The 72,089-nt window shown below is 34.1% G+C and overlaps 2 protein-coding genes across 2 annotated transcripts; one reads left to right on the top strand and one right to left on the bottom strand.

The window, feature by feature from the left end:
- The first annotated feature begins 22,678 nt into the window (after nucleotides 1-22,678).
- LOC127727813 (cAMP and cAMP-inhibited cGMP 3',5'-cyclic phosphodiesterase 10A-like) lies at nucleotides 22,679-44,881 on the top strand. The gene is made up of 3 exons (XM_052234929.1): nucleotides 22,679-23,508; nucleotides 40,533-41,034; nucleotides 43,574-44,881. The coding sequence occupies exons 1-3, from the start codon at nucleotides 22,898-22,900 to the stop codon at nucleotides 44,879-44,881; spliced, it is 2,421 nt and encodes an 806-aa protein (XP_052090889.1). The 5' UTR covers nucleotides 22,679-22,897.
- On the bottom strand, nucleotides 27,501-33,416 carry LOC127731044 (uncharacterized). Its single transcript, XM_052239817.1, has 2 exons — nucleotides 32,635-33,416; nucleotides 27,501-28,690 (listed from the first exon to the last, which is right to left on the bottom strand). Exons 1-2 carry the CDS (start codon nucleotides 32,717-32,719, stop codon nucleotides 28,368-28,370), a joined length of 408 nt encoding a protein of 135 aa, XP_052095777.1. The 5' UTR covers nucleotides 32,720-33,416; the 3' UTR covers nucleotides 27,501-28,367.
- Nucleotides 44,882-72,089: the final 27,208 nt, after the last annotated feature.

Raw genomic sequence — 72,089 nt, 5'->3', positions numbered from 1 at the left:
TAATGCCCTTACTTTTTGTATAAATTTAATACTTTGGACCTTTGATGACATAACTTTCTGTATAAATATAATATCTGTACATTTGATGTCCTAGCTTTCTGTATGAATTTGATACCTGTACATTTAATGCCCCACTTTTCAGAATGAATTTAATACATGTAACCTTGAATTCCTAACTTTCTGTACGAATAAGATACCTGTACATTTAATGCCCTAACTTTCTGTATACATTTAATACCTGTACCCTTGATCTCCTAACTTTTTGTATGAATTTGATACCTGTACATTTAATGCCCTAACTTTCTGTATGAATTAAATACCTGTACCCTTGATTTCCTAACTTTTTGTATGAATTTAATACCTGTTTATTTAATGTCCTAACTTTCTGTATGAATTTATTACCTGTATCCTTGATCTCTTAACTTTCTGTATGAATTTATACCTGTATCCTTGATTTCCTAACTTTCTGTATGAATTTGATACCTGTACATTTAATGTCCTAACTTTCTGTATGAATTTAATACCTGTACATTCAATTATCATGCCTTACATTTCTGTATGAATTTAATAACTTCAACCTTGATTTCCTAACTTTCTGTATGAATTTGATATCTGTACATTTAATGTCCTAACTTTCTGTATGAATTTAATACCTGTACATTCAATCATCATGCCTTACATTTCTGTATGAATTTAATAACTTCAACCTTGATTTCCTAACTTTCTGTATGAATTTATTACCTGTACATTTAATGCCCTAACTTTCTGTATGAATTTATTACCTGTACATCTAATGCCCTAACTTTCTGTATGAATTGATTACCTGTAAATGTGATGCCCTGACTTTCTTTATGAATTTTATACCTATACATTTAATGCCCTAACTTTCTGTATGAATTTATTACCTGTCCCTTTGATGCCCCAACTTTCTATATGAATTCGATATCTGTACATTTAGTGTCCTTCTTTCTGTATTTCTGTATGAATTTAATACCTGTACCCTTGATGCCCTTACTTTCGAATTGATTTTATACCTGTACCCTTGATGCCCTAATTTTGTGTATGAATTTAATCCCCTAACTTTAGGAATGAATTTAATACCTGTACCCTTGATGTCTTAACTTTCTGTATGAATTTAATAGCTATAACTTTGTATTGCATTGACATTCGTATTTGTATGACACTAACATTGACATCCGTATTTGTATTACATTGACATCCGTATTTGTATGACATTGACATCCGTATTTGTATCACACTAATATCTGTATTTGTATGTCATTGACATTCGTATTTGCATTTGTATGACATTGACATTCGTATTTGTATTACATTGACATTCGTATTTTTTATGACATTGGCATCCGTATTTGTATGACGATGACATTCGTATTTGTATTTGTATGACATTGACATTCGTATTTGTATTACATTGATATTCGTATTTTTATGACATTGGCATCCGTATTTGTATGACAATGACATTCGTATTTGTATAACACTAACAACCTTATTTGTATGACATTGACATCCGTATTTGTATTGCATGGAAATCGTATTTGTATGACACTAACATTCGTATTTGTATGACACTGACATCTGTATTTGTATTGCATATACATTCGTATTGGTATGACACTGACATCCGTCTTTGTAAGACACTGACATCCGTATACTAGTATATAAAATTATATGCATTGCCAACAGTTTGTATACGACAAATAATTCGAATTTGTATCACATTGACATTAGTATTTTTGTGACACTAACATCCGTATTTGTATCACATTGACATCCGTATTTGTATTACATTGACATTCGTATTTGTATTACATTGACATTCGTATTTGTATGACACTGACATTCGCATTTGTATGACATTGACATCCGTATTTGTATGACACTAACATACGTATTTGTATGACATTGACATCCGTATTTGTATGACATTGACATCCGTATTTGTATTGCATAGACATTCGTGTTTGTATGACACTGACATCCGTATTTGTAAGTCACTGGCATCCGTATACTAGTACATATATGCATTGCCAACAGTATGTATACGACAAATAATCTGTTTGGCATTGATATCAGTTTATGTATGGCAATGACATCAATATATGATTGATTGGTTGTTGGTCGCTTAAGATTCAGTGGCAAGTATTTCATGCATGTTTAGGACGAGAACAAATTAACAATAAATGCAATATGTGGTCTTTTAATAGAGGCCGTCCGGAATTTTTGACTGCCACTGGAAAATAAGGGTATATATAGGCATTTCTTTGCAATAGGCCACCTACGGACCCCAGAACTATTTATTACAAGGGTTCTTAACGTGCAGAGAGCGTGGCACTCTTTTTACACGAGGCATCGACTTTAATGTCGTTATTCTGACGTGATTGCGAATTTGTACATCCCGCACAGCCAAACAGACGCCTCACTTTAGCAAGGGTTTTAATGTCGGTTGGAAGACCAAAGTGATCATATTTCTATGCCCCAGTCACCCTTGGGAGGGACAATATATAAATGACATTGCCATCAGTACATGTATGACAATAACATCATTTTTTGTATGACATTGACATCAGTATATGTATGAAATTTACATCAGTATGTGTATGACATTGACATTAGCATATGTATGCCAATGACTTTATAACAGGTATGACAATGGCATCAATATATGTATGGCAATGATATAAGCATATGTCGGACAATATCATCAGTATATGTATGACAATGACATTAGCATATGTATGACCATGACTTCAGTACATATATGACAATGCCATCATCAAAATTAGGACGATGACATCAGTATATGTATATTACCATAACATTATGATATGTATGGCAATGAAATCAGTATATGTATGGAATGCAACCATGAAATCAACTTGACTGGTACATATATTACAATGCAACCAGTATATGTTTCGCAATGAAATTATTATAAGAATGACAATGAAATTAGTATATGTCTGAAATTGGCATCAGTATATGTAATACACTGACAACAATATATATTTAGGAATGTAAAAACAATAAATTTTTGACATTGATATGAAGCTAAAGTAAGTTTTAGATGATAGTTGTTTAATTGACTCTTTAGAATTGAAATTCCATTCAATAATTTGTATTTTGAAATAAAATCAGTTGCATACAATAGGTATATAGCGTTTAATAAACTGATTACAGGAGTCAAAGAACTCCTAGACAGAATAATGTTCTTAAATGCCTCAATTAGACAATTTCCTGTTATGGTCAGCTAATATCTGTTTTGAATGTGTACAATCTTTAACGCTCTTTATAAACCGAAATGGAACGTCTGTTTTTATTGAAAATAGATCTGAAATTATATTTATTTCACTCAAGACGTCAGTAAATATTTCACATAATGCAGACGGGAGCTGTCCAAACAACGATAAAAATGTCATCATAAATATATCTGTATTCTGTTTAGTTTTTTTGTGAACGCTGGAAACTCGTCAATTCTCCATAAAGGCAGAAAACTGTCCAGACTTTTATTCGATCTGTTAACTATGTTTTTCTGCAGGACTATTTTTGATCGTAAACACTTCCTGTGTAGAAGTAATTTACGTGTCATTTAAGACAAACGTATTTTGTCATGGTTACACTTAATTCTATTTGTCATGAAACATAAATATATATATATACAGGAAGAACTCTACTATAGTGGTAGTATTTTTTTGATGATTCAAACATGTGTTTTTTCATAGTTGTTTTGTATATGATCAAGTAACTAGGTATATTATTTTGACATACTCTTGTTATAAACGCAAGTGAATTATTTCTGTCATAGAAAAACAGATCGCAAACAGATTTGCCCATATAATGCCTTCTTCTGTAATGACAAAAGATAGATATGCAAGAAAGACTGACTGAAACTGTGATGAGATTAAAGTTCTCCCTGCAATATCCATGTATGTTTAGGTATTTTAATAGGCACACCTTGCGCTTCTCAGTAAAAAGTAAATTAACAAAAATACCGAACTCCAAGGAAAATTTAAAACGGAAAAAAGTCCCTTATCAAAAGGCAAAATCAAAAGCTCAAGTACATCAAACGAATGGAAAACAACTGTCATATTCCTGACTTCGTGCAGGCATTTCCTTATGTTGAAAATGGTGGATTAAACCTGGTTTTATAGCTAGCTAAACCTCTCACTTGTATGGCAGTCGCATATAATTCCATTATATTGGCAACAATGTGTGAGCAAAACAAAAAGACGTTGTCTGCTCTATGGTCGGGTTGTTGTCTCTTTGACACATTCCCCATTTCCATTCTCAATTTTATTACAGATAAAAATGTCAAAAATTTGGGTACAGCAATCAACATTGTGTTATAATCTTAATCACTATAAAAACAAAAAACTATGTCAAAGAAGAAAAACAGAAAGGCATATAGACACTTTATAGACAAAGCACATAGGCAAAAATGAAAGACAAGAATACAAACATTTACCATAGCACAATAACACAATGGCGGGATGTATAAAAATCGGGCCATATCAAAAGGATATTACCAAATGTGGACTAAATAGTTAAGGTTAAAAATATACAAAGACAAATAAAAAGAACACTATAACACTTAATTACAATGATAAACAACGTTAGTACCTAGAATCCTTCAAGACCTTCATGTATTATTTGTCAAGTTGATACCGAATATTTATCAACAAGGTCTTGGTATCTTCCGTTGAGCAGTTTTAGTAAAAGGACGAGACGTTCTTTGCCATAACCCTGGTTCATCAACTTTCTGTTCAGACACTGGTGACAATATATAAAGTCTGAGTAGCAGCTGCAAACTCTTGAAACCCGAATGAGTTAGGAAATGTATATCCCATATGCAGGTGAAGTTGGTATATTGCTGCTAAGGTGGGGGAAATTTATAATTTCAAAATTAAAATCGTCTCGATAGTCAAAGATTCTGGTACTGAGATGACTGCGTATGTCAAATTCGAGGTATAAGTCTAAAAATGAGACGAGAGAAGCCGTGTCTGTTGCTTCTTTAAGACCTGTTGGTGACCTTCTGCTGTTGTCTGTTCTATGGTCGGGTTGTTGTCTCTTTGACACATTCCCCATTTCCATTCTCAATTTTATGTCAATAAGAAACTCCAGCATACTGATCACTTGTTCCTCGGTGTAGCATGTTTTACCTTTTTGTTCACTATTAACAAAACATGCCGTATAACATTACAAAGCAATGAAAAGCGCATGCTACCATTTTTATATTGAAAAGCATTGTGGATTATTTCTTTTTGACGATTTCACACGGCGAATGATGGTATAAAGGGTTGACAAATCAAAGGTTTGATATAATTAATTTCACAGAAAGATCGCGAGATTTGAAATTATCAAGAAGTTCTTTAGGGTTTGTTTTTCTAGAATCCACATATGGTTAGTACCACTACGCGAGTAAACAGTTTCACAGTATTTCTGAAGACCTTCTTTCACTGCGGACAGAAATTTGGTAAATCTAATGGACAATTCCTTTTGAAGAACATGCAGATGAGCCGGCAATGTACCGTTGTTTGTACGGAATTTTTTGAAGCTAAGGTACTAAGGTATCCAATGCAAATAAGGTAGGGCATCAGATTTACTGTTCAATGTAATGTTCATCGAAGCCACGAAGAACTTATGATTCGCCAAAATTTCATCCTTGTCAAATGATATGTTTTTGTATATGGGAATACCTGAGTGATCATTTATTCTTAATTCTTTTACAAGACATTCGTAGTAATACGATTTACATACAAATACAATATTATTTGAAGCTTTGTCCACAGGAACAACAACAAATTATGTTGAAGAGATGATAGACATTTTAACAGCTTCTTTGTCTCTGAATACGGACTTTGAAGGTCCCTACTATGTATTGGTTACCTAAACTACACAAAAAAAACCCAGTAAAATATCGTTTCATCTCGGCCTCTAGTAAGTGTTCTACAACTAATCTTTCAGTGCTTTTAACTAGTTCCTTAAATACTATCAAAGAACTTATCATTAACTTTTGTAATAAAACATATGCCAAGATACAGGTATCGACAGATTGTAGAGCCATGAATGTGCATATGTATATAACAATAATATTTAGCTTGCTTTTAATTTACTGATAACAAAATCAATATTAATACTAATAAAAACAATATTCAAAGATCTAATAACCTTTTAGAATAGTTTATTTAAAGGATCGATAAGTTTATCATGATCATTTATAAATTTCCGGGCTCGGTAAACAAAATTTCCGTAAAAATGATGATGTGCTATCCCGTTTGAAATAAGTTTTCTACAGGTACAACCAAACTTCAAAACCAAATCGTTACCAGGATAACAAAATCCATGACTTAATAATTTACCAGTAATACATAGATATATCATACTTAGAGTTTATCGACAGGTTGTAGGTATTCCTATGGGCACCAATTGCGCCCCTTTAATAGCAGACTTGTTCTTGTACTGTTATGAATCACAGTTTATGGCCAAACTCAGTAAAGACCCGTCTAAATTGCATTTAATTGATAAATTCAAAAACACTTATCGTTATCTTGATATTTTTTCGTTAAATAATCAGGAATTTTCTACATATACTGCCGAAATTTACCCAAAGGAACTTACTTTAAATAAATCAAATATAACCGGTAATAACTGTCCTTTCCTAGATTTAGATATTTCAGTTCTACATGGGAAACTCTACACTAAAATTTACGATAAAAGGGACAATTTTTCGTTCCGTTGTTAATTTTCCTTTTTAGGACAGTGATGTTCCTTTGGCACCATCTTACGGTGTTTATATATCACAACTCGTTCGCTATGCCCGTGTCTGTTGTGACGTTTTGGATTTCAATGAACGAAAACTATGAATTACTGGTAAATTATTGTCATGGATTTTGTTACCACAAATTACTTAAAACCTTTACTAAATTCTTCCATAGGTATAAAGATTTGGTTTGGAAGTTTGGTTGTACCTGTAGAAAACTTATTTTTAAAGGGATAGTACATCCTAATTTTTTTACGGAGATGTTGTTTACCGAGCCCGGAAATTTAGATAGATACGATCCGGGTAAACTTATCGATCCTTAAATAAACTTAATCTTCAAGGTTACCAATTCAACAGTATAATGAGATCTTTGAATATTGTTTTTATTGGAATTAATATTGATTTTGTTATCAGTAAATTAAAATCAAACTAAATATTTTTTTTATATACATATGCATATTATTGGCTCTACAATCTGTCGATACCTGTATCTTGGCATTGCACAAGGTCATATTATTCTTTGACTGTTGATGACGTCTTTACACTAAATCCATTGGATGTTGGGTGTGTACTGATTGATATTTTAGTCTTAGATGCATGATTTTTTTTTATTAGTTGTTATTGGCTTTGAACTAGCTGTCAGTAACTGCGAGTACTCTCAGATCTGCACTTAGTGTCTTTTTGTTGTCGGGATGTATAAGTACCCTGCCACGTTCAATCTTTGTTTTTGTTAGATGTATTTCTGCTTTGGATCGATCTGATGAGTTAAGGCATTTTCAACTGATTTTTATAGTTTGTTCTTATGTTGTATTGTTACACCACTGTCCCAGGTTAGGTAATACTCTAGTTTTTGTCGTTGGCTGCTGTACCAGACGCCTATAGTCTAGTGGTTGTTGTTGGCTGCTGTACCAGACGCCTATAGTCTAGTGGTTATTGTTGGTTGCTGTACCAGACGCTATAGTCTAGTGGTTGTTGTTGGCTGCTGTACCAGACGCCTTTAGTCAAGTGGTTGTCGTTGGTTGCTGTACCAGACGTCTATAGTCTAATGGTTGTCGTTGATTGATGAACCAGACGTTGTCGTTGGTTGCTGTACCAGACGCTAATAGTCTAATGATTGTCGTTGGTAACTGTTCCAGTCGTCTTTACTCTAGTGGTTGTCGTTGGTTGCGGTACAAGACGCCTATTCTCTAGTGGTTGTCGTTGATTGATGTACCAGACGTCTATACTCTAGTGGTTGTCGTTGGTTGCTGTACCAGACGTCTTTAGTCTAGTGGTTGTCGTTGGTTGCTGAACCAGACGTCTATAGTCGAGTGGTTGTCGCTGGTTGCTGTACCAGACGTCTATAGTTTAGTGGTTGTCGTTGGTATCTGTACCAAACATCTATGGTCAAGTGGTTGTCGTTGGTTGCTGTACCACACGCCTATAGTCTAGTGGTTGTCGTTGGTTGCTGTACCAGACGTCTATAGTTTAGTGGTTGTCGTTGGTTGCTGTACCAGACGCCTTTACTCTAGTGGTTGTCGTTGGTTGCTGTACCAGACGCCTATAGTCTAGTGGTTGTCGTTGGTTGCTGTACCAGACGTCTATAGTTTAGTGGTTGTCGTTGGTCTCTGTACCAAACATCTATGGTCGAGTGGTTGTCGTTGGTTGCTGTACCAGACGCCTATAGTCTAGTGGTTGTCGTTGGTTGCTGTACCTGACGTCTATAGTTTAGTGGTTGTCGTTTGTTGCTGTACCAGACGCCTTTACTCTAGTGGTTGTCGTTGGTTGCTGTACCAGACGCCTATAGTCTAGTGGTTGTCGTTGGTTGCTGTACCAGACGTTGTAGTTGGTTGCTGTACCAGACGCCTATAGTCTGGTTGTTGTCGTTGGTTGTTGTACCAGACGTTGTCGTTGGTTGCTGTACCAGACGCCTATACTCTAGTGGTTGTCGTTGGTTGTTGTACCAGATGCTTATCGTCTAGTGGTTGTCGTTGGTTGCTGTACCAGACGTTGTCGTTGGTTGCTGTACCAGACGCCTATACTCTAGTGGTTGTCGTTGGTTGCTGTACCATACGCCTATAGTCTAGTGGTTGTCATTCGTTGCTGTAGCAGACGTTGTCGTTGGTTGCTGTTCCAGATGCCTATAGTCTGGTGGTTGTCGTTGGTTGCTGTACCAGACGCCTTTACTCTAGTGGTTGTCGTTGGTTGCTGTACCAGACGCCTATAGTCTGGTGGTTGTCGTTGGTTGCTGTACCAGACGTTGTCGTTGCTTGCTGTACCAGACGCCTATACTCTAGTGGTTGTCGTTGGTTGCTGTACCAGACATCTATGGTCGAGTGGTTGTCGTTGGTTGCTGTACCAGACGTCTATAGTTTAGTGGTTGTCGTTGGTTGCTGTACCAGACGTCTATAATCTAGTGGTTGTCGTTGGTTGCTGTACCATACGTCTATAGTCGAGTGGTTGTCGTTGGTTGCTGTACCAGACGTCTATAGTTTAGTGGTTGTCGTTAGTTGCTGTAACAGACGTCTATAGTCTAGTTGTTGTCGTTGGTTGCTGTACCAGACTTCTATAGTCGACTGGTTGTCGTTGGTTGCTGTACCAGACGTCTATAGTCGAGTGGTTGTCGTTGGTTGCTGTACCAGACGTCTATAGTTTAGTGGTTGTCGTTGGTTGCTGTACCATACGTCTTTTGTCTAGTGGTTGTCGTTGGTTGCTGAACCAGACGTCTATAGTCGAGTGGTTGTCGTTGGTTGCTGTACCAGACGTCTATAGTCTAAAGGTTGTCGTTGGTTGCTGTACCAGACGTCTATAGTCTAGTGGTTGTCGTTGGTTGCTGTACCAGACGCCTATAGTCTAGTGGTTGTCGTTCGTTGCTGTACCAGACATTGTCGTTGGTTGCTGTTCCAGATGCCTATAGTCTGGTGGTTGTCGATGGTTGCTGTACCAGACGCCTATACTCTAGTGGTTGTCGTTGGTTGCTGTACCAGACGCCTATAGTCTGGTGGTTGTCGTTGGTTGCTGTACCAGACGTTGTCGTTGGTTGCTGTACCAGACTTCTATAGTCGACTGGTTGTCGTTGGTTGCTGTACCAGACGTCTATAGTTTAGTGGTTGTCGTTGGTTGCTGTACCAGACGTCTATAGTCTAGTGGTTGTCGTTGGTTGCTGAACCAGACGTCTATAGTCGAGTGGTTGTCGTTGGTTGCTGTACCAGACGTCTATAATCTAGTGGTTGTCGTTGGTTGCTGTACCAGACGTCTATAGTCTAGTGGTTGTCGTTGGTTGCTGTACCAGACGCCTATAGTCTAGTGGTTGTCGTTGGTTGCTGTACCAGACGCCTATAGTCTAGTGGTTGTCGTTCGTTGCTGTACCAGACGTTGTCGTTGGTTGCTGTTCCAGATGCCTATAGTCTGGTGGTTGTCGTTGGTTGCTGTACCAGACATCTATGGTCGAGTGGTTGTCGTTGGTTGCTGTACCAGACGTCTATAGTTTAGTGGTTGTCGTTGGTTGCTGTACCAGACGTCTATAATCTAGTGGTTGTCGTTGGTTGCTGTACTAGACGTCTATAGTCGAGTGGTTGTCGTTGGTTGCTGTATTAGACGTCTACAGTTTAGTGGTTGTCGTTAGTTGCTGTAACAGACGTCTATAGTCTAGTTGTTGTCGTTGGTTGCTGTACCAGACTTCTATAGTCGACTGGTTGTCGTTGGTTGCTGTACCAGACGTCTATAGTTTAGTGGTTGTCGTTAGTTGCTGTAACAGACGTCTATAGTCTAGTTGTTGTCGTTGGTTGCTGTACCAGACTTCTATAGTCTAATGATTGTCGTTGGTAACTGTTCCAGTCGTCTTTACTCTAGTGGTTGTCGTTGGTTGCGGTACAAGACGCCTATTCTCTAGTGGTTGTCGTTGGTTGCTGTATCAGACTTCTATAGTTTAGTTGTTGTCGTTGGTTGCTGTACCAGACGTCTTTAGTCAAGTGGTTGTCGTTGGTTGCTGAACCAGACGTTTATAGTCGAGTGGTTGTCGTTGGTTGCTGTACCAGACGTCTATAGTCTAGTGGTTGTCGTTGGTTGCTGTACCAGACGTCTATAGTCTAGTGGTTGTTGTTGGTTGCTGTACCAGACGTCTATAGTCTAGTGGTTGTCGTTGGTTGCTGTACCAGACGTCTATAGTTTAGTGGTTGTCGTTGGTATCTGTACCAAACATCTATGGTCAAGTGGTTGTCGTTGGTTGCTGTACCACACGCCTATAGTCTAGTGGTTGTCGTTGGTTGCTGTACCAGACGTCTATAGTTTAGTGGTTGTCGTTGGTTGCTGTACCAGACGCCTTTACTCTAGTGGTTGTCGTTGGTTGCTGTACCAGACGCCTATAGTCTAGTGGTTGTCGTTGGTTGCTGTACCAGACGTCTATAGTTTAGTGGTTGTCGTTGGTATCTGTACCAAACATCTATGGTCGAGTGGTTGTCGTTGGTTGCTGTACCAGACGCCTATAGTCTAGTGGTTGTCGTTGGTTGCTGTACCTGACGTCTATAGTTTAGTGGTTGTCGTTGGTTGCTGTACCAGACGCCTTTACTCTAGTGGTTGTCGTTGGTTGCCTTACCAGACGCCTATAGTCTAGTGGTTGTCGTTGGTTGCTGTACCAGACGTTGTAGTTGGTTGCTGTACCAGACGCCTATAGTCTGGTTGTTGTCGTTGGTTGTTGTACCAGACGTTGTCGTTGGTTGCTGTACCAGACGCCTATACTCTAGTGGTTGTCGTTGGTTGTTGTACCAGATGCTTATCGTCTAAAGGTTGTCGTTGGTTGCTGTACCAGACGTTGTCGTTGGTTGCTGTACCATACGCCTATACTCTAGTGGTTGTCGTTGGTTGCTGTACCAGACGCCTATAGTCTAGTGGTTGTCGTTCGTTGCTGTACCAGACGTTGTCGTTGGTTGCTGTTCCAGATGCCTATAGTCTGGTGGTTGTCGTTGGTTGCTGTACCAGACGCCTATACTCTAGTGGTTGTCGTTGGTTGCTGTACCAGACGCCTATAGTCTGGTGGTTGTCGTTGGTTGCTGTACCAGACGTTGTCGTTGGTTGCTGTACCAGACTTCTATAGTCGACTGGTTGTCGTCGGTTGCTGTACCAGACGTCTATAGTCGAGTGGTTGTCGTTGGTTGCTGTACCAGACGTCTATAGTTTAGTGGTTGTCGTTGGTTGCTGTACCAGACGTCTATAATCTAGTGGTTGTCGTTGGTTGCTGTACCAGACGTCTATAGTCGAGTGGTTGTCGTTGGTTGCTGTACCAGACGTCTATAGTTTAGTGGTTGTCGTTAGTTGCTGTAACAGACGTCTATAGTCTAGTTGTTGTCGTTGGTTGCCTTACCAGACTTCTATAGTCGACTGGTTGTCGTTGGTTGCTGTACCAGACGTCTATAGTCGAGTGGTTGTCGTTGGTTGCTGTACCAGACGTCTATAGTTTAGTGGTTGTCGTTGGTTGCTGTACCAGACGTCTATAGTCGAGTGGTTGTCGTGGGTTGCTGTATGCCATATACTTTCCGTTAAAGTTGATAGTTGAAATAAAGTCGTTTGACCCAAAGGGTTGAGCGGGGTTTACAGATATCGACATCCTGATCGATTATAAAATCCTTGATTAAGTAGGCGTCCTCTTCGGCTCTGTTGGAAATATAAAAAAAGAAGGCCCTGTCCGGTTGGAAGGGGAAGTTAAATCTGATTCATCATGTAGGTAGAGAGCAACGCTCTCTGCACGTTAAAGAATACAACAAAACTCTGAGGGGACTGTAATTAGAATGTCTACCTCTATCCAACGCACCCTCATTTTCCAGTTGCCGTCCAAATATACCGCCCGATTGGAAACTTGCAGAACCTTCCCGTTGTATTAGTTGTTTATTTATTCTTGTCCAGAAATATTTGCCGTTTGTCGTTAAGCAAATACCAAATCAATCGGTTTATTGAAGTATTTTATATTTCTGGACCCCTAATGTTTTTTTATAGCTTACTTGGTTTTACTGATTAGTGAAAGCCATATATCAACTTAGGGGAAGCGTTCTGAATAATTATTGATTTAATACCTGCAAAGATACCTGGCTGATTATGAAATATGAACAATATAATTTGAGTGATAATGTTTAAACAAGACTAATGCTCTTCTTATTTATTTAATACTTTCAATGGATAAGTGATTACTCGTTATGAGAGTCATAGGGGTGCCATGTTGATGGATGAAGAACGTCCGGTTTTAATGGAGACGCATTTTTCAGGACCAGACGACAGTCATTGATCTTGATTACGTCATATTATGTCAGAGATTAACTTTCCTGTAGATTTGTGTTCATGAATGAGTCTATAACATTATGTCTTATGGACAGGTAACTGGTATCTGAAGGAATATTTTGAGTTGGGATTGAAATTTCACGTCTTTCACTTAATCTTGTTTTAGATTGCGTAGCACGGACAAATTATTTTAATCAATATAATTATTTTCCGGCAAACTTTTATAAAAGGAAAACAAAGACTTTACTTTTTTCTGTTAAATGATAATGATATTCAGTATGTTGGTTCATAAGCCTAGAATTCACCATATTATAAAAAAAAAGGAGATGTGGTATGATTTCCAATGAGATTTCAAATGAAGTGGATGTAAGTAATTATAGGTAACCGTACGGCATTCGACAATGAGAAAAACTATACAAGGCCCCGACACGAAAAATGTGAAACAATTCAAACGAAAAAAACCAACGGCCTTGTTATATATAACAAAACAACTTACGAAAAACAAGTATGTTAGACATAAACCAACGACAACCACTGACCTACAGGCTACTGAGACAGATAATGTGGCGGGTTAAACATATTTGTGAGCGCTCAACCCTCCCCCTAACCTAGGACAGTGGTGTAACAGCACATCATAAGAACAAACTGTAAAAATCAGTAGAAATGGGTTTTTAACGAAAACAATAGGTACAATACACAAACACAACTAACATAAAAACAATAGAAACAAAGTACCGAAACAAAAGTACTCGCAATTACTGATAGCTAGTTCAAAGCCAATTACAACAAACAAATTAATGATGTTCTCCCAGACTTAACTATCAATCAGTGCACATCCAACGGATTTAGTGCAAAGACTTCATAAACAGTCTGAGATACAGCTGATCAGGGATACATACAACTGATCAGAGATACATACAACTGATCAGGGATACATATAACTGATCAGGGATACATACAACTGATCAGTGATACATACGACTGATCAGGGATAGATACAACTGATCAGGGATACACACAACTGATCAGGGATACATACAACTGATCAGGGATATATACAACTGATCAGGGATACATTCAACTGATCAGGGATACATACAACTATACAGGGATACATACAACTGATAAGGGATACATACAACTGATCAGTGATACATACAGCTGATTAGGGATATATACAACTGATCAGGGATATATTCAACTGATCAGGGATACATACAACTGATTAGGGACACATACAACTGATCTGGGATACACACAACTGATCAGGGATTCATTCACTGATCAGGGATACATAGAACTGATCAAGGATACATACAGCTGATCAGGGATACATACAACTGATCAGTGATACATACAACTGATCAGGAATACATACAACTGATCAGGGATACATTTAACTGATCAGGGATACATACAACTGATCAGGGATACATACAACTGATCAGTGATACAAACAACTGATTAGGGATATATAAAACTGATCAGGGATATATACAACTGATCAGGGATATATACAACTGATCAGGGATACATACAACTGATCAATGATACATACAGCTGATTAGGGATATATACAACTGATCAGGGATACATACAGCTGATCAGGGATACATACACTTGATCAGTGATACAAACAACTGATCAGTGATACCTACAACTAATCAGGGATACATACTACTGATTAGGGATACATACAGCTGATTAGGGATACATACAACTGATCAGTGATACAAACAACTGATCAGGGATACATACAACTGATCAGGGGTACATACAGCTGATTAGGGATATATACAACTGATTAGGGATATATACAACTGGTCATAACTGAACAAGAGACATACAACTGATCAGTGATATATAAAACTGATCACAACTGATTAAGGATACATACAATTGATGAGTGTTAATTACAACCGACCAGTGATACATACAATTGACATGGGATACATAAATCTGATAAGTGATACATACAATTATTCCGTGTTAATTACAACTGAGTAGTGATACATACAACTGACGAGTGATACATTTAAATGACCAGTGATACATACAATTTATCGTTGATACATAACGCTGATCGAAAGGGAGCTTTCCTCCGTCAATCCTAATGGTGTGTTAAAATTATTGCGTATATTCACTTATTTGGTCTCTGGTGGATAGTTGTCTCATTGGCAACCATACCAAATCTCCTTTTGGTAAGTATCATTGACAAGCATTTCTTATTTTTTTATACTGATCATAATCATATGATTAATTCAGACTCAACATACTGTGAAGTTTTATCCAATAAGCATGACCAGGCATTCACCATATATATATATAGACTGAATTGTCAATCACAGTGCTAGTTTTCCTAGCGAGTAATTTCTCATAATAGTTTATAGTTAATTTTCAATTGTTACCATAGGATCGAGATGTAAAATCATTTCCGAACTATTTTGTTTATAATTATATATCAACATGTAACTCCTAATGAAAGGTAAAGACCCATAGAGTTTTGCTTTACGGGTTATTAATTTTCATTAGGGTTGCATTACTGATTCACTACTTTCAAGTGTCAAGAATATTTTAGGTATTTTATTGTAATTATGATTGATAAATAATCAAATTTATTTCATTCGTAAGAAATAAAATTAAATTCAAAATCTTTTCTGTATGAAAACTGAATGCTTTCCAGTGACGCTATTGAAGATCAAATGACGTTTTCTTTATACATTTTTCTATACCATGAATAAACGTGCGTCATTATTCTATAAATACAGTTACATTCAAAAAAGATAAGAACACATGCAGACTTTATATCTTTTAATTTATCAAAAATCTTTCAGCAACATGTATTCCAAAGTTTCCAGTCGTGTCCGATGCAATCACACCAGAATTAGAACAGAAAATGAATCTTCATGGCTCATAGAAATACATACTAGTATATAAAAAAAATTCAGAATCACATTGTACGGGCGGAATTTAAAGCCTAATAAGATTTTATCGAAGGGCCTGTCTGCTGTTTGCATAGATGACTTCAACAGATGATTAACTATTATACGAGACTTCAGCCGTTAATAAGCTATTAAACGAGATTAGTTAGCTATTACACGATGATTTATCGGTTGAAACGTTATACGACGAGGCTTCATCAGTTAATAAGCTATTTTACGAGGCTTTGGTGGTTAATAAGCTGCATGACGAGTCTTCCCCGGTTGATACGTGATAAAACTTAGTTTCATCCGTTTACATGTTGCTACACGAGGCCTCAGTGGTTAATAGATCTTAATAGGCTAATACGTAATAGAACGATGTTTCGTCAGTTATAAAGCTATTTTACGAGGCTTTGGTGGTTAATAAGCTACATGAACAGGCTTCCCCGGTTGATACGTGATAAAACTAAGTTTCGTCAGTTTACATGTTGTTACACGAGGCCTCAGTGGTTAATATGCTATTTCACGAGGCTTCAGTGGTTAATACGCTATAACACGAGGCTTCAGTGGTTAATATGCTATTTCACGAGGCATTAGTGGTTTGATACGTAATATAAAGAGGTTCCATCAATTTATAAGCTGTTACACGAGGCTTTTTCAGCATCTAATAAGCTAGTGGAAGAATCTTCAGTGGGTAATAAGTCATGTGACAAGAGTTCATCGGTTGATAATTTATACATGAAGTGATTTAAAGTTTGTTTAATTTGGAACAACATTTCAATTCTTTTTGATGTACAAGTATTAAATTAAAACATATCATGTCCCTCCTTCAGCTTATATGGATTATGGTTGTCCCCCTTCATCTTATATTGATTGGTTTTGTCCCCTCTTCAGGTTATATGGATTGTAGTTGTCCCCCCTTCATCTTACATTGATTGGTGTTGTCCCCTCTTCAGCTTATATGGATTGTGGTTGTCCCCCCTTCAGCTTATATGGATTGGTGTTGTCCCCCCTTCATCTTATATAGATTGGTGTTGTCACTCCTTCAGCTTATATGGATTGTGGTTGCCCCCCTTCAGCTTATATGGATTGTGGTTGTCCCCCTTCAGCTTATATGGATTGGGGTTGTCCCCCTTCATCTTATATGGATTGTGGTTGTCCCCCTTCAGCTTATAAGGATTAGTGTTGTCCCTCCCTCAGCGTATATGGATTATGGTTGTCCCCCTTCAGCGTATATGGATTATGGTTGTCCCCCCTTCAGCGTATAAGGATTGCTGTTGTCCCCATTCATCTTACATGGATAGTGGTTATCCCCCTTCATCTTATATGGATATAGGTTGTCCCCCTTTCAGCTTATATGGATTGTGGTTGTCCCCCTTCAGCTTATATGGATTTTGGTTGCCCCCTCATCTTATATGGATTGTTGTTGTCCCCCTTTCAGCTTATATGGATTGGGGTTGTCCCCTTCAGCTTATATGGATTGTGGTTGTCCCCCTTCAGCTTATATGGATTGTGGTTGTCCCCCTTCAGCTTATATGGATTGGGGTTGTCCCCCTTTCATGTTATTCCTCCTCAGCTTATATGGATTGTGGTTGTCCCCCTTCAGCTTATAAGGATTAGTGATGTCCTCCATCATCTTATATGGATTGTGGTTGTCCCTCCTTCATCTTATATGGATTGCTGTTGTCCCCCTTCATCTTATATGGATAGTGGTTGTCCCCCTTCATCTTATATGGATATAGGTTGTCCCCCTTTCAGCTTATATGGATTGTGGTTGTCCCCCTTCAGCTTATATGGATTGTGGTTGCCCCCTTCATCTTATATGGATTGCTGTTGTCCCCCCTTCAGCTTATATGGATTGCTGTTGGCCCCCCTTCAGCTTATATGGATTGGTGTTGTCCTCCATCATCTTATATGGATTGTGGTTGTCCCCCTTCAGCTTATATGGATTGTGGTTGTCCCCCTTCATCTTATATGGATTGCTGTTGTCCCCCTTTCATGTTATTCCTCTTCAGCTTATATGGATTGTGGTTGTCCCCCTTTCATCTTATATGGATTGGTGTTGTCCCCCTTCATTTTATATGGATTATGGTTGTCACTCTTTTGGCTTATATGGATTGTGGTTGTCCCCTTTCATCTTATATGGATTGTGGATGTACCCCTTCAGCTTATATGGATTATGGTTGTCACTCTTTCGGCTTATATGGATTGTGGTTGTCCCCCCTTCATCTTATATGGATTATGTTTGCCCCCCCCCCCCTTTCAGCTTATATGGATTATGGTTATCCCCCCTTCAGCTTATATGAATTGGTATTGTCCCCCCTTCATCTTATATGGATTGGTGTTGTCCTCCCTTCAGCTTATATGGATTGGTGTTGTCCCCCTTCATCTTATATGGATTGGTGTTGTCCCCCCTTCATCTTATATGGATTTTGGTTGTCCCCATTCAGCTTGTATGGATTATGTCCCTGGTTCTCTAATTTAACTCGTCCTGAACATTCGTGCAATATCTGTCACTGCACCATAAGCAACCAACAATCAATCAATCTAATTCAACATCTAGTTTTAAATGATTTACATGTTCAACTTAAATCTTTCTGTTAACAAAGACCTTTATCATTTTAGTATTTTGACATATATAGTTCAGATTTGTTAACTTTTTTGTTTTATTTTCTTCTTTTGATGGCTAAAATTTTGAATGATTTATAATCTGTAGTAATTCTGAGCAAAACGTCACATCATAAAGTGTTGCAGATTACGGCAATCTGCTTCTTTTAGTTTTGATCCTAAATAGTGTTTAAGTAGGTTACTTAAGTAGGTTACTTAAACTTGTGTTTCAATATTAAGATATTACTTTGGTATCTTTAATGAGGTATATAATCGTGGTATATATGACAGTATCTGTAAAATGGTAACTTCGAAACTCGAAAATTTTTGTATTTCATATACTTTATAGTTTTATTAGGGTCATAAATAAAAAAAAGATCCATGAAATTTTCATTTATTTTATCCCGCAGCGCAAGATAAAAAAAATAAAATCATGTTTCGACTTTATACTGTCACTGAGTATTTTGCAACTTTTTCTTTCAAACTATTGTAAGGATATAGCATTGCAGCCTTTTACGTTATGTTTAGTTTAATCATTAATCAAATCTGATAATAAAAATCTCATAGGAAAGCCAATATAAATATTATATAATTAAAGACGCCAAGATTAGGCCAGTTAACTCCAGACGAGTTCCCCTAAATCTTTCCACAAATCTAAAGTTCTGTTGAAAATAAGAGGTTATGATCGATCATCTGCCTGATTCTATCCATATGATTCAATTTTCAATTATCATTTTCTAAGAGCGATTATATTTAATAACGTCTCTCGGGTCTTCTCGTGCTTTTCTTATTAACACAGTGAACGTTTCTTCGCAGTAGTCCGTATTTCATATCAGCTATGATGGTAAGGGTGTTAAAAACAACATATTTTTATGGAAAATTAATTACATTTGACGCCGTGTTCTGGGTCCTAAGGGAGCTGTAGGTAATGGATCGGCGTGAAGAAGAACACTAAGTCATATTCAATAGCTGTAATATTATATACGGGGGAGATATTAATAAACAGAATTTCCATCGCTAACGATACGTCAACTTTTTCTAGAAAGTGCTATAAAACAATATTCTTCTGACAGAAGAGATATAAGAGAAAAAATATTGGGAATACTAAGCATACGTAAGTGCTATTAATATTTCATCTGTCATAATTTTGAAAAATATCCTAATTACGGTATGATATTTCCAAAGCTCTTCTTGTATTATTATTTAGGTTGAGATGAGAATCGGCATGTGGGACTTGCACTCCACTGCACTTACAGAGGGATACGTTATGGGGATTTTTTTTTTGTAGATATGGGGTAAACGGTAATCAGATGGTTACCTTCAAATTATAAAAAAGTTACCAAACAAAACCAAGTAAAACAAATTCTAGAGGTAAACCTTCAGAAATTATGCAATGACTCACAAGTTGACTCTGCTTACATTTTCCTATTGGCCCAGTTACAAAACGCGGGCCTTATGCAAATGAATTAGAAACGAATGACGTCTTTACACTAAATCCATTGGCTGTTGGATGTGTACTGATTGATATTTTAGTCTTAGATGCATGATTTTTTTTTATTAGTTGTTATTGGCTTTGAACTAGCTGTCAGTAACTGCGAGTACTCTCAGATCTATACTAAGTCTCTTTTTGGTGTGGGGATGTATAAGTACCCGTTAGTTTTCTCAATTGAATTGTTTCATATTTTTCATGTCGGGGCCTTTTATAGCCTACCATAAGGTATAGGTTTTTCTCATTGTTGAAGGCCGTACGGTTGCCTATACATCCACTTCATCTGAACTTTGGTGGATAGTTGTCTCATTGGCAATCATATCACATCTCCTTATTTTTATATAGAAAGGTGATAAAGCGGGAACCTGTAAAAAAAGCGTAAACAGATGTTAGAAATTGTCGTTCAGTCAGGGGACCCTCACTGGTCAAATAATGAGGTCACTTTACATTCGACGAGAGTGTGACACCAAAGTGATTGTGATTGAACACAAATTAAACATTTTCACCAAAAATTAACTTTGTAGCGGTATAACGTTCGTAATCATTCAGTGCTTTGTTGTTGTTTTTTTGCTTTAATCTACAAGCTATTATTTTTTTTTTCTGCACATTTTATTATTAACAGTTCTATCGTGATATATGTTTTGTGCTATCCGATCGTAATCTATACTGTTGTCCTATCTGATCTGGGGTTTTAAATAAGAAAATAACGAACAAGCATATGGAAGAAATACATGCTCCCTCTGTTTGCTTCTGATTACAATATTACTCCAATCCCGAATGTTTAGTTCTAAATTAAAACTACATCACGCATGTTAAAAATCGAAAATTTAACTATCTCGATTGTTGAATTATCATAACTCGCTGACAATAGAGATAGAATCTATAATTATCTGACTGTTAGTATAAAAATAACAAGTGTGGTATATATGCCGACGAGACAACTCTCCACAAGAGACCAAATGACACAGAAATAAACAACTATAGGTCACCGTACGGCCTTCAACAATGAGCAAAACCCATATCGCATAGTCAGCTATAAACGGCCCGAAATGACAAATGTAAAACAATTTAAACGAGAAAACTAGCGGTCTAATTTATGTACAAAACAATGAACGAAAAACAAATATGATACACAGAAACAAACGACAACCACTGAATTACAGGCTCCTGAAATGGGACAGTCACATACAGAATGTGGCGGGGTTAAACATGTTAGCGAGCGCCCAACCCTCCCCCTCACCTGGGACAGTGGTGTAACAGTACAACATAAGAACAAACTATAAAAATCAGTTGAACAAGGCTTAACTCATCAGATGGATACCAACAGAAATACATATAATAAAAACACAGAGTGGACGTGGCAGGGTACTTATACATCCCCATAACAAAAAGACACTAAGTACTGTAAGATCTGAGAGTACTCGCAGTTACTGATAGCTAGTTCAAAGCCAATATCAACTAATAAAAAAAATCATGCATTTAAGACTAAAATATCAATCAGTACACATCCAACATCCAATGGATTTAGTGTAAAGACTTCATTAACAGTCAGAGAAAAACATGACCTTGTGCAATGCCAAGATATAGGTATCGACAGATTGTAGAGCCATGAATGTGCATATGTATATAGAATAATATTTAGTTTGATTTTAATTTACTGATAACAAAATCAATATTAATACCAATAAAAACAATATTTAAAGATCTAATTACAGTGTTGAATTGGTAACCTTTTAGAATAAGTTTATTCAAAGGGTCGATAAGTTTACCCGGATCGTATCTGCATTTAATACGATTGTAGATGTCTTTTTGTGTTGGGTTGCTGTCTCATTGACGTATAACCCACATCTCTTTTTTATCATATCTGACCAGTTGGATACTTATTTGATAAACCATAAATTTATTCAAGTATCGATGTGATTTCCCATCAAATCTGTTTTTGTGATTCTACCACTTTACCACATTCATTATTGTTAATTCTAATATTGAAGTAGAATGCAATATTGAATATACTTGTACGTTGTAAAAGTGAGGTAAACTTCGCAAAGATAAATCACTTATAAAACCCACCATTCTGTGTATCACAGATTAAATTAGGTTTAATCACCATAACGGTTTTATTTTAGTTAATTTAATTTAATAAAATGTATAAAATTCATCTGTCTATCAAGGACATTTAAAATTTTGTGTATCACAAACCAATTTGAGGATTTAGGTCTATATACGAATAAATCATTATTTCAAAGTTGAAAAGGTCAAATGAGATGTTTTTAAGAAAACTATTTTGAAAATTGACCAGTAGTATCGGTCTTATATTGTAATACAAGCAATACACTGAAAAAGTATTGAATTGGTATGCAGATTTTTTTCTTCTAAATCGACGTATATAGTTTTCATTTAAAACCCATCATTCAGGTTTAATATTCGGATCTTTTCACAGTAGGCCGTATAAAATTCCCTTTCGATCAAACGCCCTCTCTTTCATTTGTTAGGAATTCACTGAAGCTTATTTGTGGTGCGAAAAAATATGCAAATTTCATCCTCGTATTGAGGCGTCGAAATTAAATTCTTTTCAAAATTTTAAATTAACTCAGCGAGAAATAAATTTTACTTAGTCAAGGTAGAACATTTTGATATTTCACTTGTAAAGCTTTGAGGCTACTTATCAAATCGTCAAAAACTTAGATTGTTATTCTATAGTGATGTATAATATACATTTAAAATGTTTGTGTATCAACACCTGAGCGTGTTCCAAGTCGAAACAACCACAACGCAATGGGTATTAGGGTAGCGTTCAATTGTCTTAAACACTCTTCTGCTTTGTGACGTCGACGTCACCATTGGGATTTGTCTATGTTGAAGTGGGCTTATCATGAAGCTGAAGAGCTTGGAATAATAGAAGATATAATGTCTTGTAACAACCATACTCTGTGTCGTATAGGCGTATACACCCCACTCCCGGGACAGGATTCCAAGGATCGATGGAGAAACCGTCACATACCTCCTGACATTACAGAACTAGATGTGAAAAACTTCCTAATAAAAAACCCGGACGTTTTTGAGGAATATGTAATAGAATCTGTGCCAATTGATGTTTTACAAAATTTGATCCAAGCTAAGCAGGATAAACCTGAGAAAGGAATACATTTAGAATGTGCCACAATACCTCTTCAAAAAAGGTACTTCCTTGACTCGGTGAAGGATATAAGTTCACAGTTAATAAATATTGTAGAAGACCATGAGATTTATGCAGAACTATCCGAAATGGTTCTGATTGTAGCCCGAGCCGTCCATGCCAGTCATACTACTGTGTATATACCAACACATCAGAACCACGAGCTTTGTATTCTCAGGAATGGCAAATTAACACCTTATGGACCCAGTGGACTTAAAACTACAGTAGCTGCACACGCGGTTATAGAAAGAAAGAGCCTTTTGGTGGACGATATACAATTTGATCCCAGGTAACCTACAGTATGCCTTCTTTGTGTGCCTTCTTTTTAAATTTGATCCCAAGTAACCTACAGTTACATTCTTTTTTAATGTGATCCCAGGTACTAGTAACCTACAGTATGCCTTCTTTTTTAATTTGATCCCAGGTAACCTACAGTATATATAAAAAAGAAGATGTGGTATGATTGCCAATGAGACAACTCTCCACAAGAGTATGCCTTCTTTTAAAATTTGATCCCAGGTAACCTACAGCATGACTTCTTTTTTTATGTTTCTATACTGATTGTCCTTTATGATTTAATTGATGGTGAGGTTTTCAGATAAGCAAATTTATACTACACATTTCAACTTTCAATTGTTACTATTTATATCTGTTAATACTGATAGTACGGCGAATATAATATCTGTTACTGTTAATGTAATAATGCTGCGAACATTATTTACTATTTTAAATACTTATAATAGGGCGAAAATATTTTATTGTTAATACTGATAATACGGCGAATATTTTTTACTGTTAATACTGATACTACGACGAAAATGTGTTACTGTTAATGTGATAAAACGGCGAATAACGTTTTCTCGCCAATTTGTCATGGTGACATTAACTAAATAAATAATATAAATCATCGGCCGCTGATCAGAGCTCCAAGTTTAATTGACATCTGACTATGGCATACGTTTTGGTATCATAGGCTAGTTTTACGAACAGCTTATATTCACATTCAATTGCTAAGAGTAAAATATTTTGACATTTTGTAAGTTGCAGCCGTTAATGTATAAAAGGAATACTATTTTTAGAATTATTTATGCTTTTCTGTTCTTTGTCAATGTCCTGTACACTTACAAACCACTTCAATATATTCAACCAAAGTATTTTACAATTACATTTAAAAATCAAAGCGCGAAAGCGCTGTAAAGGCAGTTAATTACAGGTTGTGTGTATTTTTAGTCCAGTTATATCATTATCTTGCATAGTACATTGTACTTATCAGAGGTGGCTTTCAGTATTTAAGATTTAGAGTTCTCTAATGATATTGAACAAGTTTTATGAATGTCATATTCTGAGCACTATATGAAGGCGATTGTTCTCACTTGTTTATGAACTAGTGCATTATGTCCAGTTTGTACCTTTTTTATCTATGTTTATAGTCAAATACTGTTTAAAATAGTTTGGCATTTTCTTTTAAGTAATAAGTAAATGTTATCAACTGTATTTTATTCAACTTTGCAAATGTGGTTTGTTACTGGTAAGTACAATGTATGGATGATAGTTGTTTCATTGGCAATCATAACACATCTCCTTATTTATATAATGATCTATATTCAACGACCTCAGGTACAAAAAAAATGTATGTAACTAAACTATGATGGGAAACCTTTGACTTCTTTCTTTAATATAAACTTTTGATTTGGTACCATAGAACTATGTAGAATAAATGTACATTGCAACATGTCAACTCTTTCAATGACAATACTTTTTTTAGAAACTATAACTCCAAGCAAAATTATATTTCCAAGTATAAAGTAATTTATGAATGAAACAAGAGTGCACACGCTGAAATGTCTCGCCTTCTTTACTAATCATTGATATTATGTTGATAGTCCTAAATATAAAGCTTTATTACAACTGTCACATAAACTTAACATTAACCAAGTAAACTAAACATTGACCAATGAACCAAGAAAATGAGGTCAAGGTCAAGGTCAGATGAACCATGCTAGACAGGCATGTACAGCTAACAATTCTTCCATACAACAAATATAGTTGACCTATTGCTTATAGTTTAAGAAAAACAGACCAAAACACAAAAACTTAAAACTGAGCAATGAACCTTGAAAAAATGAGGTCAAGGTAAAAAAAAACCTGCGTGACTGACATATAGATCATAAAATATTTCCATACACCAAAGTTGAACTATTGCATATAGTATTAGAAAAAAAGACAAAACTCAAAAACTTAACTTTGACCACTGAACCATGAAAATGAGGTCAAGGTCAGATGACACCTGCCAGCTAGACATGTACACCTTACAATCATTCCATACACCAAATATAGTAGACCTATTGCATACAGTATAAGAAAAAGAGACCAAAACACAAAAACTTAACTATAACCACTGAACCATGAAAATGAGGTCAAGATCAGATGACACCTGCCAGATGGACATGTACACCTTACAGTCCTTCCATACACCGAATATACTAGACCTATTGCTTATAGTATCTGAGATATGGACTTGACCACCAAAACTTTACCTTGTTCACTGATCCATGAAATGAGGTCGAGGTCAAGTGAAAACTGTCTGACGGGCATGAGGACCTTGCAAGGTATGCACATACCAAATATAGTTATCCTATTACTTATAATAAGAGAGAATTCAACATTACAAAAAATCTTAACTTTTTTTCAAGTAGTCACTGAACCATGAAAATGAGGTCAAGGACATTGGACATGTGACTGACGGAAACTTCGTAACATGAGGCATCCATATACAAAGTATGAAGCATCCAGACCTTCCACCTTCTAAAATATAAAGCTTTTAAGAAGTTAGCTAACGCCGCAGCCGGATCACTATCCCTATGTTGAGCTTTCTGCAACAAAAGTCGCAGGCTCGACAAAAAGGAGTTCTTAATTAAGTAATAAACTGATACGCTGAGCGCAGCTGGATACACCCACAGAGGTCCAACCCTGAACAGTTGGGGCAAAAATGGACACAATATTCAAGCTTGATACAGGTCTGAATTTGGATTGTAATTAAATATTTGACATATTATAGTTTCTGAATAAATGTAGTCAAAGAACTTGAAATCAGTTATATGAATTGAATTTACATTCAATTAAAGATTTCTTGCTGTTGTGCAATACACTGTGCTGTTGCGCAATACTTAATAAATCTGTTGCCAGACTATAAACAAATAAAGTTCAATTTCTTCTCAATGTCATATTTGAAATTTATGAAAATCAATAGGGAGATTACATCAATAGCTATAAATAATTCACCAAAGTTTCATGCGAACTGCTTAAAGCATTTTTGAGTTGTTGTCCAAAAACTGGAAAATCCCCCCCTTTTTAATGAATAAAACCCCATAACTCAGAAATGTAAAATCTAAAATTTATAAAATTCTAAAGGGAGCTTACGGATTGATAATTTAGTCTTAGATGCAAGATTTTTTTATCAGTTGTTTGTGGCTTTGAACTAGCTATCAGTAAATGCGAGTACTCTCAGATCTGTACTTAGGTGTCTTTTTGTTGTTTGGATGTACAACTACCCGGCCACGTCCACTTGTATTTGTATTTATCCATCTGATGAGTTAAGCCTCTTTCAACTGATTTTTATAGTTCGCTCTTATATTGTACTGTTACACCACTGTCCCAGGTAAGGGGGTGGGTTGGGATCCCGCGAACATGTTTAACCCCGCCACATTCTGTATGTACATGTATGTGCCTGTCCCAAGTCAGGAGCCTGTAATTCAGTGGTTGTCGTTTGTTTATGTGTTGCATATTTGTTATTCGTTCACTTTTTGTACATAAATTAGGCCGTTAGTTTTCTTGTTTGAATTGTTTTACATTGTCATTTCGGAGCCTTTTATAGCTCACTGTGCGGTATGTGCTTTGCTCATTGTTGAAGGCCGTACTGTGACCTATAGCTGTTAATTTCTGTGTCATTTGGTCTCTTGTGGAGAGTTGTCTCATTGGCAATCATACCACATCTTCTTTTTTATATTTACATCAACAGATATAAACAATTCACCAAAGTCAAGGTGAGACAACAAAACTTAGTTGTAAGATCTCTGAAATTTTTTACACGGTACAAGTTTTTCTAATTGTTGGAGATTGTATGGTGACAGTAACACCTGTAACTGCTTAACCCATTTCTTATGCACTTTGGTTCGATAAACTCACTGAATATCATACCACATCTCCTTATTTTTATATGCATTACAATTTACATGTGCATGTAATTGTAAATAATATTTATATATATATATCAGAACAAACTTCATTGCGTCACTTTTATTTATGCATCCTTTGGCACAATACAAGTTCTAAAATAACACAACATAAAACAACTAAATGTTATTTCAGATGAAAGTTTTGTTTCAGTTCCATTCATAGGATTTATTAGAATTTTGTATGTTTTGACAAGTCCAATAATTAGCTCTATGTGCACGTGTTAATTGGAGACTTTTCTATCCCGTATAAGAGTTTTGGAACTAATTCTGTTTCTTTTTTTGAAAAAAGTGAGCAAACAAATCTTGCACATTTAAACCTTTGTCTGCCATCACACTGTAACCTGGATCACATAATTGAACTATTCTACATCTTTCAACTATTTCACAGTCACTGGTACAACCAACATATGCATTAGAGACATAGTTGACTAAACCACCAGGTGTCCAACATACAAGTATTTTCAGTGTTTCTGTTTTTATATGATGAAAAGGTTGCCTGAGCTCTAGGAGCTTTAGGTTTTATCACGGGATATTCTGTGCTGTCAATAATAATCCAAGTTGTAGGAAACTTTAATTCTAAGTTGGATGGCGAAAAATACCTGACTAAACCACTAAATGGCCAAGTGTTAGCCTCACGCCACTTTTTAGACATAAAAACAATCCATGTTTACACAATATTCTTAACCATGTTAACACTAGTTTCAATCTAGAATCTAGACAGTTCAAGGTTGGTTGTATAATGCATCAATTTCATCAAAGTCATAAAAAAACTGATTTTCAAATGACACCCTATCAATTTGAAAATATATGTATCTCAAACAATGTGCTGTTGGACCAAGTGTGGTCAAAACAAATAAAAATTTAGTATACAACTCTAAACCGGTATAAAAATGCATGGCTGTGTCACGTGTCTTCATTTCAAAATTCTCTGCTGAAAATAAGGCATTGATGGTGTTTGCGTAATTCCATCTGTGAAGCTCAACATTAGCTCGGCAGTTGGTGGTGGACAGTCATAAATCCTGTCTGCAGTATGAATTACCTCTTCAGGAAAACCAACTTTACAATCAAAACTTTCCTCTAGATTTCTACTACAATATTCATCAAGTTTAGTTCTTTTGTTTTCACAGGAAACTGCCCTGATTTTTCTTTTTGCGGACGATTCAGTCTCTTGCTTGGTCCAGGAAAATAGGCTGGGATTGGCAGTAGACTTAAGTCTCTGTATGGTGGGTTTGTGCCCTGAAAAAGGTTATAAAACATTAGTTTTTTGATAATTAAATGAACTTCCATTAGCAATGCATACTTTGTACAGAAGCAAGTTAACTCGTACCATTGTAAACTCGTACCAACGTAAACTAGTACCACTGGGAAGTCGTACCAATCAGAACTCTTACCACTGCAAACTCGTACCATTAAAAATATATTCAAAAATACGAAAGTTTTATGATTTTTTTTTTGGTAAACTAAATAAAATAAAATGCTCCGCAGGGCGCAGCTTGATACGACCGCAGAGGTCGAACCCTGAACAGTTGGGGGAAGTATGGACACAACATTCAAGCTTGATACAGCTTTGCATTTGGATTGTGATTAAATATTTGACACAGCATAGGTTTCTAACACAGATTGAATGTGGTCTAAGAACTTAAAAATTTTTAAATTGGACATTCACCTATTATGGTCCAATATCCAAAATCTAAATACATGGTTAGATTCAGCATATCAAAGAACCCCAAGAATTCAATTTTTGATGAAATCAAACAAAAGTTTAATTTCGGACCCTTTTGACCTCAATGTGGACAAAGTTGATAACGGGGCCCAAAAATCAAAAATCTAAATACATGGTTAGATTCAGCATATCAAAGAACCCCATATATTCAATTTTTGTTGAAATCAAACAAAGTTTAATTTTGGACCCCGATTTGGACCAACTTGAAAACTGGGCCCATAATCAAAAATCTAAATACATGTTTAGATTCAGCATATCAAAGAACCCTAAGAATTCAATTTTTGTTAAAATCAAACTAAGTTTAATTTTGGACCCTTTGGACCTTAATGTAGACCAATTTGAAAACGGAACCAAAAATTAAGAATCTAAATACACGGTTAGATTCGGCATATCAAAGAACCCCAATAATTCAATTTTTGATGAAATCAAACAAAGTTTAATTTTGGACCCTTTTGACCTCAATGTGGACAAAGTTGATAACGGGGCCCAAAAATCAAAAATCTAAATACATGGTTAGATTCAGCATATCAAAGAACCCCATATATTCAATTTTTGTTGAAATCAAACAAAGTTTAATTTTGGACCCCGATTTGGACCAACTTGAAAACTGGGCCCATAATCAAAAATCTAAATACATGTTTAGATTCAGCATATCAAAGAACCCTAAGAATTCAATTTTTGTTAAAATCAAACTAAGTTTAATTTTGGACCCTTTGGACCTTAATGTAGACCAATTTGAAAACGGAACCAATATTTAAGAATCTAAATACACAGTTAGATTCGGCATATCAAAGAACCCCAATAATTCAATTTTTGATGAAATCAAACAAAGTTTAATTTTGGACCCTTTGGACCTCAATGTGGACCAATTTAAAAACGGGGCCCAAAATCCAAAAACTAAATACACGGTTATATTCAGCATATTAAAGAACCCCATGAAATCAAGAATAAAACCCCATTGAAATTGGTCAAGAAATAAGCAATTTATAGGAAGTATCTTCTTTTGCACAATCCTGTGCTATTAAATATTTCTTGCTATTGCGCAATACTGTACAATTGACAATTTCTTGCTATTGCGCAATATTGTGCTATTGGATATTTCTTGCTATTGCGCAATACTGTGCAATTGAAGATTTCTTGCTATTGCGCAATACTGTGCAATTGAAGATTTCTTGCTATTGTGCAATACTGTGCAATTGAAAATTTCTTGCTATTGCACAATACTTATTATATAATAATTTACACATCCTGTTTGGTGTATATCTCCTACCATATCATTATTATTTGATTTTAAATGTAAATCAGAAATAACCAACTTAAAATGGAAAATTTTAAAAGAAACAAAAAAGGAAAAAAAGAAAAAAAAGGAAAAAAAAATAAATCCCCCCCCAAAATTTTTTGAACCCCCATTATGATTCATCACCCCCAAACTCAATCCCAGCCTTCCCTTTGTGGTATGGTACCTTGCAGTACAATTTCAGAGAGATCCATACACTTGAACACAAGTTATTGTCTGGAAACTAGAAAAAAATGTGTTTTTTGGCCCCTTTTTGGCCCCAAATTCCTAAACGTTTAGGGCAATTACCCCCAAACTCAAACCCAGCTTTCCCTTTGTGATATGGAACCTTGTAGTACAATTTCAGAAAGATCCATACACTTACACACAAGTTATTGTCATGAAACTAGAAAAATGCTTGTTTTTTGCCCCTTTTTTGGCCCCTAATTCCTAAAATTTGGAGACAATTACACCCAAAATCAATCCCAGCATTCCTTTAGTGATATGGAACCTTGTGGTACAATGTCAGAGAGATCCATACACTAACACACAAGTTATGTCTGGAAGTTACAAAAATGCTTATTTTTGGCCCCTAATTCCTTTACTGTTATTACCATAACCCCCAAAATCAATCCCAACCTTCCTTTTGTGGTATTGAACCTCGTGGTAAAATTTCATAAAGATCCATTCACTTAAACTAAAGTTAGAGTGCGAAAACCAATGTGTCTTCGGACGACGCCGGACGACGACGACGCCGGACGACGACGCCAACGTCATACCAATATACGACCACAAAATTTTTTTTGCGGTCGTATAAAAAGTTGAATTACTTGAATTTTATACTAGATTTTAATAAAAACTTAGACAAAAATACGAATGTTTTATGATTATTTTTTTTTTAAGCTTTATACAAAAAATTAAAATATCTTTGAAATTTATACCAGATTTTTATGAAAACTTAGACAAAAATACAAATGTAATTTCTTAATTACCATGCTAATAAATATATTAAATTCCTTTGATTGTGTGATTATTGGTTGATTATTAACTAATCAACTTGTTTTTTTTTATCTTTTACTAATCAACTTGTATAATCATATAAGCATGGTCATATTCTGCTGAAATGTGCTGAATATTGTATAAAAATAAATTTCATACTTTCTAACTGTTGGTCATAAACAATTTTAAACCTTTAAAACACAATCAATAAATTCTTTCATTAAATAAAATTCCTTTTAGAAACAATAGAAAAATACCCAAATCTATTCAATGTTACTGATTTGGAATGATTAAAAACTAAATCAAATAGTTGTCAGTAAAAGTTTAAAAAAGAGTCTATTCAAGGGAGACAACAAAGCCAATCTGCCACGGTTTTCTCTATCCAATTAGACAAGGAAAATTAGCTACAAATTGGTTATTGTAATTTCAAATTATATACATTTTACAGACTTAAGAGGTATTGAGTAAAATTAAAGTATATATTCATCATTAAACACCATTTGAATGCATTTAAATAAGTTGGTACGAGTTTACAATGGTATGAATTTACCGTGGTACGAGTTAGCAGTGGTATGAGTTTGCATTGGAACGAGTTTTTGTTTAGTGGTACGAGTTGACATTGGTACGAGTTACAATGGTACGAGATAACTATAGTTCCTTTGTACTCGTAACCTGGCAAAATATTAACTAGATTTATTCATTACAATCTGGATAAAACTATGTTAGCCTGATTCAATGTACATCAAAATGTATGTTATGTAAATCCAAAGGACAAACAATGAGAGACGTATGCAACAAACATACATTGTTTGTACCTAAATAACTATAATATAGATGAGAGCATGTCATTGTTTTGTTCCTGTTAACATTGTCATTGATATTTTTCAAGAAAGTCTATGAGGCATAGCAGGAACGCATTCCTGTCATTACTACATAAGCATAATTACTGCTAAAATAATTCTCAGTATGATATACCTCTTGTAAGAAATCATTATAATTGTAGCAAGCACCAAAAAATCTCAAACAGATCACATTGAATCGTAATCCAAAAAATTATGACGTCTTGAATTAACCACCCCCTTTTATTCTAAAACGATAATTGCGGTTGTAAACTGACTTTGGTTTATTTGCATGGCGATTACATATATAACTATATATTTCACAAAGAAAATAGAGTTTTACCATGAATAGTTTCCTGCACGTAGTCTTTTTCAGTAAAACGTGCCTTGCAAACAACAGCTGATTGAGATGGACTCCACGATATCATCGTGTTCTCGTCCAATCTGCGTATGGGCAATGGCGTTGATCCAACTTTTCCTTCTTTTTAAGTCATTTGGAAATGCATGTCCTCCTCTTAAACGACATCCAGGTACACAACAACAAGTACTTGGCATCGTTAATTAAAAATATAACTGAAATAGTTGCACTGTGCAGAAACCGGAAGTTGAGGAACAGGATCCGCTACCACGGCGCCACCTATTCAGGAACGATAATTTGCTACTTTATATAACTGCGAAATAACAATAACGTTAGACGGGTTCACGTGCATAAACAGAAATGCGCTTTAAATTGTATAATATAATTCATGTTCAGTCGACCTTTAATTATTATATCAACGACTGAAATGATTTATAAACATCTAGATTGCAGATAGCACTCGAAATTAACCCGAGCTCTTTCCCACGGAATTCAAATAATTCTAGTTTGTCAATCGGTTGACTGCTTATAATGCAAAATACTTATAAATCAAAAGTTTTTAAAACTAACAAAACACAATGATCGTTTCTCTATTTCCCAATGTAAATGAAATGAGACAAAAAACATTTTATACCACAATAAGAAGAGGAGAGAATCAACATTTTCCGGATCTACTTGGAGCTAAATGACCCCCCACGTAGATAAGTTGGATATCGCGGAAAGAAATATTAACACGGCAACTAGAAAGGCATTAAAGCACTGCCTTTAAAAATCATTTTGGTGAATCCATAGTCTTCATGTCTGATTAAAATTCATGAATATAAAATATTTCTCGCATATGACATGAAAAAAAAATGTTTGACAAGGTTAATCCGATTTAATATTATAATGATATCCTAAATGGCCCATCAATTTGTCATAAAAATAGTAATTTAAAAGTTTTCATTGTATACGTATGAAAATGACTAAATATAAATGAGTTTTACGCATACAACTTATTCGTTGAAGATTGAAATCATTTTGAGTGTGCTTTAAATTCAATACTTTCAAAAAGCATCCATTTCCATGAGCTTTCACTATAATCTGTAACTACAGGTACGATATTGTAATACCCTAATTGCCCAAGAAACGAAATTAACGTAAACCCCACATATCTTTGTATCAACAGCCCCAATATAGAGCCATTTTATCACATTAGGTTCCAGGTAATGAAAATCTAGCATTGTTTCACATATTTATGATTGTATGATCACGGAGTCAAGTTGTTTGAAGGAAACTGTACAGAGACCTCAAGTTTAAAGTTAGGTTATATAGAATCTGAAATAGCTCAATATTATTGGAGAATAGAAAATGCTAACCGCCTCTAGCATAATCAGTGGCAAAACTGATAAATTAGAACAATAGAAAATTCATTCTTCAATAGTAAAACAATGCAGGTGACGATACTGATTAAAAGTTATTTCTTTACAATAATCGTACATTTTAAGGAAAGTATATGTTAAACTGTGTTATAGAAATATACATGCAAATACACGATGTTTTATGTTCATTGTTTATCGAGATAATTGATAAAATAATTTGGAAAAAATCATGTACATACAAAATCTAAGGATCTTTCAAGTCAAAAATTTTCTGAGTATTCCACATAGTCCTTAGCGTGTTACAATTAAACAAAATAAACCTATTTTTCACACATCTTTAGTTTTCGAGTACATCGGTCTGCTCTTGTCACGTGAACTTTCAATATAGAAATATTGTTTTTTCGTGAATATAACAAATTAAAAGTCATGTCTGTGGAGGATGAAAAAAAATAAAGATAAATATTTACATGAAGTAGGTTCACTGTGTCTTAACTACCCCGGCAAAAAATGTTTGGACTCGATAGTATCTAATGTCCGGCACGGTGACGGACAATCAACAGACAGAGAAAAGGTAGAATTTCTGTTTATTTATTTTTTTTTTAATGACATTGTAGAATAAACATACACATATAACTATTTTCGATTGTGTGATGTAATACTTTCTACAACCGTTCTAGATTAATGGAGAAATAAGTAAAAAGGCACATGAAAATGGTGAATTGAGCGAACCTTGCTACGAATTTGTTTAATTTCTTTTTAAATTGTGCACATTGTACGGAAAGAAAAGTACGGAAAGAAAGATATTAACACAGAGATTGCATGGCTAGTCACTATGAGCACCTTAATATTTGCATTTCTGTGCTTGGAACGAAAGAAATGGGTCATGTCAAAATGGAAGGACCCTGTTTCGTCAATGTTGTTTATTACATAAGGACTCGGTTTTGTCTCAGTAAAGGACCCGGTTTTGTTTTGTTTTGAAACCACAAATCTATGAAAAGCTACGTTAACACGGATCTGAACATTGCCCATCGGAAGAAATTAAATATGTGAGTCAAAAAGATGTTATAAAGATGTTATTGCAATACAAACATGTCGTGTTAAAATGTATTTCAAACGGGAACTTTTCAAAATAGGGAGTAGACATTTTTGAATGCTATATGTATACCTTATTGAACTTATCTTCGAACTAAATTTAAATGAAAATAAATACTTTATAGCATGTACTTACATTAATTCATTATGATATAAAAAAGAAGATGTGATGTGATTGCCAATGAGACAGCTCTTCACAAGAGACCAAATGACACAGAAATTAAAACAACTATAGGTCACCGTACGACCTTCAACAATGAGGAAAGACCAAACCTCATACTCAGCTATAAAAGGCCCCGAATTGACATTTGTGAAACAATTCAAACTAGGAAACTAACGGCCTAAATTATGTACAAAAAAAAGAACGAAATACAAATATGTAACACAGCAACAAACGACAACCACTGAATTACAGGCTCCTGACTTAGGACAGGTACATATATACGGAATATAGCGGGGTTAAACATGTTAGCGGGATCCCAACCCTCCCCTTTACCTGGGAAATTGGTGTAACAGTACAACATAAGAACGAATTATAAAAATCAGTTGAAAAAGGCTTAACTCATCAGATGGATACAAATAGAAATACATCTCACAAATGTTTGTTTATTTTCTATACTACTGTAATGATGTAAAAATAAGAAGATGTGGAATGATTGTGTTACCATTTCAATTTATCAAAAGATTAAGGATAGTATGCTTTACTATACTATACGCTATGTTTACAATATATTTACTCATTCGTTCATCAATTGACGGACAGTGAGAGAAAAAGCTCCGTTTCGAAGGCCGTACTTTGACATTCTTATTTATTTCCATTTAAATTTAGTTCAAAGATAAGTTCAATAAGGTATACGTATAGCATTCAATGGTTTACTTTTACAAATTATGACTTGGATGGAGAGTTGTCTCATTGGCACTCATACCACATCTTCGTATATCTATTAGAACGTTTTGGATATCTCAAATCAAAATGGTTGCCTTTCGAACGTGTATTTTATGTCCGCTTCAAAATACACAAATTCTAAACTTCCCTATTAGAAACAAAATAATGACATCATGCCATGCTCTAAGCTCATTTTAACATAGGTAGGTAGGTATTATATTTGTCAATATTTTATACCTTGCTAACGCTTGGTTTAAAAATTTTAACAAATATAATGCCTACCTATGTTAAAATGAGCATTGAGCATGGCATGAAAGAATTATTTCTTTTTATAAAAAAAAGTTGGTTTGCAACATTATAACGTCCAATATCTTCGTCTTCGTCTTCGTAGAACAACCTAAGTGGCAATTTAGCCCGTGAAAAATGACAATTAGACAGCTTTCCATCAGAGACCAAATGACGTAAAAGTTAACAAATATAGAACTCCGTATGGCATCCAACAATGAGAAACACCCATACGGCATAGCAAGCTAAAAAATGCCCCGAAATGAAAACTGTAAAAAAAAACTAATGTGAAAACTAACGACCTGATTTATGTACAAAATAAAAAACGAAAAACAAAGACATGTATGACATACAGCAACAAAAGACAACCACCGATTTACAGGCTTCTGGATTTGGTACTGGCACATACAGAATGGCGGGGTTGAACGTGTAAGCGCCCCCCTCCCCACAAAAAAAAACAAACAAGAAAAAAACTGGTATGAACAGCACAACACAATTTATAAGATTTTTTTTTAGCATAAAATCGTTAAAAAAAGTTCCCCTTGCTACGCTCGGCGGTATAAAATCCGTTTATGAATACGCCCCTTTCAAAAATCATGGCCTCGGTCCGCCCTTGCATATTGACAACTTTAAACTTGACCAACGTGCTTAAATTGTAGAACATTTGTCAATGAACGATAATCATTATACAATGAAGAGATAAACCTATATATAATAGTTGTACTATATAGGGCAGTTGTTTACAACTTGATACTAGTGCATTAAAGAATTTGTTAATGTTAAAAAAAAAGAAGAAAAAAAAGAAGAGATAAAACAACGTTTATTTATAAAATTACTAATCAAATAATCATCATTGCAATTTCCGTATGGCCTAAGACTATTATACTAACTTATACTTAGTATTATTGTAACAAAGAGGGGTAAACAGATTTTTAACGCACTATTATTGTGGTCCTTTGCGCCGCATGGAATTTCCTTTTCTTGGGCGATTCTGCATGCATATACATTTTTCTTTTCTCTTGCTGTATAATGAACGTTTAGTTTTGAGAATATTTATTTTCAAACGATCATAGTCTCTCCCTTTAAGTAGAGCGGAACATTAAGAAAACCATCGTGTTGTCCCAGAAAATCACATATCAAATGTGCGTCCTTAAATGTTCAAGGCCGTACACTATTTAAGTTTGAACATTTAAATTTACATAGTTGATATAAAAAAATCTAATTGCGTTACAAAACCTTCATTTCTTTTTAATTTTTCCTTTTTTTTATACAAAACAAAATTGAAATTTGTTTTGTTCTAATATAGCAGGAATTCAAGTGTTTACGGATTCAAAAAGGTTACAAGTTATCCTCTGAAAGAAAATGTTTTTCAACGATCCCTAAAACTGCTGTTGAACGACATATTTTAATTTTCGTCATGCGATTATGCATTATTATCTATGACAAAACCGTGTCTGCTTTGTGAAATTTAAGGACAAAACCGGGTCGTACACATTGACACAACCGGGTGCTTCAATTTTGACATGACCCACTTTTTCATCCCATGCACAGACATGCAAATATTGAGGTGTTCATAGTGACAAATCTTGAAATCACCGAGTTAATATCTTTCTTTCCGTACCTTTCTTTCCGTACGATGTGCTCAATTTAAAGTGAAATTAAACAAATTCGAGGCAGGGTTCACTCAATTCACCATTTTAATGTGCCTTTTTACTTATTTCTCCATAAATCTAGAACGGTTGTAGAAAATATTACATCACACTATCGAAAATAGTAATATGTGTATGTATATTCTTCAATATCATTAAAAAAACAAATAAATAAACAGAATTTCTACCTTTCTCTGTCTGTTGATTGTCCGTCACCGTACCGGACATTAGATACTATTGAGTCCAAACATTTTTCGCCGGGGTAGTTTAGACACAGTGAGGTTATCCGTTAAAAGATTTGTATTTTATTAATACAATTTAATGTACATGTATTTGCGGTCTTCTCGATCTATTCACACTCAATGTTCACATCGGCATAAGGTGTGTTTGAATTTGCTTAGTAACTTAATTTCAAAAGTGTTAATCATCGATTCCTTTGGATTTTTTTCCCTGAACTTCTCTCCTCTAGCTGAATACATATACGGATAATTGGCATGTTCCAGAGAGGTATACAGCCAGTAGTAAAATAAATTGGAGTTGGTACTCCAAGAATATATTCGCATAGCAACATTTTAAACCAATTTTACACAAAGCTCCTTTAGCCTGCTGTACTCGTCGTTTGATATTTTAGGAGGGGAATGATAACATTATCTGGAAATTTTGTTTTTATTTCAATTTAATTTTATTGTTACCATTTACCAGAACGTTTTCTTGTGAATTTATAATTAATAGCGTCCATACATTGCCCGATGTTGTTTTGAATATGGATCTTATAGGTCATGGGCAGGGCGGGGGATTCGATCCTTGTATGGTAGGGTAAGCAGCTGAGACATCCAGAATCCCTTCCCCTTTTCATATCTTTTGAATAGCAACAATACATAGTGACTTATTATAACGACTCATCCCACTCAGTACATAGTAAGTGCCCCCTCCCACCCTCTAGTCTCAGAGTAATGTCCACTTTCTAACAGTAGGATGTATTTATGCGGCTACCTTAATCAAACTTTTGAATTCGTAATACAATACATTATGTAAACAAATAAAAAAGGCAGACACTTATATTTAGAGCTCAAACTAGGTGAGCTCCAGGAAAGTAAACTTGCTTTGCAACTGGCACTCAGGTAAACAGAACGGCGAAAATCACACAGGGAAAAATGTCTGTTCATTAATGTCAAAATCAATGGTGACAAATGTTCAAGTGTTTTAGGAATGATATCAGTTTAGGCTGCGTATAACCATTTTTTCTTGACAGTACTCTTTCAAAGAAATCACTATACTGGACACAACTTCAGTAACTTAATTTCAAGAGGAAAATACAGTTCTCTTATATGTATAATCTAAACAAATAGATCTACCTCTATTGTATATCAATGCTCCTTCGTACATCTGTGTACTTTTTCACGACTGTTTTATTCATTGGCATAGCCTAGGTAGATTCGTTGTATCGTTCTCAATTCATATGTAGGAGGTTGTTGGCTCGATCCCCGGCCAGGGAAAACCAAAGACTTGAAAATTGGGCGTTTGCTGCCCGGCATTTAGGTGTAAGAGCAAAGCCTTGTCAGCTCAGAGACATATGATGCGTCTTGGTAGAGTTACTTGTCTTCCTGTGGGATGTTACCTTGTAGCTCTTTGTTGACAATTCAGCTCAGTGTGTTGGTCTAGAATAAACCAGGGTTCATATTCATGTCTCATTGATATGTTCTCGTGCTATTACGAATGTAATATTTGCCACATGACGCAATAGACCAATTTATCATCATCATCTTAACGTGAGACTGTTGTTGTATTATAGACAATTGCCTATTGTTGAAGACATTATGATGAATTATAGATGTGTCTTAGTTTTTTTGTTGGGTTTCTGTCTCCTTGACGTAAACAGACACCTCCTTTTATTCAGATAAGAACTAGTCATACTTTGAATATATCTTTATCAAAAGCCGATAACTTTCACATTCCTTACATTTTTGTGATCAGATTTTAAAAACAATTTTTTGAATGTACTTTTTTAGTTCACAGATTGATGCTTAATTAGGATAACATGTTAAAATTAGTTTCGGAATATAATTGTCATTTAATACATTTTTCTCCCTCGGAATATGGAATAAAACAATGACTGTCTTTGGTTTCGGTAAATGTGAGGTTTAATTGAAGACAAAAAACCGAAATTCACTTCGGCCGTTGACCTCAATGAATATCAGTTTTTCAAAAGACAAAAACAAACTTATATTTACCTCATCAAAAGAAAGTAATAAAAAAACTATAATAATGATATTCATATGTCTATTTTGTTGTTCAGTTGCTGTCTCCCTGGTGTTAACCCTACATGTCCTTGTACTTGTATCCATTTGAATTAGTTTAAGGGAACGACCATTTAACTTCAAGAGGGGAGTTATGGTTTTTTCCTAAAAAAATATTCTGATCCCCAATTTGATGAAAAAAAATATTGTGGTCAAGCAGATGACAAAAAAATATATTCTGAATCCAGATTTTCCCCATACCTTATAGTGTTAAAATTTTCTGACTCAGACATAACCCCCATCCCCTTTTTGAAGTTAGATGGCTGCTCCCTAATGAAATATGCACTAATTATCTGAATATTGTTTTCTTCAGATTTCCAAAAGGAATTGGTCCTGTTGGATACTCAGTCGGTAGTGTAATCTGTATTCCAGTTATTTTGCCATCGGATGATATAATAGGTGTACTCGAAGTCACACGAGAACAATCCAAGTTTTCATTCGCAAAGGGTGATTTGCAAACAGCACATGCTTTAGTTTCATGGATGACTGCATGCTTGCATGAATCTGATATGAAAAGAAATTTGAATACACAAAGCAAACTGAATGATTTTCTGCTTGAAACCTCTCGCGAAATTTTTGATGAAATGAACTGTGTTGATACCGTAGTACAAAAAATAATGACATTTACAAAACAACTTGTAAATGCTGATCGAATTTCTATGTTTCTTGTCGACGAAGAAAAACAAGAACTTTATGCTGACCATTTCGATGAAGGTGAAAAAGATGAAAATGGGCAGTCAATTTTCAACAAGAAGTCACAGATAAGATTTCACAAGGATTTAGGAATAGCCGGTTATGTCGCTAGAACTGGAAAGGTAGGTCAGCTTTATACCAGACCTTCGTATATCAATAAGTTATCCGATGAGTCAAAATTAGCACAGCAGTAATCGAACATAAAATTTCGAGAAACCCATCCCTCCCCCCCCCCCCCCCAAAAAAAAAGAAGAAAAAGAAAAAATGTTTTATACTTCGCTAGACTTGTATCCCCCTTAGTCGCATTGATTATTTTTTATTAAGAAAAAAAAGAAGTCGGTGCTGAGAGAGGCACTGTCACGATACCCATTGCAAATCGTTCATTTGAAATTTGTATTTTGAAAATCAAAGGGTTTTTTTTCTAACTAATTATCACCTTTTAATATATTTCTATGCATTCACATCAAAATCAGATCTTCGACTCTGCTCCATTAGATTTGATTGTCGATGCGTGTAAAATATCCCTTAAGCATGAACAGTGACAAAGTGAAAAAAAAGAGTCAGAATTTGTTGAAAATATTTCATTGGCTATATCACGTGATGAAAATAGCGTTATGTAATATTTTTTAAACACAGATAACACAGATAACTTAGATAACTTAACTGCTTTCAAAATATACAAGAAGACATAAATGAGATCGTGGTCCAAATTACAAGTAACTTTGTACGTATGGCAAAACAATCTTTTGGTTACAAACGCCCACCCAAACCATAAACTCAAAATTCATGGTTTGACAAAAACTATACACAAAAGAAAGAAATATATGAATGAATGAAGGCATTGACGTATCGGAGAAGCAACCATAATGCTTTAACAAAACAACATACTTTATATATAAAGTGACAATAATGACAGTTGTTAGAGATCAACATAATGAACTTAAAGCAAACATAATCATACTATAGTTATGCAATGACCATTTATGATCTGATTTTCCATGCCGCCTTTAAGAATTTGCACATTTTTTCGGTTAAATTCCTTGTACTAGCTTGCAATAGAAATACTCTTTTTCTACTATGAGACCGCGAAAAAATACTACTAAGTAAAAAGTTTAACCTCTAAGCTCTAAAAGCAGGATAAATAATACAAAATTGTACTCAGTTTCTAAACAAATCCTATAACATTAATAAACACGATTTTCTCTAGAAATATTGTCAAAACGACCATTTTCTTTATAAATATATATTCAAACAAAAATTTAACTAGATTCATCAAGACAAATTAGAATATAATACTGCTAGCCGACGAAACAGATGTTCTCATGATGTGCTGTTACACAACTGTCCCAGGTTAGGGGAAGGGTTGAGCGCTCACATAAACATGTTTAACCCCGCCACATTCTTTATGTGCCTGTCCAAAGTCAGGAGCCTGTAGTTCAGTGGTTGTCGTTGGTTCATGTCTGTCATATTTGTTTTTCGTAAATTGTTTTGTTATAAATTAGGCCGTTGGTTTTCTCAATTGAATTGTTTCATATTTTTCATATTTTGTCGGGGCCTTTTATAGCCGACTATACGGTATGGGTTTTTCTCATTGTTGAAGGCCATACGGTTGCCTATAATTGCTTAAATCCACTTCATTTTGGATAGTTGTCTCATTGGCAATCATACCACATCTCTTTATTTTTTATAGAGTAAAACTACCGAAAATAAGATGTATTCGAAAAATGGAAATAAAGAATATAAGAAAACTATTAAAAGGGCTTTTTAAAAATATCAACAAATATTCGCTACTAATATTCGGAATTTATCAAAATGTGATACAAAGGCATTGCAGCAGGTTCTTAACAAACTTTTAAAACAAACTTTTAATCCCGCTATTTGAACAGAAGTGTTATACCAAGGACGTAGTATACAACCTCCTTGGTTATACGAACATTTAAAAATTCGACAGTTTGGACATGCTGAAGAGACTTTGATTCTAGTCATATCCCAGATGATATATGATTCCTATAAAAAAGTCAGAGTTAAGGGCCAGTCTATAGTATTTTAGGCTTAAATGTAAAAATACAAGGTACTTTGAGAGCCCAGAAAAGGGTGGGGTTTACTTTTTAATCGTCTGGGTAAAACTGCTTTGTAATATTTTAACGCTTAAACCGTTATGAATTGATGAATAATTCCAAATAATGTATGCGAGTAAGTATCAGCATATATCCTTCGAACATATTTTGAAAAGGGTTTTCAAAAGGCAATGAGCAAATTAGAGGCTCAAAAGGTCGAATAATATTATTTTTACCACAAAAAGTTCATTTTCCAGTCTTTTTATTCATCTAGTTAACTAAAATTCAGCAAATCGCTTTTAGAAAAATCGTCAGGGGATATCCGAGTTCTTTTGGTATTAGGGGTCATATAGCCAGACGATATTTGATGAATTTTAGGAAACTAGAGGGGTACAATAACATAAGACGGGGTGATGTTCCAGAAGTATAATTTGACAATTGCGCCCCAGACTAGTCGGGTTAATCTGGTTCAGAGTTCTTGTTTTGAATTGGGATACATTAATATTTTTTTAATGTTTTATACTTTACATATTGTTTTACAAAAAATACAATATGAAACTTCCGTAGATCATAGATACATTTTAACTTTAAATTATTTTTCCAGGTTGTCAACATTTACGACGCCTATGAAGATGATCGTTTCAATCAAGCTGTAGATAAAATGACCGGATATAAAACCCGGAGTATTCTGTGCATGCCAATTATAGGAAAAAACAAAGTGGTAGGTGTGGTTCAGCTTATAAATCGCCTTGAAGCTGAATGCTTCACCAATGCAGACGAGAATGCGTTTAAATTGTTTGCCGTTTATTGTGCCTTGGCCTTACACTTTTCGAACCTATTCAACATGGTGAAACAACAACAAACACAGCACAAAGTGGCAATGGAGGTGCTCCAATACCATACTAGAACACCACAAGACGAGGTAGATCATTTCCAAGAAAAACCGATACCGAATGATGACGAAGTCCCGGAGTTACTGAAGTTTTATGACTTTTGCTGTTATGCATACGATGAATACTTGCCTAAATATGTGGTTTACCTTCTTCAGGATATGTTTGGAACAGATAGCTTTGATTTAGAAAAACTCTGTCGATTCACATTGACAGTTAGAAAAAATTACCGACCGGTAACATACCATAACTGGCAACACGGGTTCCATGTCTTCCACAGCTTATGGTGCATGGTCAATGATGACGAAACATTTTCGCGATTCGATAAAATGGCATTTACAATTTCAGGTCTTTGTCACGATATTGACCATCGTGGTTATAACAACGCTTTCTTTCAGAAGCTTCACCTTCCGTTAGCTAATTTGTACTCTACCTCAGTTATGGAGCAACACCATTACAGACAAACAGTTACCATTCTTCAAACAGAAGGTACTGATATATTCTCTTTCATGACCGCAGGTGACTACAAAGAAATGTTAGAACAAATTCGTCACAATATTCTCGCCACAGATTTAGCCCTTTACTTTGCAAACCAAAAAACTTTGTCAGGTTGCATAAAAGATGGCACATTTGACATAGAAATTCCTCATATGCGCACGCATGCGAAGGCTTTAATGATGACTGGTGCAGATTTATGTGCGTGCGCAAAACCGTGGGCAACGCAACAGGAGACGACAAAGAATTTGTATGACGAGTTTTACTTTCAAGGTGACGAGGAAAAAAGGCATGGTCTAACACCAATACCAATGATGGATAGAAACAGATTTGATGAACTTCCGAAACAACAAATTGGATTTATAGATTTCATTTGTAGGCCATTATATCAAACGTTATCCGACATTCTTCCGAGAACCATGCCACTACTGGCTGGTGTAGACGAGAACAGATCACACTGGGCTGATCTTGTTGAACAAGAAGCTACATCAGTTTCTAAAATGACGGTCAGTCCTAAGAATGAATAGATTTTATACATTTAGTTCTATCTGTGATATTGTTATATATTAAATTATTTATAAACAGTTTATTTTCTTTTAATCCGAATTTCAAAACTGATAAACATGCATTTAGACCAGAATTATTTTCAAGGTCCACTTAGATGAAAATGGAATACTTGATTTTTAGATGGTCGAAAGTTTGTCCCTACTTTCTGACTTTATAAATAATGTTCCTTCGACAAACACGTGGAATTTTAAGAAGCACGAGAAATCATTGCAAAAACATCACCAAAACAAGATCTGGGAATAATGATTACAATTATCATTTGGGAAAGTTCTACAAAAGCTTCTATGAAAAGTAAAGATGGTTGCCACAAAATGCTAATTTTTTGTAGCTTTTCTTGTAGATTTTATATTATTTTTAATGACTCTGCTGTGTAAAACAGAAACTTATATAAGCAAATTGATGTGCTCATATAATAAGGCTATTTTAATCTTCCAAAAGAATAATTATAATTAGCAATAGATTTTGCTAAACGGATAGATGTCTAGAAATTTCCAAATCTGCAAAATATACAAAATATAGTGATTTCATTTGAATCTAATCACTAAAATAGCAAGTGAATTCGAACAATCCTTTTGTATCAGAATATTGATTTAACATTATAGTAGGGCAAAAGGTCCCCAATTAAGGACAAAAGATATGATATTTGATTACAATATGAATCTTCCTAAAAAATAATGTATAAAAAAATAATCACATCGGTCATGTTCTACCCTTCCCCCTCTTTATATTACATTTTTTGATAATTCCCTGGATTGAGATTAAAAAGAGAGAGAAGACATTTAAAATCAAACAAGTTTTAACTCTACAAACATGATTAGGTTCCAGTCCCAAGTCAGGAGTCTCACCAATAGTTGTCTTCAAATAATTAAATAGGATAATATTCTCTTGTCATTGTTAGCACAACAATAGCATATGCTATGTCACCGTAATGACAAATATGGGACTGCAATAATTGACAAATAAGTCATAATATATAGTTTTTTAATATCCAAAGACGAATATTTCACGAATATCAGCACGATGAAATGTTACATGGTAACAAGCTTTTTTACCCACTGGTCCATGTGAAATTTTCCTTTTTCACACAATGATACTGTTATAAAACAAACATGTATCGTTCTACCATTTGAGCCCAAAAATGTCATTATCCCTATTGGTACCACATTCAGAAAAAAATTTAGTAAAAAAACTAGACTTACTCAGCTGGTCCGGGTACGGGGATGAAAAAAACTAGACTTACTCAGCTGGTCCGGGCACGGGGATGAAAAAAACTAGACTTACTCAGCTGGTCCGGGTACGGGGATGAAAAAAACTAGACTTACTCAGCTGGTCCGGGTACGGGGATGAAAAAAACTAGACTTACTCAGCTGGTCCGGGTACGGGGATGAAAAAAACTAGACTTACTCAGCTGGTCCGGGTACGGGGATGAAAAAAACCTAGACTTACTCAGCTGGTCCGGGTACGGGGATGGGAGATGGTTCACTCGATGTTACTAATACTGGAAATAAAACACAAATCACGTAACTATACAATCAAACAGTCAAATTTCGATCAAAGTTTAGTCCTCATTTAGTTTTTGTTGTTTTGCTAAATATGTACAAGGATTGTCCAAACATCTTTTATGTTTTACCACTACTCAACTGGAACATGAATTACACAGATTGAAAGATCAGATTTAACAAAGTGGATTAATTAAACCAGTTACAAGTAGTAGTATTTTTTTTTTAAATCTACAAACTGATGTCGTTTGGTCCTTTTGCTTGCTCGTTTATTCTACACCTGGAAGAAATGATACTGTATTACCTTTATAGATTTTAGAAATAATAACTTGATTCTACATGACTGTTTTATCTACTTGTTGACAGCTATGTTGAAACAATAGACCATTTGTATTGTTATCTGTGGACATTATTTCTACATTTAAAAGCCTATTTATTATGATGTTCAATCCGCATTAGCAAACATTACACAAATCAGAACGAATCAAATGCAAACCGTTATTGTTTTCATTTCCTTTGAATTTCACAATTGAAATAGCAGTCATAATTTTTGATAAATGTCTTTTTGGCGTCCATTACCGGAAATTACTACGCAAATGCGAAATTTACAGTTATCATGAACAGCATTGAATGGTTTATTTTGACGCGATGTTTGTAAAACAATACAGGGAGCATAGCACAAACGATGTTGTTAAGAAAATTCTGCCCATTATCAGGAACTGAATGTTATCAAATCGAAACATTAAATGTCAAAATACAAATTAAGCCTTGTTATTCCGCACTTTATTTTTCACATTAAGCATATCAAACTTCTTCTAAAGCAATCACTACTGTTTGTTCATCGAATTAACGAGAAGGAATTTTATATTTGGTATGGCATTTAAAAGACTTTACGTGTACTTTAAAGCGAGTAATCATTCACATGCTGAAATGAAACCCGAAAAAACATAGACAATTTTAAGCTCATAAAGGAAATTATTTTGAAAATAACCGTAATATATACATTTTGACAATCATACATTGTCTAAGTAAAATGTACCATCCATTTGCTGTCATCAGTGGCGGATTCAGACATTTTCATGAGGGGGAAGGGGAGGGGCACTGACTGCCATAAGAGGGGGCCCGCTCCAGTCATTCCCTAAATAATCAAACAATTTTTCCCCACAAAAGGGGGAGGCCGGGCCCCCTTCACACAATAAATCCGCCTCTGGTCACAATTTGATTTTTATGTTCCATTTTTCAATCGGTACTTTGATTGACATTTCAAAAACAGAATGATAATGTCTTAAAGGCATAAAAAAGATTAATAAAAAATTACATAATGCAATAATTTGGTTTAGGAAGGGAGAAACTTAGCAGGAACAGAATGATAATTTGGAATAATGAGGTAAGAAATAAATAGATTGATGACCTGTTCCAGTTACATTTCAGTAGCCGTATGATTGCAATGCGACAACTATCCGATCAAGACCAAAAGTACAAAGAAGTGCACACTGACGGTTTCAAGTCACCGTATGACCTTCATCAATGATCGAGACCCATGAATGTGACCGCTTAACCCTAAAGAACAAACTAAAAATCACAAGGAACTTCTATGCGACTGTCATACAAGTGAGAGGTTTAGCTAGCTATAAAACCAGGTTTAATCCACCATTTTCTACATAAGGAAATGCCTGTACTAAGTCAGGAATATGACAGTTGTTTTCCATTCGTTTGAAATGTTGGAGCTTTTAATTTTGCCATTTGTTTGGTACTTTCCGTTTTGATTTTTCTTGGAGTTAGGTATTTTTGTTATTTTACTTTTTGTCTACTTAGATCCATACTGACATTGGTAGTCATGGGATGATAACTGTGTCGTTATTTGTAGTCATGGGATGATAACTGGGCCGTTATTGGTAGTCTTGGGATGATAACTGGGCCGATATTTAAAAGGCCATTTAGTAATTTGTATGGAATAAATAATTGTTTAGTAAAAATGACGCAATGAAGGCGGTTTTATTGACCAAAAAGGGGCTTTGCCTATATGTAAATTTAAGTATCTTTGCAGGGCTTATAGAACTTCATTAAGGAATAAAGTCATTCCATTGAAAGAAATCTTGTTCATTTTTAATATCTGAAATGTAGAAAATATAAATTTACAAGTTTAACAGCCAATAAAACTTTGAACGTTTACGACAATGAGATGTCATTTTATTGAAGTTGTCATGGTAACTAAGAGGAAATGGCGTTTTGTCTGATTGGTTCATTAGCCTTTTTTGAAACTCAATAAATATTCGTGAAATTGAGAAGAGATGACATTCATTTTTTTCTGTCGATCTACGTGATAATTTGTTTTTCGTGTTCAAACATGTTTTCCTTGGAATAAATGTAAATTGTCGACTAAATAGACATCTTCAACCAATCTTATACATTGTTTTCTTAACACTCTTACAGGAAGTACACCACTAATTCATGGCCCCATTGCTTTCTATGTTAAATTCCTCAATTTCAAGCAGACACAGCTCTTTTGTTTCAAGTTCAAATAAAGTGACAATCATTGCATGTCAAAGCAACACTTTATGGTGTCTTGTACTGGAAAAATCAACATACCTTTAATGGCATATAAGAAAGAACTGGTTCCCGGAACTTCGGATGTACCAAAACAGGTACTTCAGATCTGACATACAGGCAAAAAGTACCCTCTTTATAAAATTTGGTGCAGTTTTTTTAATATTCAAAATTATAAGTCAAAAAGTGTTCTACAATGATCACCAGTCATTCAGCTTTCATTTGATACCAACAATACCTAAATATTCTACATATTTTGAAAGCTACACTCATGCGTAGGAACTATTTTGTGTTAAATATGTACTACTTTCTGGTATGTGCTTTCTGGCCGGGCCGAATTAGTGGTGTTACACCTATAACAGAACCAAACTTGCTATACTGACTTCAGCATCACTTTATTTCATTCTATGATCTATTTCAAGCAATAAAAAACACATAAAGCTTATGTCCAAATACTATTTTACTAATTTTAAGCTCAAATTGGACTGGTAGTAACATATAGGTTATTCAAAGAAAACTGCATATGGATATTATAAATGGCCAATATACTTATTTTATTCTCAATATCATTGTTGTATTTAATCATTTCTGTTAGGAAAACAATGTGCTTACCAATAGTCATAATTTACCAGAGTTTGTTCATTTAATAAAAATATAGTAGACCAAACCTAAGACATAATTGAGAAAATTGTCCCCCCTTTTTTCTTCAAATTGGAAAAGGGACATTTTTGGTATAAACCATACTTCTGTGGTACAACATAGATTATAAAGAGCAATTTATATATTTTTCAGCTGGATAACTTGCTAAACTGGTTCAAAATTGCATGTACAGTGAGATTTTGGAATTCTTATATGAGTATATACCAATTGCCTAGATTGTAAAAGGCTATCATAAGAAAACCAATAAAACTTGAAAAATCATAGGATTATTTGACCAAGAGCTAATTTTTTACCATAAACAAGTCATTATATACATGTTTTATTGATTGCAATCCCAAATAATGCAAAAATAAGAATTTGGAGTCAAGTCTTAACTGCATGCATGTTGTGTGACCATAAAAGGCTAAAATACCTGATTATGTCAATTTAAGAGCTGAAATTTCCCATAAACAGAATTGTTCTTCAAAAAAAGATGATTAAACATGTTTACTTACATCAAATATGACTTATTTTCATTGGAATAGGTACAACTTCTAAAAATTGAATTTCTGATGATTCTCTGTAATAGGAAGTACACCACTAATTCATGGCCCCATTGCTTTCTATGTTAAATTCCTCAATTTCAAGCAGACACAGCTCTTTTGTTTCAAGTTCAAATAAAGTGACAATCATTGCATGTCAAAGCAACACTTTATGGTGTCTTGTACTGGAAAAATCAACATACCTTTAATGGCATATAAGAAAGAACTGGTTCCCGGAACTTCGGATGTACCAAAACAGGTACTTCAGATCTGACATACAGGCAAAAAGTACCCTCTTTATAAAATTTGGTGCAGTTTTTTTAATATTCAAAATTATAAGTCAAAAAGTGTTCTACAATGATCACCAGTCATTCAGCTTTCATTTGATACCAACAATACCTAAATATTCTACATATTTTGAAAGCTACACTCATGCGTAGGAACTATTTTGTGTTAAATATGTACTACTTTCTGGTATGTGCTTTCTGGCCGGGCCGAATTAGTGGTGTTACACCTATAACAGAACCAAACTTGCTATACTGACTTCAGCATCACTTTATTTCATTCTATGATCTATTTCAAGCAATAAAAAACACATAAAGCTTATGTCCAAATACTATTTTACTAATTTTAAGCTCAAATTGGACTGGTAGTAACATATAGGTTATTCAAAGAAAACTGCATATGGATATTATAAATGGCCAATATACTTATTTTATTCTCAATATCATTGTTGTATTTAATCATTTCTGTTAGGAAAACAATGTGCTTACCAATAGTCATAATTTACCAGAGTTTGTTCATTTAATAAAAATATAGTAGACCAAACCTAAGACATAATTGAGAAAATTGTCCCCCCTTTTTTCTTCAAATTGGAAAAGGGACATTTTTGGTATAAACCATACTTCTGTGGTACAACATAGATTATAAAGAGCAATTTATATATTTTTCAGCTGGATAACTTGCTAAACTGGTTCAAAATTGCATGTACAGTGAGATTTTGGAATTCTTATATGAGTATATACCAATTGCCTAGATTGTAAAAGGCTATCATAAGAAAACCAATAAAACTTGAAAAATCATAGGATTATTTGACCAAGAGCTAATTTTTTACCATAAACAAGTCATTATATACATGTTTTATTGATTGCAATCCCAAATAATGCAAAAATAAGAATTTGGAGTCAAGTCTTAACTGCATGCATGTTGTGTGACCATAAAAGGCTAAAATACCTGATTATGTCAATTTAAGAGCTGAAATTTCCCATAAACAGAATTGTTCTTCAAAAAAAGATGATTAAACATGTTTACTTACATCAAATATGACTTATTTTCATTGGAATAGGTACAACTTCTAAAAATTGAATTTCTGATGATTCTCTGTAATAGGAAGTACACCACTAATTCATGGCCCCATTGCTTTCTATGTTAAATTCCTCAATTTCAAGCAGACACAGCTCTTTTGTTTCAAGTTCAAATAAAGTGACAATCATTGCATGTCAAAGCAACACTTTATGGTGTCTTGTACTGGAAAAATCAACATACCTTTAATGGCATATAAGAAAGAACTGGTTCCCGGAACTTCGGATGTACCAAAACAGGTACTTCAGATCTGACATACAGGCAAAAAGTACCCTCTTTATAAAATTTGGTGCAGTTTTTTTAATATTCAAAATTATAAGTCAAAAAGTGTTCTACAATGATCACCAGTCATTCAGCTTTCATTTGATACCAACAATACCTAAATATTCTACATATTTTGAAAGCTACACTCATGCGTAGGAACTATTTTGTGTTAAATATGTACTACTTTCTGGTATGTGCTTTCTGGCCGGGCCGAATTAGTGGTGTTACACCTATAACAGAACCAAACTTGCTATACTGACTTCAGCATCACTTTATTTCATTCTATGATCTATTTCAAGCAATAAAAAACACATAAAGCTTATGTCCAAATACTATTTTACTAATTTTAAGCTCAAATTGGACTGGTAGTAACATATAGGTTATTCAAAGAAAACTGCATATGGATATTATAAATGGCCAATATACTTATTTTATTCTCAATATCATTGTTGTATTTAATCATTTCTGTTAGGAAAACAATGTGCTTACCAATAGTCATAATTTACCAGAGTTTGTTCATTTAATAAAAATATAGTAGACCAAACCTAAGACATAATTGAGAAAATTGTCCCCCCTTTTTTCTTCAAATTGGAAAAGGGACATTTTTGGTATAAACCATACTTCTGTGGTACAACATAGATTATAAAGAGCAATTTATATATTTTTCAGCTGGATAACTTGCTAAACTGGTTCAAAATTGCATGTACAGTGAGATTTTGGAATTCTTATATGAGTATATACCAATTGCCTAGATTGTAAAAGGCTATCATAAGAAAACCAATAAAACTTGAAAAATCATAGGATTATTTGACCAAGAGCTAATTTTTTACCATAAACAAGTCATTATATACATGTTTTATTGATTGCAATCCCAAATAATGCAAAAATAAGAATTTGGAGTCAAGTCTTAACTGCATGCATGTTGTGTGACCATAAAAGGCTAAAATACCTGATTATGTCAATTTAAGAGCTGAAATTTCCCATAAACAGAATTGTTCTTCAAAAAAAGATGATTAAACATGTTTACTTACATCAAATATGACTTATTTTCATTGGAATAGGTACAACTTCTAAAAATTGAATTTCTGATGATTCTCTGTAATAGGAAGTACACCACTAATTCATGGCCCCATTGCTTTCTATGTTAAATTCCTCAATTTCAAGCAGACACAGCTCTTTTGTTTCAAGTTCAAATAAAGTGACAATCATTGCATGTCAAAGCAACACTTTATGGTGTCTTGTACTGGAAAAATCAACATACCTTTAATGGCATATAAGAAAGAACTGGTTCCCGGAACTTCGGATGTACCAAAACAGGTACTTCAGATCTGACATACAGGCAAAAAGTACCCTCTTTATAAAATTTGGTGCAGTTTTTTTAATATTCAAAATTATAAGTCAAAAAGTGTTCTACAATGATCACCAGTCATTCAGCTTTCATTTGATACCAACAATACCTAAATATTCTACATATTTTGAAAGCTACACTCATGCGTAGGAACTATTTTGTGTTAAATATGTACTACTTTCTGGTATGTGCTTTCTGGCCGGGCCGAATTAGTGGTGTTACACCTATAACAGAACCAAACTTGCTATACTGACTTCAGCATCACTTTATTTCATTCTATGATCTATTTCAAGCAATAAAAAACACATAAAGCTTATGTCCAAATACTATTTTACTAATTTTAAGCTCAAATTGGACTGGTAGTAACATATAGGTTATTCAAAGAAAACTGCATATGGATATTATAAATGGCCAATATACTTATTTTATTCTCAATATCATTGTTGTATTTAATCATTTCTGTTAGGAAAACAATGTGCTTACCAATAGTCATAATTTACCAGAGTTTGTTCATTTAATAAAAATATAGTAGACCAAACCTAAGACATAATTGAGAAAATTGTCCCCCCTTTTTTCTTCAAATTGGAAAAGGGACATTTTTGGTATAAACCATACTTCTGTGGTACAACATAGATTATAAAGAGCAATTTATATATTTTTCAGCTGGATAACTTGCTAAACTGGTTCAAAATTGCATGTACAGTGAGATTTTGGAATTCTTATATGAGTATATACCAATTGCCTAGATTGTAAAAGGCTATCATAAGAAAACCAATAAAACTTGAAAAATCATAGGATTATTTGACCAAGAGCTAATTTTTTACCATAAACAAGTCATTATATACATGTTTTATTGATTGCAATCCCAAATAATGCAAAAATAAGAATTTGGAGTCAAGTCTTAACTGCATGCATGTTGTGTGACCATAAAAGGCTAAAATACCTGATTATGTCAATTTAAGAGCTGAAATTTCCCATAAACAGAATTGTTCTTCAAAAAAAGATGATTAAACATGTTTACTTACATCAAATATGACTTATTTTCATTGGAATAGGTACAACTTCTAAAAATTGAATTTCTGATGATTCTCTGTAATAGGAAGTACACCACTAATTCATGGCCCCATTGCTTTCTATGTTAAATTCCTCAATTTCAAGCAGACACAGCTCTTTTGTTTCAAGTTCAAATAAAGTGACAATCATTGCATGTCAAAGCAACACTTTATGGTGTCTTGTACTGGAAAAATCAACATACCTTTAATGGCATATAAGAAAGAACTGGTTCCCGGAACTTCGGATGTACCAAAACAGGTACTTCAGATCTGACATACAGGCAAAAAGTACCCTCTTTATAAAATTTGGTGCAGTTTTTTTAATATTCAAAATTATAAGTCAAAAAGTGTTCTACAATGATCACCAGTCATTCAGCTTTCATTTGATACCAACAATACCTAAATATTCTACATATTTTGAAAGCTACACTCATGCGTAGGAACTATTTTGTGTTAAATATGTACTACTTTCTGGTATGTGCTTTCTGGCCGGGCCGAATTAGTGGTGTTACACCTATAACAGAACCAAACTTGCTATACTGACTTCAGCATCACTTTATTTCATTCTATGATCTATTTCAAGCAATAAAAAACACATAAAGCTTATGTCCAAATACTATTTTACTAATTTTAAGCTCAAATTGGACTGGTAGTAACATATAGGTTATTCAAAGAAAACTGCATATGGATATTATAAATGGCCAATATACTTATTTTATTCTCAATATCATTGTTGTATTTAATCATTTCTGTTAGGAAAACAATGTGCTTACCAATAGTCATAATTTACCAGAGTTTGTTCATTTAATAAAAATATAGTAGACCAAACCTAAGACATAATTGAGAAAATTGTCCCCCCTTTTTTCTTCAAATTGGAAAAGGGACATTTTTGGTATAAACCATACTTCTGTGGTACAACATAGATTATAAAGAGCAATTTATATATTTTTCAGCTGGATAACTTGCTAAACTGGTTCAAAATTGCATGTACAGTGAGATTTTGGAATTCTTATATGAGTATATACCAATTGCCTAGATTGTAAAAGGCTATCATAAGAAAACCAATAAAACTTGAAAAATCATAGGATTATTTGACCAAGAGCTAATTTTTTACCATAAACAAGTCATTATATACATGTTTTATTGATTGCAATCCCAAATAATGCAAAAATAAGAATTTGGAGTCAAGTCTTAACTGCATGCATGTTGTGTGACCATAAAAGGCTAAAATACCTGATTATGTCAATTTAAGAGCTGAAATTTCCCATAAACAGAATTGTTCTTCAAAAAAAGATGATTAAACATGTTTACTTACATCAAATATGACTTATTTTCATTGGAATAGGTACAACTTCTAAAAATTGAATTTCTGATGATTCTCTGTAATAGGAAGTACACCACTAATTCATGGCCCCATTGCTTTCTATGTTAAATTCCTCAATTTCAAGCAGACACAGCTCTTTTGTTTCAAGTTCAAATAAAGTGACAATCATTGCATGTCAAAGCAACACTTTATGGTGTCTTGTACTGGAAAAATCAACATACCTTTAATGGCATATAAGAAAGAACTGGTTCCCGGAACTTCGGATGTACCAAAACAGGTACTTCAGATCTGACATACAGGCAAAAAGTACCCTCTTTATAAAATTTGGTGCAGTTTTTTTAATATTCAAAATTATAAGTCAAAAAGTGTTCTACAATGATCACCAGTCATTCAGCTTTCATTTGATACCAACAATACCTAAATATTCTACATATTTTGAAAGCTACACTCATGCGTAGGAACTATTTTGTGTTAAATATGTACTACTTTCTGGTATGTGCTTTCTGGCCGGGCCGAATTAGTGGTGTTACACCTATAACAGAACCAAACTTGCTATACTGACTTCAGCATCACTTTATTTCATTCTATGATCTATTTCAAGCAATAAAAAACACATAAAGCTTATGTCCAAATACTATTTTACTAATTTTAAGCTCAAATTGGACTGGTAGTAACATATAGGTTATTCAAAGAAAACTGCATATGGATATTATAAATGGCCAATATACTTATTTTATTCTCAATATCATTGTTGTATTTAATCATTTCTGTTAGGAAAACAATGTGCTTACCAATAGTCATAATTTACCAGAGTTTGTTCATTTAATAAAAATATAGTAGACCAAACCTAAGACATAATTGAGAAAATTGTCCCCCCTTTTTTCTTCAAATTGGAAAAGGGACATTTTTGGTATAAACCATACTTCTGTGGTACAACATAGATTATAAAGAGCAATTTATATATTTTTCAGCTGGATAACTTGCTAAACTGGTTCAAAATTGCATGTACAGTGAGATTTTGGAATTCTTATATGAGTATATACCAATTGCCTAGATTGTAAAAGGCTATCATAAGAAAACCAATAAAACTTGAAAAATCATAGGATTATTTGACCAAGAGCTAATTTTTTACCATAAACAAGTCATTATATACATGTTTTATTGATTGCAATCCCAAATAATGCAAAAATAAGAATTTGGAGTCAAGTCTTAACTGCATGCATGTTGTGTGACCATAAAAGGCTAAAATACCTGATTATGTCAATTTAAGAGCTGAAATTTCCCATAAACAGAATTGTTCTTCAAAAAAAGATGATTAAACATGTTTACTTACATCAAATATGACTTATTTTCATTGGAATAGGTACAACTTCTAAAAATTGAATTTCTGATGATTCTCTGTAATAGGAAGTACACCACTAATTCATGGCCCCATTGCTTTCTATGTTAAATTCCTCAATTTCAAGCAGACACAGCTCTTTTGTTTCAAGTTCAAATAAAGTGACAATCATTGCATGTCAAAGCAACACTTTATGGTGTCTTGTACTGGAAAAATCAACATACCTTTAATGGCATATAAGAAAGAACTGGTTCCCGGAACTTCGGATGTACCAAAACAGGTACTTCAGATCTGACATACAGGCAAAAAGTACCCTCTTTATAAAATTTGGTGCAGTTTTTTTAATATTCAAAATTATAAGTCAAAAAGTGTTCTACAATGATCACCAGTCATTCAGCTTTCATTTGATACCAACAATACCTAAATATTCTACATATTTTGAAAGCTACACTCATGCGTAGGAACTATTTTGTGTTAAATATGTACTACTTTCTGGTATGTGCTTTCTGGCCGGGCCGAATTAGTGGTGTTACACCTATAACAGAACCAAACTTGCTATACTGACTTCAGCATCACTTTATTTCATTCTATGATCTATTTCAAGCAATAAAAAACACATAAAGCTTATGTCCAAATACTATTTTACTAATTTTAAGCTCAAATTGGACTGGTAGTAACATATAGGTTATTCAAAGAAAACTGCATATGGATATTATAAATGGCCAATATACTTATTTTATTCTCAATATCATTGTTGTATTTAATCATTTCTGTTAGGAAAACAATGTGCTTACCAATAGTCATAATTTACCAGAGTTTGTTCATTTAATAAAAATATAGTAGACCAAACCTAAGACATAATTGAGAAAATTGTCCCCCCTTTTTTCTTCAAATTGGAAAAGGGACATTTTTGGTATAAACCATACTTCTGTGGTACAACATAGATTATAAAGAGCAATTTATATATTTTTCAGCTGGATAACTTGCTAAACTGGTTCAAAATTGCATGTACAGTGAGATTTTGGAATTCTTATATGAGTATATACCAATTGCCTAGATTGTAAAAGGCTATCATAAGAAAACCAATAAAACTTGAAAAATCATAGGATTATTTGACCAAGAGCTAATTTTTTACCATAAACAAGTCATTATATACATGTTTTATTGATTGCAATCCCAAATAATGCAAAAATAAGAATTTGGAGTCAAGTCTTAACTGCATGCATGTTGTGTGACCATAAAAGGCTAAAATACCTGATTATGTCAATTTAAGAGCTGAAATTTCCCATAAACAGAATTGTTCTTCAAAAAAAGATGATTAAACATGTTTACTTACATCAAATATGACTTATTTTCATTGGAATAGGTACAACTTCTAAAAATTGAATTTCTGATGATTCTCTGTAATAGGAAGTACACCACTAATTCATGGCCCCATTGCTTTCTATGTTAAATTCCTCAATTTCAAGCAGACACAGCTCTTTTGTTTCAAGTTCAAATAAAGTGACAATCATTGCATGTCAAAGCAACACTTTATGGTGTCTTGTACTGGAAAAATCAACATACCTTTAATGGCATATAAGAAAGAACTGGTTCCCGGAACTTCGGATGTACCAAAACAGGTACTTCAGATCTGACATACAGGCAAAAAGTACCCTCTTTATAAAATTTGGTGCAGTTTTTTTAATATTCAAAATTATAAGTCAAAAAGTGTTCTACAATGATCACCAGTCATTCAGCTTTCATTTGATACCAACAATACCTAAATATTCTACATATTTTGAAAGCTACACTCATGCGTAGGAACTATTTTGTGTTAAATATGTACTACTTTCTGGTATGTGCTTTCTGGCCGGGCCGAATTAGTGGTGTTACACCTATAACAGAACCAAACTTGCTATACTGACTTCAGCATCACTTTATTTCATTCTATGATCTATTTCAAGCAATAAAAAACACATAAAGCTTATGTCCAAATACTATTTTACTAATTTTAAGCTCAAATTGGACTGGTAGTAACATATAGGTTATTCAAAGAAAACTGCATATGGATATTATAAATGGCCAATATACTTATTTTATTCTCAATATCATTGTTGTATTTAATCATTTCTGTTAGGAAAACAATGTGCTTACCAATAGTCATAATTTACCAGAGTTTGTTCATTTAATAAAAATATAGTAGACCAAACCTAAGACATAATTGAGAAAATTGTCCCCCCTTTTTTCTTCAAATTGGAAAAGGGACATTTTTGGTATAAACCATACTTCTGTGGTACAACATAGATTATAAAGAGCAATTTATATATTTTTCAGCTGGATAACTTGCTAAACTGGTTCAAAATTGCATGTACAGTGAGATTTTGGAATTCTTATATGAGTATATACCAATTGCCTAGATTGTAAAAGGCTATCATAAGAAAACCAATAAAACTTGAAAAATCATAGGATTATTTGACCAAGAGCTAATTTTTTACCATAAACAAGTCATTATATACATGTTTTATTGATTGCAATCCCAAATAATGCAAAAATAAGAATTTGGAGTCAAGTCTTAACTGCATGCATGTTGTGTGACCATAAAAGGCTAAAATACCTGATTATGTCAATTTAAGAGCTGAAATTTCCCATAAACAGAATTGTTCTTCAAAAAAAGATGATTAAACATGTTTACTTACATCAAATATGACTTATTTTCATTGGAATAGGTACAACTTCTAAAAATTGAATTTCTGATGATTCTCTGTAATAGGAAGTACACCACTAATTCATGGCCCCATTGCTTTCTATGTTAAATTCCTCAATTTCAAGCAGACACAGCTCTTTTGTTTCAAGTTCAAATAAAGTGACAATCATTGCATGTCAAAGCAACACTTTATGGTGTCTTGTACTGGAAAAATCAACATACCTTTAATGGCATATAAGAAAGAACTGGTTCCCGGAACTTCGGATGTACCAAAACAGGTACTTCAGATCTGACATACAGGCAAAAAGTACCCTCTTTATAAAATTTGGTGCAGTTTTTTTAATATTCAAAATTATAAGTCAAAAAGTGTTCTACAATGATCACCAGTCATTCAGCTTTCATTTGATACCAACAATACCTAAATATTCTACATATTTTGAAAGCTACACTCATGCGTAGGAACTATTTTGTGTTAAATATGTACTACTTTCTGGTATGTGCTTTCTGGCCGGGCCGAATTAGTGGTGTTACACCTATAACAGAACCAAACTTGCTATACTGACTTCAGCATCACTTTATTTCATTCTATGATCTATTTCAAGCAATAAAAAACACATAAAGCTTATGTCCAAATACTATTTTACTAATTTTAAGCTCAAATTGGACTGGTAGTAACATATAGGTTATTCAAAGAAAACTGCATATGGATATTATAAATGGCCAATATACTTATTTTATTCTCAATATCATTGTTGTATTTAATCATTTCTGTTAGGAAAACAATGTGCTTACCAATAGTCATAATTTACCAGAGTTTGTTCATTTAATAAAAATATAGTAGACCAAACCTAAGACATAATTGAGAAAATTGTCCCCCCTTTTTTCTTCAAATTGGAAAAGGGACATTTTTGGTATAAACCATACTTCTGTGGTACAACATAGATTATAAAGAGCAATTTATATATTTTTCAGCTGGATAACTTGCTAAACTGGTTCAAAATTGCATGTACAGTGAGATTTTGGAATTCTTATATGAGTATATACCAATTGCCTAGATTGTAAAAGGCTATCATAAGAAAACCAATAAAACTTGAAAAATCATAGGATTATTTGACCAAGAGCTAATTTTTTACCATAAACAAGTCATTATATACATGTTTTATTGATTGCAATCCCAAATAATGCAAAAATAAGAATTTGGAGTCAAGTCTTAACTGCATGCATGTTGTGTGACCATAAAAGGCTAAAATACCTGATTATGTCAATTTAAGAGCTGAAATTTCCCATAAACAGAATTGTTCTTCAAAAAAAGATGATTAAACATGTTTACTTACATCAAATATGACTTATTTTCATTGGAATAGGTACAACTTCTAAAAATTGAATTTCTGATGATTCTCTGTAATAGGAAGTACACCACTAATTCATGGCCCCATTGCTTTCTATGTTAAATTCCTCAATTTCAAGCAGACACAGCTCTTTTGTTTCAAGTTCAAATAAAGTGACAATCATTGCATGTCAAAGCAACACTTTATGGTGTCTTGTACTGGAAAAATCAACATACCTTTAATGGCATATAAGAAAGAACTGGTTCCCGGAACTTCGGATGTACCAAAACAGGTACTTCAGATCTGACATACAGGCAAAAAGTACCCTCTTTATAAAATTTGGTGCAGTTTTTTTAATATTCAAAATTATAAGTCAAAAAGTGTTCTACAATGATCACCAGTCATTCAGCTTTCATTTGATACCAACAATACCTAAATATTCTACATATTTTGAAAGCTACACTCATGCGTAGGAACTATTTTGTGTTAAATATGTACTACTTTCTGGTATGTGCTTTCTGGCCGGGCCGAATTAGTGGTGTTACACCTATAACAGAACCAAACTTGCTATACTGACTTCAGCATCACTTTATTTCATTCTATGATCTATTTCAAGCAATAAAAAACACATAAAGCTTATGTCCAAATACTATTTTACTAATTTTAAGCTCAAATTGGACTGGTAGTAACATATAGGTTATTCAAAGAAAACTGCATATGGATATTATAAATGGCCAATATACTTATTTTATTCTCAATATCATTGTTGTATTTAATCATTTCTGTTAGGAAAACAATGTGCTTACCAATAGTCATAATTTACCAGAGTTTGTTCATTTAATAAAAATATAGTAGACCAAACCTAAGACATAATTGAGAAAATTGTCCCCCCTTTTTTCTTCAAATTGGAAAAGGGACATTTTTGGTATAAACCATACTTCTGTGGTACAACATAGATTATAAAGAGCAATTTATATATTTTTCAGCTGGATAACTTGCTAAACTGGTTCAAAATTGCATGTACAGTGAGATTTTGGAATTCTTATATGAGTATATACCAATTGCCTAGATTGTAAAAGGCTATCATAAGAAAACCAATAAAACTTGAAAAATCATAGGATTATTTGACCAAGAGCTAATTTTTTACCATAAACAAGTCATTATATACATGTTTTATTGATTGCAATCCCAAATAATGCAAAAATAAGAATTTGGAGTCAAGTCTTAACTGCATGCATGTTGTGTGACCATAAAAGGCTAAAATACCTGATTATGTCAATTTAAGAGCTGAAATTTCCCATAAACAGAATTGTTCTTCAAAAAAAGATGATTAAACATGTTTACTTACATCAAATATGACTTATTTTCATTGGAATAGGTACAACTTCTAAAAATTGAATTTCTGATGATTCTCTGTAATAGGAAGTACACCACTAATTCATGGCCCCATTGCTTTCTATGTTAAATTCCTCAATTTCAAGCAGACACAGCTCTTTTGTTTCAAGTTCAAATAAAGTGACAATCATTGCATGTCAAAGCAACACTTTATGGTGTCTTGTACTGGAAAAATCAACATACCTTTAATGGCATATAAGAAAGAACTGGTTCCCGGAACTTCGGATGTACCAAAACAGGTACTTCAGATCTGACATACAGGCAAAAAGTACCCTCTTTATAAAATTTGGTGCAGTTTTTTTAATATTCAAAATTATAAGTCAAAAAGTGTTCTACAATGATCACCAGTCATTCAGCTTTCATTTGATACCAACAATACCTAAATATTCTACATATTTTGAAAGCTACACTCATGCGTAGGAACTATTTTGTGTTAAATATGTACTACTTTCTGGTATGTGCTTTCTGGCCGGGCCGAATTAGTGGTGTTACACCTATAACAGAACCAAACTTGCTATACTGACTTCAGCATCACTTTATTTCATTCTATGATCTATTTCAAGCAATAAAAAACACATAAAGCTTATGTCCAAATACTATTTTACTAATTTTAAGCTCAAATTGGACTGGTAGTAACATATAGGTTATTCAAAGAAAACTGCATATGGATATTATAAATGGCCAATATACTTATTTTATTCTCAATATCATTGTTGTATTTAATCATTTCTGTTAGGAAAACAATGTGCTTACCAATAGTCATAATTTACCAGAGTTTGTTCATTTAATAAAAATATAGTAGACCAAACCTAAGACATAATTGAGAAAATTGTCCCCCCTTTTTTCTTCAAATTGGAAAAGGGACATTTTTGGTATAAACCATACTTCTGTGGTACAACATAGATTATAAAGAGCAATTTATATATTTTTCAGCTGGATAACTTGCTAAACTGGTTCAAAATTGCATGTACAGTGAGATTTTGGAATTCTTATATGAGTATATACCAATTGCCTAGATTGTAAAAGGCTATCATAAGAAAACCAATAAAACTTGAAAAATCATAGGATTATTTGACCAAGAGCTAATTTTTTACCATAAACAAGTCATTATATACATGTTTTATTGATTGCAATCCCAAATAATGCAAAAATAAGAATTTGGAGTCAAGTCTTAACTGCATGCATGTTGTGTGACCATAAAAGGCTAAAATACCTGATTATGTCAATTTAAGAGCTGAAATTTCCCATAAACAGAATTGTTCTTCAAAAAAAGATGATTAAACATGTTTACTTACATCAAATATGACTTATTTTCATTGGAATAGGTACAACTTCTAAAAATTGAATTTCTGATGATTCTCTGTAATAGGAAGTACACCACTAATTCATGGCCCCATTGCTTTCTATGTTAAATTCCTCAATTTCAAGCAGACACAGCTCTTTTGTTTCAAGTTCAAATAAAGTGACAATCATTGCATGTCAAAGCAACACTTTATGGTGTCTTGTACTGGAAAAATCAACATACCTTTAATGGCATATAAGAAAGAACTGGTTCCCGGAACTTCGGATGTACCAAAACAGGTACTTCAGATCTGACATACAGGCAAAAAGTACCCTCTTTATAAAATTTGGTGCAGTTTTTTTAATATTCAAAATTATAAGTCAAAAAGTGTTCTACAATGATCACCAGTCATTCAGCTTTCATTTGATACCAACAATACCTAAATATTCTACATATTTTGAAAGCTACACTCATGCGTAGGAACTATTTTGTGTTAAATATGTACTACTTTCTGGTATGTGCTTTCTGGCCGGGCCGAATTAGTGGTGTTACACCTATAAAGCATCATCCATTTAAAACAAATGAAGAAAAAAATCTGGTATTTATCAGTTGATTTGTTTTATCACTACAAGTGCCAGGAACTAAAATGTGAATTACACTAGAATCGAAAGTTTTCGATCAAGTTTGAACATGTATAGTAATCAGAGAGTCAATTCACACCACTATGATATATCATTCTGAATAACAGAATCGGTAAGACTACTTTGCATATCTTTGTTTCCGACAAGGGACCAACCCCTTGATCAAGGCACTACATCAAGATCAGCGAGGCGGTCGCTCATCTTTTTAAAGGCGTAGGCCCGTAAGACCCCTTTTTTGCCCCAAAATATAGCATTTTTACAAATTTGTTAAAAATGTAAACTTTTAGCTATTTATTGGAAAGTATAATACTTTTGTTACATAAATATTGGCTGTTTTTTGACAATACAATACACATGCTTCAGATACTAGCATCATTAATGCATGCAACATAACTGAAATCTTGACAATATTAGCATTTGTGCTAAATTTTAGAGTGTTTCTGTCCAAAATGGAAGAGTGGCCGCACTTGTATTCAGTCTTAATATTTAAATATATGTTGTATTTGAAGATAATACATAACGTATATAAAGGTTGAGACTGTGACTTATAGTTGCTTACTTCTACCTCATTTGGTCACTGATGGAGAATTGTCTCATTGGCAATCATACCACATCTTCATATTTTTGTATTGTCCCATGAGTCCCCATCTCTCCCTATCTTAAGTCTTTAGTCCAGTACACATTGGTTTATATCCTGATGGACAACTGAATCATGAAAACATGTTTGACAGTTGGAATTCATACACAGCAACAAACGACAAATACTTAATTACAGGGTCTTGACTTGGAACAGGCACATACAGAATGTGGCGGGGTAAAACATGTTTGCGGTCGCCCTACCCTTCCCTGATATAGTGGTGTAAAAGCACAGCAAAAGAACAAACTATAAAATTAGTTGAAAATGACTTAACGCATCAGATCGATACAAAGCACGAAAACAACTAACAAAAACACTTTAAAAATAAGAGATTAATTATGATTGCCAATGAGACAACTATCCACCCAAGTTCAAATGAAGTGGATGTAAGCAATTATAGGCAACCGTATCTTCAACCATGCCGTATAGTCGGCTATAAAAGGCACCGACATAAAAAATATGAAACAATTCAATTGAGAAAAATAACTTTAGTCCTATGACATTTAAGTGTTTTTCTTTTGTGAATTGGTATGGGTGATAGATCTTGACAGACGTTCTATAGACTCGGGACAATTTACTGATGAATATGTTTAGAGTGTAGATACATGTCAGTTATCAAGGAACACACATTGAGCTTAAAAATATATTTTGTATTGTGTCGTAGGTTGCTGTCTCATTGACATAAGCTCTAATGCTCAATTTATATATAAAACATTAAATGTGTATTAAGGCAACAGTACCGTTATTTAAATCTCATAAATCGATTTAGAAGATATAAATAAAGGTAACAAACAAAAACTGAAGTAATTGCAGGAACACCAAAAGGAGTGAGACCGAGTGTGTCGACATGGACTTTCAGTCATAAAACTTTACTCAGTACCTTGAGTACAAAATTTGGACTCGAAACACCAAATCCAGCGATTTGATTGGTGGAATTCTGATTCTAAATACGATAATCGTACTTAAAATTTTAATGACCGCAATAAAGGTGAGCGTCTCCTGCTGTGCATGCATCCTGGTATATATGAAAATAAGGAGATTTTGATATATACGTCATCGAAACAAAAAACAAAAATAACAAAAAAACATCAAGAGGACAAACTATATCTAATATGCTTGAGAGTGCTCATTTAGTCTTGCAAGTTAATAATGAAAAAAAACCAAGGAACCCTCCCTAATAACACTTATGTTTACTAAAATTCAAAAATGTACGACCGTTAAAACACTGTTGCATTGCATTTAAAACATATTGATATCCGAATTTATAGATCCACTTAAAAAAATATATGGAGTTGATTAACCGCTATTGTGAGAAACAGTTAATACAATCCGGAAAAATAATCATTTAAACCTGATATCAAAGATATTAAGAGAAAACAAACTGCCTTGTCAACAAAGATGACGGTTTGTCTCTCTTTTGTAATTACTTATGATATATCTAAACTGATGCTTGTCGGGGAACGATAATAACAGAATTGCGTGATTCCATCGAAAAACGTAAAACAATAATAAATTGTCATTGAACTGAAGAATTGAACATCAAAATACCACATTTCCCGGGAGAGTTAACTGTTAGACAATAGTCTTCTGTCGTTAATAAATTTGAGTTTTTCTCACTGCTTGTGACATCTTCCATGCCTAGAAGAGACTCGACACGAAATACACATCATACCGAGTGATAATTCATAAAAGTGAGTGTCAAAGCAAATAGAGGATGGGCCATGTAGTCTTATTTTCGTAACTAAAGTGTACAACGGGTATATGCTTGGAGAAATGTTCAAAATGAGTTAGATAGTATGCGTTGTAACTAGACTGATTTATAACAATAAGTATAACACTCATAAATAAATAAAAAATAATAATATAAAAGGAAATTTAGTGTTGGCTTGGAATAAGGTTTCGTTCGTTTTTACCGTATACTCCGTAACTATACTCTTTATACTCTACCTCGTCTGTATACTCTACCTCGTCTGTATACTCTACCTCGTCTGTATACTCTACCTCGTCTGTATACTCTACTTCGTCTGTATACTCTACATCGTCTGCGTAAAAATACTTTGATGAGATAGTTCAACGACAAAAATATGTCTGTCGGATTTATAGCTTTGTATTAGGAAGTAGAAATAATAATGTTCATATCTTTACAGAAATATGCTACTGGTATCGATTTAGTTCTTATGATTTATTTCTATAACAATTTAGAAAATTTGATTCTTTCTTCGAAATGTGTAAAATCTCGGTATTGCATTTAGCGATCACGATATTTAAATACCTTGCTAGAATGCAGTACTGTTACTTACTATTTTTTGGTGGGGTTCGTGTTGCTCAGTCTTTGGTTTTCTATGTTGTGTTGTGTACTCAGTTATTTGTCTGTTTGTCTTTTTCTTTTTTAGCCATGGCGTTGTCAGTTTATTTTCGACTTATGAATTTGAATGTCCCTTTGGTACCGTATCTTTTGTTAAACTGACACATTTATTTCATTAACTCTTTATAGATAATTCTTGTAAACGATATTGTTGACAGTTACAGAATTGTTAATTTTTGGCGAAATTTAAATATATAACACTGTTAACAGGTCAATACTATATTTATTACAATGAAGAAAGTAAGACAAACAGGAAGATTTGTTTTTCAAAATTCACTCATTATTTTTATAATGATGTGATAAAAACCGTTTTGATTGAAAACCTTAAAAGATTACTGTTAGACCATGGAACAATACTACCTTTTAACAAGTAAAACTTTAGAACACAATGTAAGAGTTAATTATAACGATGGGTTGTTGTCTCTTTGACACATTCCCCATTTCCATTCTCAATTTTATTACAATAAAAAAAAATCCATGAATACATACCATTTTTAAAGTGATGGATTGATTGATTGATTGATTAATTGGTGTTTAACTTTCAGCACAATTGTCTATTTCGTGGCGGTCATTTTTTATTAATGTCGGAAGCCAGAGTACCGGAGAGAATCACCTCGACTTACGTGGATAGTTGTCTCATTGGCAAACATGCCACATTTCCTTATTTTTAAAAAGTCTATATAATTTTGTTGTATACATACTTACTTACTTAATCCTCTTCGCGCGTACTTGCACTTGTGGCTACTACCAACGCCCTCCACTGTTGCCTGTCCTGTGCCTTTCTTTCTGCCTCTCCCCATGTCATTCCCCTGATTCTCAGTTCACTCTCTATGTTTCTTTTGGTCTCCCTCTCTTTCTTTTCCCCTTTGCAGGTGTCCATCGAAGAGCTATCTTTGTCATGTCATGTTTGTCTTTTCTTAGAACATGGCCAATCCATTTCCATCGCCTTTCTTTAATTTCTGCTCTGATGTCTCTTTGTAAGGTTAGGTTGTATAGGTCTTTATTACTTATGGTTTTTGGCTAGAGGATCTTGCAAATTTTACGAAGACACGCATTATGGAATGATGACAGTTTGTTGAAGTCTGATTTTATAATCCTCCATGACTCTGCACCACATAGCAAAACTGATTTCACATTGCTATTATAGATTTTGATTTTTGTGGACCTGGGTATAGATGTTGTTTTCCATATTGTTCGAAGTCTGCAGAAAGAAGTTTTGGCTTTGTTGATCCTTGCCATTATATCTTTGCTAGTTCCGTTGTCCTGGCTGGTATTAATACCAAGATAGGTAAAATTTTCACTTCTTCTATGTTATCTCCTTTAAGTGTTAGTTGTTGTTTTCTAGTTTTGTCATTTAGGCTTATTATCTTTGTCTTTTGTGTATTTATCTTTAAATCTACAGATAGGACAGTCTCCTGTAGTCTTGATGTTTTGTTCTGCATGTTTGTTCGATTTGTTGATAATAGGCATATGTCGTCTGAAAAATCTAGGTATTCTAAGATTGTGTTCATCGACCATCTTATTCCAGTTGTTCTATTCCCGAGTGTTCTTCGCATGCACCAATCGATGACAATGAGGAAAAGAAGAAGAGAGATGAAGCATCCTTGTCTTACTCCAGATTTTACATTGAACCAGGTGGACTGGGTTCCATTGTGTAGGACACAGCATCTATAGTTGTAAAATAATTTGATCATGTTAATTATTTGATCAGGTATGTCGTACATTCTCATTATTTCCCACATGCTGGCTCTGTCCAAGCTTTCAAAAGCCTTTTCGAAGTCCACAAAATTTATGATGATGTTGTGTTGCGATTCTATGCTTTCTATTCTTTTATACATAGTCACCATAGAAACAAGGCTCCATTTTTTTGTGCACTAAGGACAAATCAGTGGGGCTTAATTTAAAACAGTTAGAACAGGTCAAATCATTAACACAGTGTAGATACTATTCTGTACGCTATCCGGAAGTCGCGATTTTCGAAGCGAGAACTTTTTGGATCACATTTTAAATTTGATGGATATACTGAATTAAACGGTAAGTTGATCATCTGTACATTGCTTAATGATTAATTCAGCTGACATCGATAGTCTCAAATTACACTTGTTTGAATTTCTCACTGTACGATCAGTCTCGCTTGTATATTTTGAAACTGTATGATCAGTCTTTATTTCACTGTATTCTAGTGGTGATTTCAAAGTTATTTACGATACATTAGAAGGTGGCATTTTTCTAAATAACACAAATATATTTCAATAAATGCACATCCTGAAAACTTATGAAACATGTTTTAGCTTGATGGGGTGTACTCGACTTACTACATTAAGTATAAGGATGTTTAAATGTTGCTAAAATAAGAGGAAGGTTTGTTGTATATATAAGTTTCAGAAATGTCCTCCGTTATACTTAAAATTGTACAAACACACAGATTTAATTGTTATATAAAAATGCATGTATTTACACACATTCGAGGCCGTACTGTAGCCTATAACTGATCACAGTTCCTTCACTTTGTTTTGGATGTAGAGCTGTCTCTTTGAAACTCAATTGTACACCACTTTGTAAAGCGGGGGTTTATAGTGATAATGAAGTCCGTCTTTCCGTTGGACCGGTACAATATGTTTCGTCGGTTTTGTAAGTGCATCTCCTCATAAACCCCTTAATATACATTGTGGGTTCCAGCCATTTTTAAATGGAGAGGGGGTCCAATCCAGGAGAAAAGGGATTCCAAATATATGTTCCCATACAAATGCCGTCTACAAAAATCATCAGAAATATATTTGTATTGTCTGATGAAAGAAATTACACGTTATAGTTCCCTGGACAGTTCATAATATCACATAGACGCGTATATACCTTCAACTTGCCATTGTTTCTTTTTCAAAATCACGTCTGGTCATACAGTCAAAAAATCTGAAATCGCTTCTAGAATACAGTCAGTTTTAGACTGATCGTACAGTAATTTATTTTGGGATCCTCAAGGAAAACATATTTTTTTATGGGAAATACGAATATTCTACTTAAAAACGAAAAGAATATTGAAACAGTATATATTTAACTGTAAACTGATGAAAATATTTGCATTAAAAGATTATTTGCTTTGTACTACGAGAGCAAAATTGTCCATCGATTTCACTTTTTTCTATCAAGTTGGTGTGATGCACACGTATATTTTATATTCTTATGCATGTTTTTGTTACAGTTACTTATATTTATGATGCTATACATACCTTGAAGATGGTCAAAGCACTTTATAGATATAGGAGTAAACAAATGATGAGAAAAGTCACCGTAGGCAAAACCGTCCTGTTAGCCAGTTGGAAATAATCGCTTCGAAAATCGCGACTTCCAGATAGCGTACAGAATAGTATCTACACTGTGATTAAGGTGGTACCTAACACTACAGGGGGATAACTCTGTAAAAATCAGCTAAACGTTTTAATCACGTTGTATTGTTAAGGAAATATTAAGCTTTTCAATGATCAAAATTAGTGTTTGTCAAACTGCTATATAACCAATGAAATTTTTCTGATAAAGTGGTTGGTTCAAATTTTTTGAAATTTTTATATTTTTGTCAAAGGGTCAAAGTAAACATTTTGTCAAAATTTTATGAAAATTAAACGAGCCAAATTAATATTAGTCAAGGTGTTGGGTACCACCTTAAGGTAGTGAAAGAGCTTCAAAAACGATAACAAAATAGACGTCACGATATGAAAATAACGATAAACGTATTGTAATTTTACATTGACTGGTCTGCCTTGTGCCTGAGTACCGCTTTCTCTACTTATCAGAATAATTTTATGATAATCTATATAAACGACAGTCACAAGTTTAATCGTTGTATTCTTTGGAACTGAATCGTACTATGAAATACAAAATTTTCCATAAAAACGTAGACTTTTTTTTATAATCTTTATAACAAATACAGTTGTTTCTGCTGCTAAACCCCGTTATTTGGAGTTGATATCTACTATGAATAGTTGTTTCTGCTTATAAACCCCATTATTTGGAGGTGATACCTGCTTTGAGCAGTTGTTTCTTCTGATAAACCCCGTTATTTGGAGTTCATATCTACTTTGAGCAGTTGTTTCTGTTTCTAAACCCCGTTATTTGGAGGGAGTTTATACCTAATTTAAGCAGGTTTTTTTCTGTTGATAAACCCCGTTATTTGGAGGTGATACCTACTATGAGCAGTTGTTTCTGTTGCTAAACCCCGTTATTTGGAGTTGATATTTACTTTGAGCAGTTGTTTCTGTTGCTAAACCCCGTTATTTGGAGGTGATACCTGCTGTGAGCAGTTGTTTCTGTTGCTAAACCCCGTTATTTGGAGTTGATATTTACTTTGAGCCGCTGTTTCTGTTACTAAATCCCGTTATTTGGAGGGAGTTCATACCTACTTCGATCAGTTGTTTCTGCTGCTAAACCCCATTATTTGGAGTTGATATCTACTTTGATCAGTTGTTTCTGCTGCTAAACCCCGTTATTAAGAGTTGATATCTACTTTGATAAGTCGTTTATGCTGCTAAACCCCGTTATTTGGAGTTGATATCTACTTTGAGCAGTTGTTTTTGCTGAAAAACACCGTTATTTGGAGGGGGGTTATACCTACTTTGAGCAGTTGTTTTTCTGCAGATAAACCCCGTTATTTGGAGGTGATACCTACTATGAGCAGTTGTTTATGCGACTAAACCCCGTTATTTGGAGTTGATATCTACTATGAGCAGTTGTTTCTGCTGCTAAACTCCGTTATTTGGAGTTGATTCCTACTATGAGCAGTTGTTTATGCGACTAAACCCCGTTATTTGGAGTTGATATCTACTATGAGCAGTTGTTTCTGCTGCTAAACTCCGTTATTTGGAGTTGATACCTACTATGAGCAGTTGTTTATGCGACTAAACCCCGTTATTTGGAGTTGATATCT

Source organism: Mytilus californianus, unplaced genomic scaffold (assembly GCF_021869535.1).
Source record: "Mytilus californianus isolate M0D057914Y unplaced genomic scaffold, xbMytCali1.0.p SCAF_2, whole genome shotgun sequence".
NCBI lineage: Eukaryota > Metazoa > Mollusca > Bivalvia > Mytilida > Mytilidae > Mytilus > Mytilus californianus.
Note: the sequence above shows the minus strand (reverse complement) of the source record. Positions and strands in the feature narration are given on the sequence as shown.

Excerpts from the sequence above, each read along its gene's own strand:
- LOC127731044 (XM_052239817.1), bottom strand. The coding sequence starts at position 32,719 with ATGATATCGTGGAGTCCATCTCAATCAGCTGTTGTTTGCAAGGCACGT. Across the intron at positions 28,691-32,634 it reads CGTGCAGGAAACTATTCATG|GGCACAAACCCACCATACAG; the intron begins GTAAAACTCTAT and ends AACCTTTTTCAG.
- LOC127727813 (XM_052234929.1), top strand. The coding sequence starts at position 22,898 with ATGTTGAAGTGGGCTTATCATGAAGCTGAAGAGCTTGGAATAATAGAA. Across the intron at positions 23,509-40,532 it reads GATATACAATTTGATCCCAG|ATTTCCAAAAGGAATTGGTC; the intron begins GTAACCTACAGT and ends TGTTTTCTTCAG. Across the intron at positions 41,035-43,573 it reads ATGTCGCTAGAACTGGAAAG|GTTGTCAACATTTACGACGC; the intron begins GTAGGTCAGCTT and ends TTATTTTTCCAG.